At 32.7% G+C, this 72,089-nt stretch overlaps 2 protein-coding genes across 2 annotated transcripts; both read left to right on the forward strand.

The window, feature by feature from the left end:
- The first annotated feature begins 418 nt into the window (after nt 1–418).
- LOC119611010 (transcription factor Adf-1-like) lies at nt 419–7,911 on the forward strand. Its single transcript, XM_037966458.1, has 3 exons — nt 419–1,012; nt 6,450–6,782; nt 6,903–7,911. Exons 1-3 carry the CDS (start codon nt 850–852, stop codon nt 7,274–7,276), a joined length of 870 nt encoding a protein of 289 aa, XP_037822386.1. The 5' UTR covers nt 419–849; the 3' UTR covers nt 7,277–7,911.
- A 1,429-nt stretch (nt 7,912–9,340) lies between these two features.
- Nucleotides 9,341–21,656, forward strand: LOC119611011 (DE-cadherin). The gene is made up of 2 exons (XM_037966459.1): nt 9,341–11,378; nt 17,696–21,656. The coding sequence occupies exons 1-2, from the start codon at nt 10,530–10,532 to the stop codon at nt 21,596–21,598; spliced, it is 4,752 nt and encodes a 1,583-aa protein (XP_037822387.1). The 5' UTR covers nt 9,341–10,529; the 3' UTR covers nt 21,599–21,656.
- The last annotated feature ends 50,433 nt before the right edge of the window (nt 21,657–72,089 follow it).

Here is a 72,089-nt window from a genome sequence, read left to right on the forward strand (position 1 = left end):
TTTTGTAATACCCTATTCGAAGCTTATGACTATCTGAGCAATTTTAACAGGTTCTACCTTGGTCTTAATATGACACCGTTTGAATGGGATACATATTCGAAAATAAAATCTTATATCATATGTGAAACACATGACAACCACCTCTACAGCATAAAAACATTATAAGGGTGAGTTTATTCCCTTAATGTGCCCATGCGGCCGACCACCCCTGATATTTTCAATTTTACATGTTTTATATTAGAAAGAGAAGGCTAGATAAAAAGAGAGCATAATTGTCGTTGTGTGTGTTTGTGTTAATTAAATTGGAGAGTGCGTTTTCGTATTGCCTTTTGAGTTTGTGTATGTATACGAGACGTCAACTGTAGCCGAACGGCAAAGCTACACAAATTTAACAGCCTGTTCAATTTCTTCTCTATACAACATTATTCAGTTACTTCGCATCCACGTCGGCGTTTACGTCTTTACGTACCAAAACGGTTTTTCAGTTCAGTGTAGATGAAGTTGACTCTACTTGAAACAAAAATATTATAGAAAAAACAGAAAACAAAACCAAGAGATTTTTTGCAATTGGATTTCTTTGAAAAAAATACAAAAAAAAAAATAAACACCAAGAAGTGTTGTTTACTGTGCAGTAGCGGTGCCACCATCTAATTTTTTTTCTCTGTTTTGAAAATAAAAACAAATTTTCAACGACGTTAGCATAAAAATTATTCCACTGGTTAATATTTTAGGCGCTCAAGTTGCGTCGTCGACAAAACCCAAAACAAACAAAAAAAAACGAAAGCATCAATTTCTTATCAGAAAGTTTTTCAAACTTTTTAACAGATACAAAAACAGCAAAATAACACAATGGATAAAATGGATCCAGCTATAGAACAGCAATTTGATTTGAATCTCATAGAGGCGGTCAAGATGAATCCCGTCATTTATGATCGTTCACATTTTAACTATAAACATTTTGTTAGAAAAGCTCAAACCTGGAAACAAATTGCTGATTCTTTAGGAGTGCCAGGTAAGTTAAAGAAGTTTTCAGTAGTATACCCTTGTGTGTATTTATGAAGACACTACTTTCTTTTACAAAAGTGTAAGAAAAGGGGGTTAAAGGGTTGTATGTTTTTCATAACATAATTATTTTATTGCTAATGTAGCGTTTTTTTTATTTGTTTTTGGTAATATGATAAATTAAAGTTTATTTACATTATTAGTATTAGAAAGATTTGTCATTTTAGCAGTTTTTATTGTATTTGTTTATTTTTGACAACACTTGTTATATTTGTACTTGTTTTGTTGTTGCTATTATTTTTTCTGTATACACAAATGTAAATAGTCAATCGTTTTATTACGACGACAACAACGAAGAACGAATTCAAATTTTATAGAAATTAAAACAAAAAATGTGAAAGAAGATAACTAACAAACAACAACAATATGTTTAATTCATACAATTTAAGGCCAACAATAATAATAAACACACACACAATCCATTTATACTCATTTACTTAAAAACTGTCATAATTCAAAAATACTATACATCAGGTATGCACTGTAGACTTTACTATAGACTAGTCTCCTCACTATAATAGACTAGACTATTGACTAACTTATAATATAGACAAGCTTAGACTACACTATTGACTAAACTATATACTAGAGACTAGACTAGAAACAAAACACTATAAAGAAGACAATAGATTAAACAATACTATAGACTAGACTTTACTCTATACTAGACTACAGACTGGTCTATTGACTACTATGTGGACTACTACTTATAAAATTGTATAAGATAGAAAAAAGTAACGTATAAGACTTGGGAGTACCGCGGAATTTTTCAATATCAAAAAGTACTGTAAAAAGTACTATGTACTGAATTTTCCATGCCTGCTTTACATAGGTGAAAAGTCAATATTGTCAATATGGGTATCAATAAAAAGATTTCTTATATCTCAATTACCCATAAATCCCGTTTCGTTTTTAAGATTATGCCAGTCTTGTAGTAAAAGTTTTGAAAAAATCTCTGTTACATGAAAAACACAAATAAACAATTTGAAAACAAGATTTAAATTACGTGAAAAATGTTAACACAGCCAATATGTATTATGAAATATCAAAAAACTTAAATTTGAACTTATGACACTCTTCAAGACAATTATTATTTATATACACACTATATACAATAACAAATGACATTTTGTGAATACAAAAAGCTAAAGAAATCTATAACCTAGTCCGCTGTTTTTTAAAAAGAACTGCACACCAAATAATGAATATTTCCAATAGTACAAAGATTTCTATAAAAAATCTAGCTCGAAACGTCTGTGTGCCCTTACAAAATAAAGTAACTGCAACGCTGCCTTGTTGGACCTCTACCTAGCATTTAGCTTCAATGAGTTTGAAATGTGAAGGCAGAGAGACGAACATATAAATGAAATTTGAAAAAAAGAAAAACAAGTACTGAAAAAGTAGTCATCATCTGTCCCGTCAGAGAATTTAAACCAAAACCACCAAAAAAAAAAAAAAAGAAAAAGTTAAGCTACGTTATTGTGCTGTCGTTTCAACCTACTTTAGTATGTCTGCTTTTGCTGTATTGTAGTCAACTACTCATCGTGCTGCCCGTCTATTTTTATTGTTGTTTGTATACATATTCATTATACTTTGTTGTCGCAGCTGTACTTTTTTTCAATGCGAACGACGTTGTCGTATTCGTGTTTTCTGTTCTGTTTTGTGTTTCTCTATTGGTGTCTCTCTTTTTCACATTTGCTCTTATTTATTTATTTTTTGTACATTCGTTACACTCATTGTTAAATCGACTATTTATTGGCGCATGTGTGTTAGTAAAACAGATGCTTATCAATGTATTTTTGTTAAGGGGGGGCTTTAATATTACGGAGACAACTTTATTCTTATAGTCAATTGAGAACCATCTCGCTTACAATATTAAAATTGACATTTGTTGAAATAACGAAAGTGAAATTAAATATATTTCACTTTCGTGACCTTTTATATATTTTTTGCATCCAGCAGCAAAGCGGCCACTAGTCACCGTCTGTGCAAATCACTATAGGTTACCATGAGACAGTCAGGAAGCTAATCTAATGGAGCCCATGCATGGCAATTAATCATTTTTACTTTAGATTGGTTTTTTAAATGTCCACCCTATAGATTACTTGCGGACTGAAAAGTGACAACTATCTCCGCTCTCACTTACCAATTGGACATTAATATTGACAATTGTCTTCACTCTCGTTCGCAAAGAGTACATTCGTGCCAACCAGGTGATTAGACGTTAGTGGAAATTACTGTATTTTTTTGATTCATTTACACTTTGTCAAAATGCTGGGTATTAGCTTTCTATTGCACAATTCTTTCCACTTACAGGTTGCTTACTTCGTATTAAATAAAGTTACTTTAAAGTAATTAGACATTAGCATTACCTAAAGTTTAGGTCCTAAACACAGAATTTTGTGTTTTGCACTAGAGTTAGATCGACATTTTCGGCAGTTCATTGAATTTTCTTTGAAGTTTGCTTAATGTCTACACAGAGAAACTTTTGTTTCCCTGAGGAGAGTACAAGAAATGCAATTTCGCGGCATTATTTGTGCCAAAAGATGTCACTGTCACTAGTAAACATCATCTATTTAACTCACAAGTTTGAAGAAGTAACCCCGTGTCTATATTAGACAAATATTTATTATGCTAAACGTCAAATTCTTATCATGATAAAAAAATTAGCAGGTACAGACGGCATTTATTAGCGTTATAACGTCGTTATGACAGTGTTGTCTAAACAATTGTTTAGACAACGTTGTCTTGATAACAAACGTCATTTTATTGTAAAATTTGTTTAGAATTTTGTTTTTGCGCAATTCAAATCGATTTTTAACATAAGTTTTAGTGAAATTAGTGTTTATTTACAAAATTTTCATTAAATTTTAATTGTTTTTATAAAATTTAGCATTATTTCAATAAAATTATCTGTGAGTTGTCGTGATAAAATCAGCATTTTGTTACCCCTATTCATTAACATAAACAAAAAACTGACAATTTTTCTGCCGACGTTTTGTCAAGTATCATGATAAATATTTGGCTAATATAGACAAGGGGTAATGGAAAATAAGCCTTATTACAATGTCAAATTGTAGCGATTTTTCAGAAGGCAGAAAAAAGTTCATATGGCTGCCTTTTTTTTGCATTCGCGTTAGTTACTTCATCTGGCCAGAACTTAAGACAACACAGGTTACAACATTCACTTTGTTGTCAAGCGTAATGCATTTTATCCCGCGAAGACCCAGCTATATTTCCTTTATAGAAATATACACACAAAAAAGTTCGCAGTTAATTTATTATTATGAATAAGACCAATGTTGTCTACGACTCCTAGCGTCCTTGTAAATATCACAAATTTCACTTTAAGAGAGTGTACAAAAAAATGCTGCCACTTTAAACAGCAGAGGTTTGACAGTTCTGCTACCAACGACGTACATATATACATACACACATATGTATGTACATATACATACGACAACAACAATAACTAAAAAGACGTCAAAAAAGTTTTACAAAAATATTGCTACGTTACTGTGCTGCGTGAATCTATTTGCTGCATTGAAGGATTTCGTTTAATTATACTAGGCCCAATATTTAGAGACGAAATTAATGGTATAAATAACAATTGTGCCCTAGTTTTTATAACCACTATAAAAATTGATAATTTTCACACCTATCTAATAACAATCTGTTATGTTCGTCAAATTTTTTACGTCCCAAAATACACTCGTTAAATTTTACCAACTTATTTAAAGTTTTTGTATCTTTTTTGTAGCTTTAATCATGTTATTTAGTTACGTATATTTGTATAATCGTTTTATCTACATGTGTGTAATTTGTCGCCGTTCCCATCAACGTTCATTTTACGCAGCTGTACTTTTTTTTGTCGATTTAAACGACGTTGTCGTATTAGTTTTTTTTTTACTTTATTTTTGTCGTATTTCTCTGCTATATTTGCTGTTTTCGTGTTACACGTGCTGTTTTCTCTTTTTCTCTCTTCCACTGTTTGATCACACACGCACTCACACACAAAGCAAAAAACTACGGCATGTTGTTAAAATTCCCCTTATTGACGCAACTGTGCTTTTCTTTTTTTGTATCAGTGTTGCCGTTTTTGTCTTATTAGATAAAAGAGATTTAACCCCTTTTTGTCGTTTAAGTGATACTTTTTATGAAGTAATTTTTGAAAGCGGAAATCGATAGTTACTGGACGCTGTTTTCGACATAAATTCGGTTTGTTACTGATCGTTATTAGAGCAAAAGATCCGTTACTGATTGCTATTCTAGACAGAAAATCCGTCAGTTATTGACGCTATTCATACGAAAATCGTTCTGTTACTGACCGCTTTCTAGTCAGTTAATGATCGCTATTCTAGATGGAAAATCGATCAATTTCAGAATGCTGTTCTAGACAGAAAATAGGTCAGTAACTGACCGCTAACCTATACAGAAAATAAGTCAGTTATTGATCTATATTCTAGAGACAAACTGGTCAGTTACTGACCGCTATTATTGATAGAAAACCGGTCAGCTGCCGACCCCTATTCTACGCAGAAAACCGGTCAGCAATAGGGTTCTATAGTTGAAACGAAAAGTCGACTTTTCGACTTTTTTCATTTAGTTAAAAGTCGACTTTTTGCATTTTATGAAAAGTCGATTTTTCGACTTTTTTCGTTTAATTAAAAGTCGACTTTTCGACTTTAAGTATTTTATAAATAGTCGACTTTTCGATTTTTTTTTGACTTTTCGACTCTTTCCGACTTTTCGATTATCTTGACTTTTTGACTATTTTCGACTTTTTTTCGACTTTTTTCGAGTTTTTGACTTTTTCCACTTTTTTAAAATTTTCGACTATTTTCGACTTTTTACGACTTTTCTACTTTTTTCGGATTTTTTCCACTTTATTCGACTTATCGACTTTTTTCGACTTTTATTAACAAAGTTATCGACTTTTTTTGGAACAAAATAGTCGACTTCGAATTTTTTCGACAAAAAGTCGATTGTTCGATTTTTCGAAAGTCGATTTATAGAACCCTAGTCAGCAACTGACCGATATTATACACAAAAACTCACTAACTGACCACCTACTCTAGACTCAAAATAAGTTACTGACCGTTATTATTGATAGAAAGCCGGTCAGTTGTTGACCCCTATTCTAGACAGAAAAATCGGTCAGCAACTGATCGCTATTCCAGACAAATACGATCAGTAATTGACCGCTACTCTAGATAAAAAAAGTAATTTATTGACCAGTATTCTAGCGACAAACCGGTCAGTTACTGACGCAAACAAATAGACAAAATCGGTCAATTACTGACCCATATACATACATATATATTTTTTTTATAAAACCTACCTTTCTATTGGTTTAAAACTAATCCTCTTTACAATTCTTATTTCAGAACAAAAATGTACAAAACGGTGGAAAAGTTTACGTGATAAATTTGCCCGTGAATTGAAGATTAGCCAGGATTCGAGATGGCGTTACTTCAAACAAATGTCATTTCTAATGGAATCCATACGACAGTATCGCGAATCATTATTGGGAAAAGTGACTGCAGCCGGTATACCAGCAGCCACTACCACAAATACGGTGACAGCACAAGTAGAAGCTCCGCAGCAAACAACACATCAACACCAGCAGACAGCACAACAACAGGTGGTCGATTTGTTTACCACACCCTTCAATGGTAGTGCTACCATAACAACACAGGCTCTGGCGGGACATCAGCATGGTGAGTCATGGGGTGATGATTAAATGAAATAAACTATTGCTCCTGAAAAAGGAATAATAAAAAAAACTTACAATTTGCTTTTTTCCCTTTTTACTCATTTGATTCATTTATATATTTTAGCCATTGTTCTAACTGGTGATGCTGCTCAATTGGCTGCTGCTAATAATGCTGTTAAGGAACAAAAGACCTACTATTATGAGCCGGCTATGAAACGTGAACGCATCGGTGATGATGATCAACAGCAGCAACAACAACAGCAACAGCAGCAAACACAACTGCAACAACAACAGCAGCAACATCATGATATGTTAAGTTCTATAAAGATCTTTCAAAATAGCATTAATCAGGGCGTCAGTGCAGAAGATCAGTCCTTTGGTATGGTCGTTACGGACATGTTGAATACGCTGGGCGTACGACAGAAAGCCGAAGCAAAAGTTCATATAATAAAATATCTCACAGATATGCAGTTGCTGGCTCAACACAATAAATACTGAGATACGGTGATAACAACGGATAAAACATCATGTATAATACAATTTGAACAACAACAGCAGCAACAGGAGCAGCAAACACAACAGGAAGCTGTATTAAACACAACAGTAACAGCAGCTGATGAAGAAGTAGACGAAGAAGATGACGATGAAGAGGAGGAGGAAGAAGGAATAGTATTGGAGGAAATTGGCAATGGTTCCACTAGTCAACAATCTTTAAAAGACGACTAGCCCTTGTGGTATACTCTATTGCTGTTGTTTTAAATTCAAATCAAATATATAATTGTAGTGTCATTTTGCTAAGCAAATAAGGAGAGAGAATCTTATCAACTGCCATGAATGATTATAGTTTTCTTCGTGCTTATAATAGCTGTAGTTATTTTAGCTTCTTTTATCATTTACCTTTGCTGCAGCAATATTACACTATAACTACTATAATAATAATGTATATAGATAACTTTTTTTTTTAGCTTTAAGGTTATACATATTATGGACTATCCATATTTAGTTTAAGTCTTAGAATTTAACAATCCAAAACTATACTAACATGTATAAAAAAAGACAGACATAGAAACGCATAATACATTTCTTATTTTATATAAAATGAAAATTAATAAAAAATCTTAATTGAATAGTAATTTCAAATCTTTGTTATTTTTTTAATATTTCTCGAAGTTGTTATGTTTACGAGGTGTTTTTAATTTACTGAAAATCGGCCAAAGAGTAGTAATACAGAACCAGTGTCCCGTTTCTGTAATTCTCGCATCGGGAAAATCTGTCGAAAAATTCTTGATCATCTTGTGTAAAACAGAGTGAATACAAGAAATTTAAAAATTTCTTATTAAATTTTAATGAGTACAGTTTAAAAATAATCAGAGTCACACTGTTAAAAACTGGAAGACTATTATATTTTAAGTTTTTTCTCGATTCGAGAAAATTACAGAAACGAGGTACAGAAAACGCAACGCCAACCGCAGGTTTGTATTTCTACTTTTAAGTTGTTAAAACTCAATATAAAAAAGTATCCATCTCCGCAGCCGCAACATTGGATTTCTACTCAATGAACTGATGTTATCAACACCAATAAACTGTCATTTAGTCTAGACAAAATCCATGCATACCGTTAGTATTACACTGTATTATCAATAAGATACTATACTATCGACCCATCCACACATGCTCTCCTGTTTTATCAATGATACACTACATTAGCAACATGAATTTATGTTAGATAAATGTCATTTATGTTGTAAACAAAATACAAATGCATGGATGCAAATTGTATACAAATATTACACTCTGTTATCGACAATATACTTTATTAACGTCACTTATTTTGTTTAGACAGAACCGGCACATATTGTAAACAAACTTATACTGTATTATCTGTCATTCCCTATATTATCGACTTTTTATATTAAACGAATACATACCACTAATATTGTAGACAAAAACCGCATGGTGGGCGAATTGTATGTAAAAAATATTGAGTTGAAGAAAAGGAAAATAAATCTGTAATATTTTGAACGATATTAATTAGTCTGATAAAAAAACTTCGGATGCTTAAGGGGGTAATGTTGGTGATCGGCTATTTAAACTATTTTATGCCATTTAATGGTGTAAAAACAAAAACTACCAGACTATGATGTTTTGGTCCAAAATCAACTTTATATTAAATTAAACTAATTAGTATCATAATGGACGATATTATTTAAGATTTTAAGATATTTTTATTATTTCATATAAATATTCTTTTCTATAAATTTAAAAACGAAACAAAATAAAGTTGTTTAGAAAAATAACGTTACAAAAACATAGTTTAATATGGCAATACTCTTTATGCAAATGATAAAACAGTACTTTTAATATAATTAATGATAAAACAGTTCCGTTATTCTATTTATTTTACTACTCTCTTTCTCTCAACTCCAACTCTCTTCTAATAAAAATAGGGTGTTTTTTCCCTTAAATGGCAATACTTAAATACTGGTTTGACACCAGTATTATTGAAGAAATGGAACAAAGTAGAAGAGTAGAAGAGATTTAATATATTTTCCTCTATTTCTTTTAGTTTGAGTTTAGTGCTTGGTGTTGTTGGTCGTTTAAGCGGACGAAACTGAAATAAAATAAACGAGCGTTTACCAAAAAGAAAAAACAAGATCACGATCGCATAAGAAAATAATAAATACATACACAAAATACAAAAGAAAACTTGTTGCCGGGAATTGAAAAAAAAAAACTGTTGAACAAGTTTAGAATTAAAAAAAAATGAAAAACAAGGAAAATAACAAATTAGTTTTTTTATAAACAAAAAATAATTTGTTTTGTATAAAAAGCATTTTTGCTACAAATTTGTGAGTGCCTGAAGTTTAATATTAAAATGAATTTTATCAAATGCTTTTGTTAACCAATACATGAATTTTGTTAAATGAAAAAAGTACAACAACAACTACTACCACTACCAATTGTTACCAACATTTATGTTGGTATGTGTTTGATTTAGAAAAACCACTATTTTTACCTGGATTTACCTGTTTTAAACTAAACAACAACTACACTAAATAAAAAATAAAACAAATACGATAAAAACAACAACAACTACAACTTAACAGAAAAAGTAATATAAAAAAGAGAAAGAGAAAAAAGAGTCAAAGTAAAAGATTTGGTTGAAAAAAGTTAACAAAAAATTCAGATTATCATTAGACGTGGTTTAGAATAAAATAAAAGAATTTTTAATAAATTTCAATAAAATAACAGTAAATATATAAAGAAAAAAGATTTTATTAAAAAAATAAAGTAAATTAAAGTGAAGTGAGTGGCAATTTGTTGTTTTTTTTTTTTTGTTTATAACGGTTGCCATGAAACTAAGATGACGTTAGCAGACGTCACTTCTACTCCACGAAAAAAGTAAACAAATTAAAATAAATTAACAAAAGAAAAAGTAGAGCAATTGAATTTAAAGAAATACTAAAAAGCTATTTAACAAATTAAATATTAATATAAAACAAATAATACAAAAAAATATAAATCCTACAACTGTTAACTTAAATATTTATCTACTCTCATCTCGAATACTGGGTGACTCACGTAGATTTAACACGAAATAAAAAAACCCGTACAAAAAAGAAAAGAAATTCACACAAAATGCAAATTTTTAAAAAATCATAAAATCGAAAAACAAGTGTTATACTAATTATTAAGAAAATACCAACATTTTCTTTAACTGCTTGGAAAAAAGCAGTGTAATGCTATAAAAATGGTTTCCTCAACGAACTCAGTACTACAACCACGCCTACAACCCACCACAATAACGACGTCAAACAACACAACAGAAAATGCCAGCGAGGAAAATGATAACTCCTGCCTACATGCACATCCGCAACAGATTTACAAACATTACAGCCGAAGGAAATACCTGCCGTTTGTGATAAGTTTAGTGATAATTGTCAGTTTTTTACTACCCGCCCATGTATTATCAACAAGTTTAAAAAGAAATCCTCCAAATCATTCCTCCTATGATGCCTCAAAATATTTTGCGGATTTATTAGCCTTAACCTCGGCCAGCAGCAGCAGCAGCAATCAACAGACGTTACGTTCAAAACGTGATTCAGTGGCGGCTTTATATTCCGGTCTACCCTCTACTCGCAGTGGCAATTCCGCCATTTACTTCGGCCAGTCTTCGAATAATGTTAATTCCAATGAAATTCTCTATTCGGTGGATAATCGCAAGCCCGCTTTTAAAAATTGTGCCGGCTATAAGCCTTCAGTTAAGGAGGAACAACCGGAAAATACTTATGTTATTATGGTGGAGGCCGAGGATCCTGATCCAGAACAAGAAATCAAATACAGTTTAGTACAATCGGCTGCTGAACGTCCCAAATTTCGCATTAATCCCACAACGGGTGTTATTGTTACCGAACACACTTTCGATCGTGATGAACCTATACACGAAAAGGCAGTCTATGTTACTGTACAAGCCACCGATAATGGTCGTCCTCCTTTGGATGATGTCTGCACCTTTAAAGTGACCATTGAGGATATCAATGACAATCCACCGGTATTCAATAAGGCTCGTTATGAGGAATCTATGTCGGAAGATAAACAGGTTAGTTTTAACATTAAACTTTAGGAAATTTCCATTGTTTTTCTTTAAATTCTTGAGAAAGTTGCTTTTTTGAGTTGGCTTTTTCAAAATCTTTTTTCTTTTATTTAACAATTCAGCGGACCCCTGGATTACTGCTATTTGTTAATAAAAGACTTAAAAGATTTTACAAAGAATTGTTTTTAAAATGTACATAGTAGTTGTGTCAACAAAGCAAGGGATTTTCCCAAGCAGGTAGATTTTTCTTCTTTAAAAACACACAAATTAGGTATTTTTCCATTTTATTGACTCAAGGACTTGCTTGATGTAATTGTAAACATAACTCTAGTAAAAAAATTATGTTTTTAAGAAACTGTACTAAAATTTCGAAGTTATAGAAAAAATTGGACAAAATATAGATTTTTATATTGGGAGCAAAATTTAAGTGTTTTTAGTATCCCATTATAATTTATTCTTTGTTTATACAAAACGCTATCAATTTTTGCGATAAATAATAAATTCGGTGAATTGTTTATTAGTAATACCAATTACTAAAACAATATTTTTGTGTAGAATTCCTGAGCTCAAGGTTTACGTTTTTTAAATATTCGATTTTTACTTAAAGTTTGTTTTTCTTTTAAGCTGATTTTTCACAAAAAATTGCACTCTTCACTAAGACTAGACTATAGACTGGACTAGACTAGACTAGACTATAGACTAGACTATAGACTAGACTATAGACTAGACTATAGACTAGACTATAGACTAGACTATAGACTAGACTATAGACTAGACTATAGACTAGACTATAGACTAGACTAGACTAGACTAGACTATAGACTAGACTATAGACTAGACTATAGACTAGACTATAGACTAGACTATAGACTAGACTATAGACTAGACTATAGACTAGACTATAGACTAGACTATAGACTAGACTATAGACTAGACTATAGACTAGACTATAGACTAGACTATAGACTAGACTATAGACTAGACTATAGACTAGACTATAGACTAGACTATAGACTAGACTATAGACTAGACTATAGACTAGACTATAGACTAGACTAGACTATAGACTAGACTATAGACTAGACTATAGACTAGACTATAGACTAGACTATAGACTAGACTATAGACTAGACTATAGACTAGACCATAGACTAGACTATAGACTAGACTATAGACTAGACTATAGACTAGACTATAGACTAGACTATAGACTAGATAGACTAGACTAGACTATAGACTAGACTATAGACTAGACTATAGACTAGACTACAGACTAGACTATAGACTAGACTATAGACTGGACTATAGACTAGACTATAGACTAGACTATAGACTAGACTATAGACTAGACTATAGACTAGACTATAGACTAGACTATAGACTAGACTATAGACTAGACTATAGACTAGACTATAGACTAGACTATAGACTAGACTATAGACTAGACTATAGACTAGACTATAGACTAGACTATAGACTAGACTATAGACTAGACTATAGACTAGACTATAGACTAGACTATAGACTAGACTATAGACTAGACTATAGACTAGACTATAGACTAGACTATAGACTAGACTATAGACTAGACTATAGACTAGACTATAGACTAGACTATAGACTAGACTATAGACTAGACTATAGACTAGACTATAGACTAGACTATAGACTAGACTATAGACTAGACTATAGACTAGACTATAGACTAGACTATAGACTAGACTATAGACTAGACTATAGACTAGACTATAGACTAGACTATAGACTAGACTATAGAACTAGACTATAGACTAGACTATAGACTAGACTAGAGACTAGACTATAGACTAGACTATAGACTAGACTATAGACTAGACTATAGATAGACTATAGACTAGACTATAGACTAGACTATAGACTAGACTATAGACTTAGACTATAGACTAGACTATAGACTAGACTATAGACTAGACTATAGACTAGACTATAGACTAGACTATAGACTAGACTATAGACTAGACTATAGACTAGACTATAGACTAGACTATAGACTAGACTATAGACTAGACTATAGACTAGACTATAGACTAGACTATAGACTAGACTATAGACTAGACTATAGACTAGACTAGACTATAGACTAGACTATAGACTAGACTATAGACTAGACTATAGACTAGACTATAGACTAGACTATAGACTAGACTATAGACTAGACTATAGACTAGACTATAGACTAGACTATAGACTAGACTATAGACTAGACTATAGACTAGACTATAGACTAGACTATAGACTAGACTATAGACTAGACTATAGACTAGCCTATAGACTAGACTATAGACTAGACTATAGACTAGACTATAGACTAGACTATAGACTAGACTATAGACTAGACTATAGACTAGACTATAGACTAGACTATAGACTAGACTATAGACTAGACTATAGACTAGACTATAGACTAGACTATAGACTAGACTATAGACTAGACTATAGACTAGACTATAGACTAGACTATAGACTAGACTATAGACTAGACTATAGACTAGACTATAGACTAGACTATAGACTAGACTATAGACTAGACTATAGACTAGACTATAGACTAGACTATAGACTAGACTATAGACTAGACTATAGACTAGACTATAGACTAGACTATAGACTAGACTATAGACTAGACTATAGACTAGACTATAGACTAGACTATAGACTAGACTATAGACTAGACTATAGACTAGACTATAGACTAGACTATAGACTAGACTATAGACTAGACTATAGACTAGACTATAGACTAGACTATAGACTAGACTATAGACTAGACTATAGACTAGACTATAGACTAGACTATAGACTAGACTATAGACTAGATATAGACTAGACTATAGACTAGACTATAGACTAGACTATAGACTAGACTATAGACTAGACTATAGACTAGACTATAGACTAGACTATAGACTAGACTATAGACTAGACTATAGACTAGACTATAGACTAGACTATAGACTAGACTATAGACTAGGACTATAGACTAGACTATAGACTAGACTATAGACTAGACTATAGACTAGACTATAGACTAGACTATAGACTAGACTATAGACTAGACTATAGACTAGACTATAGACTAGACTATAGACTAGACTATAGACTAGACTATAGACTAGACTATAGACTAGACTATAGACTAGACTATAGACTAGACTATAGACTAGACTATAGACTAGACTATAGACTAGACTATAGACTAGACTATAGACTAGACTATAGACTAGACTATAGACTAGACTATAGACTAGACTATAGACTAGACTATAGACTAGACTATAGACTAGACTATAGACTAGACTATAGACTAGACTATAGACTAGACTATAGACTAGACTATAGACTAGACTATAGACTAGACTATAGCCTATACAATACTTTTGTACGAACTTCTCTTGAAATTTTCGAATTCAATTTCAAATAAATGCATTAAAATATTTTCCATGCCAACGTATACAATCCCGTCTACCTTAAGTAGGTTGGCTTGTCTGCTATGTAGGAGGTGACCATACCACTTTTTATCTTACATTTATTTTCCCTTTTTTGCAACAATTTCTTAAACATAAACACCCAAAGGTAGTATATTTAAACAATGTTGTTAACATAAAACATTTATTTTTCATTTCCATTATAGTTTCTTTCTTATGTATGTATATGTTTAAGTACAAGAGGGTAAATTCCAATTGAGTTCACTGCTCTTAAAAAAAATGGAAAATGTACTATAAAAAAAACCTTGAAACCCTTTAGCAGCGTTAATAGTTTAAAATTACATTGGTCTATATCTAAAACGTAGCTTAAGTAGTAGTTTTTAGGTTGTTACCTCTTTTCTTTTTCGAACCCAAATAGCTGGCATATTCAGTATTTATTTATAGTTCTAAGACAAGAAAAGGTTTTTGTGTTTTCGCCTTTAATTTAAAATAAATAATACAAAATTAAAGAAATCAATATTGTTTGTTAAAGAAAAGTTTTTTTTTTTGTGGAAAATTGAAAGCAAAAATGTGTTTGTGGCTAATTAATTTGATAGTAAGTGTTATGAAGTAATTAATTAATTAATTAAATTATGATTAAATTAAGAATAGATTTGAAATGTTATCTTTTTAATCCAATAAAGAAATATTAGTTTCATAAAAAATGTACAGTAAAATTAACAGTTTAATAATGTATATTATTCAATTATTAGCGTAATAATTCATAAACTTTGAATACTTATTATAGGTCAGACCATAGACTAGATTAGAATGTAGACTATATACTAGATCATAGACTAGTCTATAAGATACCATAGGCGAATCTAATAGAATAGCAGTAAACTAGTTAATAGATACTAAGACCAAAAAGTTACCTAAACCATAAAAAGTACTCTTTTTATATAAAAGTACTATTTCAAAATTAAATCTCAAAAAATTGATAATAATCTTAACAATTTCAAACCAAAATCGCTGAACAAAGAACTAATTCCTGAACTGTTCCAAATGTTCTCTAAAACTTCCCTAGAACTAGTTCCGAAAGGGACAAATTATAACAAACATCATTGATAAAAGAATCAGTTTTAAGAAAGAAAGTAATAGTTCCAAAACTTACCTAGAACTAGTTCCAAAAGTGACATAATTAATCAAAAGTCATTGATAAAAGAACTAGTTCCAAAAGTGTTCTATAGAAAGAGAATCCATTCCTTATAATGATTCGAAAGAACGAGTTCTGAGATTGACAATAATAACTAAGAAAGAACTAATTCCAGAATTGTTTTAAAGATGATGTAGTTCTGAAGGTGACAAGCCAAAGAACGAACTAGTTCAATAATTGTTCTTTCCCTTTCTTAAAAGTGATCAAAAATCGCTGAAGAAAGAATTAATTCCTAAACTATTCCAAATAGGAACATGAATTTGACAAATTCCAACAAAAATCATTGATAAAGGAATCAGTTCTGTGAAAGAAGGTAAGAGTTTCAAAATTACTCCAGAACTACGTAGTTCCGAAAGTTAAATATTTAATCAGAAGTCATTGATAAAAGAACTAGTTTCAGAAGCATTCCATATAAAGAGCATCGATTCCCCATAATGGTTCGAAAGAACGAACGAACAAAGAACTAGTTCCAGGACTGTTTTAAAGAAGTTGTAATTGCTGTCTTAAGCTTCGCTAGAACTAGTTCCAAAGATGACAAATTTGAATGAGTTCTGAGAGTGACAATTTAGCCAAAGAATGCACTAGCTCATGAAGTGTTTTAAAAAAGCTGTATTGTTATGCAAAACTTCCCCAGAACTAGTTCCGAAAGAGACATTTTTTAAAGAAAAATCATTGATAATAGAATTAGTTTTAGCAGAGTTCCGTAGAACGAGTATTGACTCCCCATAACACTTCCACAGGAACAGTTCTGAAGTTGACAATTCCGACGCAGGAATAATTTATTCCAGAACTGTTCAAAAGAAGGTGAAAAAGGTGTCTTAAGCTTGCCTAGAAAAACTTCCAAAGTGCCAAGCAAAATTTATAGCATTTTTTAATAGGAGGATTACTTTTGCGCCACCTTGTATATTCTGAATCCTTATAGATATATCGTATACGATGTAACGATGTCCGTGTATCTGTTTGTCTGTCCTTTTAACTGTCTGTATGTTTGTTGAAATTAATTTTCTCAAGACCGCAGATATCTTCCACAACCAAATCTCCAATAATTCATGCTTTCGAGATGTTTGCTATTGAAAATCAGCAAAATCGGTTGAAAATAAAGAAGATATGAACAAAATTCCCCAAAATTCCATGATTTTTCCCGAATTTTGAATATGTTCGAAGGTATATGGAGGCAATATTTATATCAAAATAAAGATATTAGAAAGACCTTTCAATTGATATACATAATGCCTAAGAAAAGAATAAATTGTTAAGCTCCTTGACAACAATTCGTAAAGAAATTACATCATTAGTTAGGATTTAAAAACACATTTATAATTCGTTATTAAAAAGTGGGAAATTTATAATTAAATATCTTTTAATTTCCCCTCCAAGCAAGTAAATACTTTAGGAATTTGAAAATATTACCTGTCTGTAAATACTAAGGGATGAAGATCTATTATTTCACTTATATATTTTACTATTTAGGTAAGAGATTAAGGATTAAGATAATATTTAGCTAAAACACAATAATTATGTTTAAAAACATCAATAATGTGTTCACATCATTAAGTCCTTTAGAATTTACAAATATGATTATTATCAACTACATTATACCCTTTTTTTATCCACAATTTTCTCTATATATTCTTCTTATTTCTTCCCTTTTCCGTTTTTTTTAGCCGAATGCTGTGGTTATGCGTATCACTGCTAGTGATTTGGACGATGGTAATAATAGTATTATAGCCTATGAAATTTTACCTGAACGTGATCATTCTTACTTTACTATCGATAAGGATGCTGGTATTATACATTTAAATAGACCCATAGATAAAAGACCCGGTCAGTATTATACCATAACGGTACGTGCCTATAATATTGTACCCGATCCACCACAAGATGCTCAAATTGAAGTACGCATACGCGTAGTCGAATCGAATAAACGACCACCCTCATTTATAGATCCTGTCGATGGTCCTATATTTCTAAAAGAAAACTTTAGTGATTATTCTATACCTATAGTTAAGCTTAAGGCCGTTTCGAATGTTCCCAATAAACCGGAAGTTATATTTGAATTGATAACGGGTCGTACGGAACAAACGAATAGTAAGAAAACTTTTGTTTTCGATCAAATCGATGATACGGTAGTGATAAGTTTAGGTAAATCATTAGATTATGAAGCTGTCACCGATTATACTCTCACCATGAGTGCTCGTAATACTTATGATTTGGCGGCCGAACATGTTTTAAAGATTAAAATCGAAGATGTTAACGATAATATACCGTACTTTACGGAAGTGAAAACGGGCACTATATTGGAAAATGAACCGGCCGGTACACCGGTAATGCAGGTTCGTGCCTTTGATATGGATGGCACAGAAGCCAATAATATAGTTTCTTTTGAATTGGCCGATAATCGTGAGTTTTTTGCCATTGATCCTCATACCGGCAATATTACCGCTCTCACCACCTTTGATCGTGAAGAAAGAGATTTTTATAATGTTAAAGTTATAGCCAGTGACAATTCGCCCTCCTCCCTCATTAAGAACGGTGAACCCAATCGGGGTCAACAGGTATTTCGCATAGAAATAGCCGATAAAAACGATCATAAACCTCATTTCCAAATGTCGGAATATGTAGCCGATAAACTGCCCGAAGATGCCAATATCAATTTCATTGTCATTGAGGTAACGGCCGAAGATGAAGATAATGCTTCGCAAATTAAATACACCATCGAAAGTGGCAATGTCGGCAATGCCTTTAAGATTGAAGAACAAACTGGTAAAATTACCGTCAACTCTAGATTGGATTATGAGAATATTACCGAGTATATGTTGAAAATAAGAGCTTTTGATGGTATATTCGATGATCATGCCACTGTGATAATAAAAATCGAGGATGTTAATGATAATCCACCTGTTTTTAAAGAAAAATATTCCATTACCATACGTGAAGAACAGGTATTTGATTATTGTATTTTGAATATTGAAGCCTATGATCCGGATATTAAAGATCGCACAGCAGATCAGCATATTAAGTATTTCGTGGTTAAAGATGATCATAAAAAGATGTTGACTATAGATGATAGTGGTTGCTTGAAGTTAATACAACCGCTGGATCGTGATTTACCTAATGGTCATAAATCTTGGGGTGTTTTAATAGCGGCCGTGGATGAAGATGGCAGCGGCTTAAAGAGTGTGGCCTCGGTGGATATTAATTTGGAAGATATCAATGATAATGCTCCCTATTTGATCAATAAAATGCCGGTTATATGGCAAGAAAACCGTAATCCTGGTCAAGTGGTACAACTGCAGGCTAACGATTATGATGAACCCCAAAATGGTCCTCCCTACACCTTTGGCATTGACAGTGAAGCTTCGCCAGATATTAAAACCAAATTTAGCATAGATAATGACTATCTGTTCGCCAATGTACAGTTTGATCGTGAAGAGCAAAAGGATTATTATATACCCATACGTATTAGTGATTCTGGTCATCCGAAAATGAGTTCTGTTAGCATTTTACATTTGATTATAGGCGATGTTAATGATAATGCCATGTCGGAGGGATCATCACGTATAACGGTGTACAATTATAAGGGTGAAGCTCCCGATACCGAAATTGGTCGGGTGTTTGTTGACGATTTAGATGATTGGGATTTGGATGATAAAACTTTCCGTTGGGCTCATGATATTTCCCATGATAATTTCCGTTTAAATCCTTCTTCCGGCATGATAACCGTACTCGAGGGTACTCCCGAAGGTCAATACGATTTGCAATTTGTGGTCACCGAAGAATCTACTTTTATACCACGTCATTCCGTAGATGCCGATGTAACGGTCATAGTACGTGAGTTACCCGAGGAGGCAGTTGATAAAAGTGGCAGCATACGTTTCTATAATATAACCAAAGAAGATTTCATTAGTGTTTCTCGAGATGCTCAGGCAGATGACAGTCTTTCTTTAAAAGATCGTTTGCAATTCTATTTGGCCAAATTGTTTAATACCTCCGTAGCTAATGTGGATGTTTTTACGGTTCTACAAACTTCCGATAACAATAATAATTTGGATGTACGTTATTCAGCCCACGGTTCACCCTATTATGCTCCCGAAAAACTTAATGGCATAGTGGCCCAGCATCAAGATGAATTGGAAAATGAATTAGATTTACAAATACTCATGGTCAATATTGATGAGTGTCTGGTGGAGAAACTTAAATGTGAATCTTCCTGTACGAATACTTTACATAAATCCTCAGTGCCTTATATGATTTACTCGAATACCACTTCGTTTGTGGGTGTTACAGCCTTTATAGAGGCTCAATGTGTCTGTGAGGCTAAGTCACGTAACTATTGCCTTAATGGTGGTACTCCTAAGTTGGGAGAAGATGATGCTTGTGATTGTATAGATGGCTTTACGGGGCCACATTGTGAATTGGTTTCGGTGGGTTTCTATGGCAATGGTTATGCCTTCTATGAACCCATAGCAGCCTGTGATAATACCAAAATAAGTTTGGAAATAGCACCACAAACTGATCATGGTTTGATTATGTATTTGGGTCCTTTAAATTATAATCATTTGCTGCCTTTGACAGACTTTTTAGCCTTGGAATTGGTTAAGGGTTATCCGGTGTTAACGGTGGATTATGGTTCCGGCACTATACGCATAGATCATCGGCATATACAGCTGCAAGCGGGCAAATCCTATCAGTTGGATATTGTTCTGCAAAAGTCTAGTATAGAAATGACAGTGGATAATTGCCGTTTATCGACTTGCATGAGTTTGGGAGCTCCCCAGGGTCCTAATGAATTCTTAAATGTTAATGCTCCTCTACAGCTGGGAGGCACCCCGGTGGATTTGGTTCACTTGGGGCATCAACTCAATTGGACTTATGTACCCAGTCAACAGGGTTTCTTTGGCTGTATACGTAATCTTACCATCAATGAACACACCTACAATTTGGGCGCTCCTTCAGTATTTCGCAATATTGATTCGGGCTGCCAAAGAGCAGTAGCCGTGGCGGTTAGTTTTGGCATAGATCGTAACTTTATTATAGCCATTATATCTTGTATTGTATTACTGCTTATTATACTTTTGGCCGTAGTGGTGCAGAAGAAACAAAAGAATGGTTGGCATGAAAAGGATATCGATGATATTAGAGAAACTATTATTAACTATGAAGATGAGGGTGGCGGCGAACGTGACACCGACTATGATTTAAATGTTTTAAGAACTACCCAACCTTACTATGGTGAAACTTTGTACAAAGATCCTCATACACTACATGCACCCAATCCGCCACAAGAAATACCCGATATAGGCGGCTTTTTGGGTGATAAAAAAGATAATTGTGATCGTGATATTGGTGCCTTTGCCATAGACGATGTGCGTCATTATGCCTATGAGGGAGATGGCAATTCAGATGGTTCACTCTCTTCACTGGCCTCCTGCACAGATGATGGTGATCTCAATTTTGATTATCTATCCAATTTTGGTCCTCGTTTCCGCAAGCTGGCGGATATGTATGGTGAAGAACCCTCCGATACTGATTCAATAGTAGATGATGATCAAGGTTGGCGTATTTAGATTAAACTAAACGAACACACCTAACATAAAGAAACTTTAAGTGTAAAAAAGACATTGAGAAAAACAAAAACAAAACAGAACACAGATAGCTAAATAACATATTTATGAAAATTTTATTGATCTTCCAAAAAAAACCCAAGAGAGCGTGTATTCATTATGAGAAATGTGAATAGATTTGATTTGATTTAGTAGTAGCCTAGTAGTGTAGAAGTTGTGAATATGTTGCAGCTTAGTGGCTCTGTTTTTGATAGAAAAAGACTTATTTAAAACAAAACATAAAATGTTAAGGAAAAGCCTTGCTTTACTTTAAACACTAACTAAACTAAACTGTAACTATATATACATATATGTACGTATTCATTGTATGTATGTAACGAAAAAAACGAAATTTAATTAAAAACTTTGTAGAAATTTATTTAAAAACAAAACAAAACACAACCAACTTGTTTGTTTATTTTTTCATTTTAAGAATTTATTATATTAAATTAAAACAACTTAATTTTTTTTTTTAATTTAAACAAATTTAAAATTTAATTAATTTAAAAAAAAAAAGAAAACAAGAAACGATTTCTTAATTTTATAACTAAGAATGAAAAAGGCTTAAGTAACTTGAATTAACTCAAATTGTTAACTATATTTTTTGATAAAATATAGTATTAATAAAAATAAAAAAACAAAACAAAACATGCAACACGAAAAGTAACAAAACGAAGTAACTGCTTTTAATTTCAAATTGTATTAGTTTTTTTTTTTTGTTAACAACAAACAAAAAAACAAAGCATTTAAATATTTCCATTTATCATTTACTATGTTTATTATATATTGTCCATTTAAATTAAAACTAATAGTATAAAACAACTACAACAACAAAAACAAAACTTAATTATATTTGTAAATGTATTTAATATAAAATAACAAAAACTCCCATTTATTTTTTTTTTTTATATAAAGTAAGGTCTCTTTAATTTATAATTATTTTTAGTTTAATAATAAAATGAAATAAAACAAAATTATAAAAAAATTACAAAAAAAAAACTATTAATTAAAAAAAAAACGTTTCATTATTAAAGCGTTTTAAAAAAAGTGCTAGCGGGTGCTAAGAAAAAAGTTATAAAGTGTTGTTTTAGTTACGTAAGGGGTTAATAGTTTTTGTACAGAGTGCTATAAATGGGTTAAGAAGTTGTAACAGCGACACCTGAAATTTCACCCTGGTTACCCAAATCAATTAGATTTAAACCCGGTAGTTCCAAAGGGATTCATGTTCCAGCTGAGTTAGAAGAACTACACCTAGGTCTCTAACGGGTCTGTTGTGCGTTCCGGTCTACCAGACTAGAACACTAACCACTAACCTTCCGAAGGTCACAGCTGAGTTAAATTTGCCCTGCAGTTGAAAAGGATGTTGCACATTGATCTCTGAGATCTCGGAAGGTGTCATTTATTCTGGACCAATACAAGTTTAGACGGGTACACCATCTCGATCTTAGTCAAAACCACTCATAGTGCGACGTGAAAGGTTTCGTTTCTCTTTTGCAACGGTTGAGGGAAAACCTCCCAGTAGAATATTATCGCGGAGCATATTAAGGAAGTCTGGGAGTGGGAAGGTTTCTAACGCTGTTAGATGTTGGTTCGGCAGTCCCTTCCCAAGACATCCCATCTTTTTAATAGCTTGGTGTTATGCCCAAGAAACTTTGACTCCTCATACAGATGTTCTTTGTGACGTCATTTAAAAACAACTCGTTATGGTTCTAAAAGCGGGGTTTTAACAGATTTACAGCTTAACTTAAACGCAAGCAACTTTGACTCCTCATACAAATGTACTTTGTGACGTCATTTAAAAACAACCCGTTATGGTTCTAAAAGTGGCGTTTTGACAGATTTACAGCTGCTTCCATTGGGTTAAGAGGATGTTATTATTGACTTCAATTTCGCAGTAGTTTTTAGCACAAATGGCAGCTTAAGGAAAACGTTGCCTTTAAATTTATGTTTATGTCTGGAAGTGGGGAGATTTCTAACGCTGTTATATGTTAGTTCGGTTGGCCCCTCTCAAGACATCACAGTAGAAACTTATTTTTTATAATTCGGTGTTATAATCCTTAACAGAAAGCAACTTCGTCTCGTCAGGCAGATGTTCTTCGTGACGTCATATGAATACAGACCTTTACGGTTCGAAAGGCTGCGTTTGGACAGCTTTACAGCTGCTTCCAGTTGGGTTATGAGGATGTAATTATTAACTTAAATTTCAAATAGTTTTTAGCATAAATATTTCAACTATTTTGGCAGCTCAAGGAAAAGTTGCCTTTAAATTTATGTTTAATCAATTGAATTGCTAGACCTAGCACATTTACAAGACTAAAAATTCTTAGTAAAAACTAAATTAAAGATATATAATCTTAAAACTTTCTAATAAGACTCAAGAAAATAATGAAAACTCTTTCCATATAATTGAGAAAGTTATAGCAAAAAAGTATAACACATTTGCTACTCTTGCAAATAATCTTTTAACACAGAATTTTATCTTAAACTGTTGCTTTCTTAACATTTTTAAAATGTTTAAAAATTATTCTAAGATTTTGTTAAAAATTAACTTTTGAAATATTTAAAACAAGAATAACATTGTTGCAGAAGAACGCTTGAATAAAACTAGTAAATTATACTGTAGTAAGTGTGGTAATTCTAGTATGCAAGACAAACAAACAAAATTTGCAAGACTAAAACATAGATTCATTGTTCCCGAAAAAGCTCCTAATAGCTTTGGCAAATGGTTGCCTTGAAAGTGTAGTAATTACAGCTAAAATACTATAGTTTGCAAAGTCTGAACAACCATCAAGCAAACTTAACTACACACAATCAAATTTACACAACTAAAACTAGTTTTATCTTGAAATCTTGACAAAACTTGTAAAAATACTATAATTTACAAGTATCTTAAGTTTGCTTTATAAGTTACTGCCGCAATTTTAACTGGCAATTCTTGTAAATATACTACAGTTTATAAGTCTAACTACCAAATATATGGTTTTTATAATAAAAACTCTATAGTTTGTATTACCACAACAACAAAATGTAAGACAATGTGTTTTACTACAAACTTGCAAATCATTAAAAACTCTTGTAAGTCTTGTAAACATATTAATTTTAGCAAAAAATTCTACAATTTGCAATACCACGACAACAACATGTAAGAAACTGCTTATTACTATGATTTATTAACTTTGCAAGACTTCAAATCATTTCAAACTTATGTTGCAAATATGCATGAGCTTAAGAAATTAGTGTTAGGTAGATATGCAAATATACTATATAATACTTGTAAACTTTGTAATCGCAGTAAATCTAGTAAAAATCATTAAATTGTAAAACCATAATAAAAAACTATAAGAATTTGAAATTTACCACACTTGATTAACTTTGCAAGACTGAAAATCATTGTAAAGAGATGTTGCAAATATGCAAGATCTAAAAAAATAAAGTCTTATTAGCTAACACTCTTGTAAACATAGTAACTTTAGCTAAAAGCTATAAATAGCAAAAACACAATAACAAAATCTAAGAAACTGTGATTTACTACACTAGCATAACTTTGCTAGACTGAAAATTATTGTAAACAGATATTTGCAGATTCAAAAGATCTAAAAAAGAGTTGTAAATAGCATACACTCTTGTAAATATGCTACAATACAAAGACTACTCTTGTAAACCTTGTATGCCTAGTAACTTTAGCAGAAATGCTAGAAATTGCAAAACCACAATAACAAATTGTAAAAAACTACAATTTAGCATATTTTATTAACTTTACAAGACTAAAAATCATTGTAAGCAGTTGTTGGAAATTTGCAAGATCACTCACTGTCATAATGTGGTTTAAATTTACTGGATTTTCGAAAACTTTTTAACTCGAAATAACACTGCAAAAAAACTGCCCCACATATTTTCAAAATAACTAAAAATTTCAATTTATAACTTATTCAAAAACCCGCCCCATAAAAGAACAAAACTAATAAATGTTTCCTTTCAATAGTAAAAAATCCCATTAAAATAAGTAAAACTCTTTTGAATTTAAAATTTCCAATAGAAAACAATAAAAAGCGAATATAGATTTAATTTTTACAATATTGAAGATTAATATAAGAAAATATTTGTAAATTTATCAAAAACTCTAGAATAAGTATAATTAACTTTAATGTTAATAAAATAAGAACAATTTATTTTAAATTAAAACAAAATTTAGGTATATAACTATAATTTTAATAATAATATATTAAATTTAATTAATATTAATATATATTTTTACATGCCAATCAACAAAATATGAAAGAAAATAAAATATTTTTAATATAAATTATATCTAGGAAAGAAATGAAAAAAATAATAAAATTGCAAAAAAATCAATAAAAGAAAAACTTTTTAAAATTAAAAAAAAAATTATAATAAAATTAAAGAGTTTTTAATGGAGCTGAAATAAAATGTAAAGAAAAGGTAAGAAATTTTTAAAATAGAACTTAAAGGCGATTTTAAATTTATCAAAAAAAAAAAAAAAGAGTATTTCATAGCGCAGTCCTTTCGACCCTACTTGACTGTTAACGCGCAGTGAACTACTACGTTAACTAAGTTGGGAAATTTAAGGAGTTTAAGTTTAACTTCCCATGCTCCATTCCATTTATCTCATATAGTCTTATAGCTCTAATTGACTCCTGGCCGACGGGAAATATGTTAGTCTTGTCTATAGTATAATCTATAGTCTAGTCTATAGTGTAGTCTATAGTCAAGTGTATAGTCTAGTCTATTATCTAGTCTATAGACTAATCTGTAGTTTAGTGTATATTCAGGTCTATAGTATAGTAAAGTCTAATGTATAGTTTATAGACTAGTGTGCAGTGTAATCTACAATATAGTTTATAGTCTAGTCAATAGTCTAGTCTATAGTCTAATCTATAGTCTAGTCTAGGCTATAGTCTAGTCTTTGGTCTAGTCTATAGTCAAGTCTATAAAATAGACTTCAGTCAAGTCTATAGTCTAGTTTATAGTCAAGTCTATAGTCTAGTTTATAGTCAAGTCTACAGCCTATTCTATAGTCAAGACTATAGTCTACTCCATTTTCAAGTATATAGTCTAGTCTATAATGAAGTCTATAGTCTTGTTTGTAATGTAATATATAGTTTAATGTATATTCGGGTCTATAGTCTAGTGAAGTCTTGTATACAGTCTTATCAATAATATAGTTTAAAGTCTAGTCTATATTCTAGTCTACAGTCTAATCTATAGTTTAGTGTATTTGTGGTCTAATTTCCAGTCTACAGTCTAATCTATAGTTTAGTGTATTTGTGGTCTAATTTCTAGTTTTGCCTATAGTCTAGTCTATAGTCTAGTCTAGTCTATAGTCTAGTCTATAGTCTAGTCTATAGTCTAGTCTATAGTCTAGTCTATAGTCTAGTCTATAGTCTAGTCTATAGCCTAGTCTATAGCCTAGTCCATAGTCTAGTCTATAGTCTAGTCTATAGTCTAGTCTATAGTCTAGTCTATAGTCTAGTCTATAGTCTAGTCTAGTCTATAGTCTAGTCTATAGTCTAGTCTATAGTCTAGTCTATAGTCTAGTCTATAGTCTAGTCTATAGTCTAGTCTATAGTCTAGTCTATAGTCTAGTCTATAGTCTAGTCTATAGTCTAGTCTATAGTCTAGTCTATAGTCTAGTCTATAGTCTAGTCTATAGTCTAGTCTATAGTCTAGTCTATAGTCTAGTCTATAGTCTAGTCTATAGTCTAGTCTATAGTCTAGTCTATAGTCTAGTCTATAGTCTAGTCTATAGTCTAGTCTATAGTCTAGTCTATAGTCTAGTCTATAGTCTAGTCTATAGTCTAGTCTATAGTCTAGTCTATAGTCTAGTCTATAGTCTAGTCTATAGTCTAGTCTATAGTCTAGTCTATAGTCTAGTCTATAGTCTAGTCTATAGTCTAGTCTATAGTCGTCTAGTCTAGTCTATAGTCTAGTCTATAGTCTAGTCTATAGTCTAGTCTATAGTCTAGTCTATAGTCTAGTCTATAGTCTAGTCTATAGTCTAGTCTATAGTCTAGTCTATAGTCTAGTCTATAGTCTAGTCTATAGTCTAGTCTATAGTCTAGTCTATAGTCTAGTCTATAGTCTAGTGTATAGGCTATAGTCTAGTTTATAGTCTAGTCTATAGTATAGTCTATAGTCTAGTCTATGGTTTGAGCTACTGTCTAGTTTATAGTGTCATCTATAATCTAGTCTATAGCCTAGTCTACAGTCAAGTCTATAAACTAGTCTATAGTGAAGTCTATAGTCTAGTTTATAGTTTAATGTATAGTTAAGTGTATATTCAGGTCTATAGTCTAGTTTATAGTCTAGTCTATAGTCTAGTTTATAGACTAGTCTATAGTCTAGGCTATAGTCTAGTCTATAGTCTAGTCTATAGTCTAGTCTATAGTCTAGTCTATAGTACAGTCTATAGTCTAGTCTATAGTCTAGTCTATAGTCTAGTCTATAGTCTAGTCTATAGTCTAGTCTATAGTCTAGTCTATAGTCTAGTCTATAGTCTAGTCTATAGTCTAGTCTATAGTCTTGTCTATAGTCTAGTCTATAGTCTAGTCTATAGTCTAGTCTATAGTCTAGTCTATAGTCTAGTGTAGTCTATAGTCTAGTCTAGTCTATAGTCTAGTCTATAGTCTAGTCTATAGTCTAGTCTATAGTCTAGTCTATAGTCTAGTCTATAGTCTAGTCTATAGTCTAGTCTATAGTCTAGTCTATAGTCTAGTCTATAGTCTAGTCTATAGTCTAGTCTATATCTAGTCTATAGTCTAGTCTATAGTCTAGTCTATAGTCTAGTCTATAGTCTAGTCTATAGTCTAGTCTATAGTCTAGTCTATAGTCTAGTCTATAGTCTAGTCTATAGTCTAGTCTATAGTCTAGTCTATAGTCTAGTCTATAGTCTAGTCTATAGTCTAGTCTATAGTCTAGTATATAGTTTAGTCTATAGTCTAGTCTATAGTCTAGTCTATAGTCTAGTCTGTAGTCTAGTCTATAGTCTAGTCTATAGTCTAGTCTATAGTCTATTTTATAGTCTATTCCGTAGTTTGCAAATCCTTATAAATTTTGTTAAAATAATCATATAATGTTATAAATAATTACTAAAATCGTTGATTTTCAAAAAAACTTAAATATATGTATGTATGTATATTATGGGAAGTTTAACAAAAAAATTTGCATTTTCACAAAACATATTTAATAACCATTATTTTTTTTGCCATTTTAGCTACATTATTGTTAAATTTCACAATATATTATTAATTTCCATTACTCGTTCTATTTATGAATTACTAAGTACAACACGAAATGTTTGTATACTTTTTAAATAATAATTATCTATGACAACAACTAGAAAAAGTCCCTACTTTTTTTTGGTGTTATGCCCCACTTTATTAGAAATAAATTTAACATGAAACATTTTGTTTTATGACGTTTAGTTTTCTTTTTATTACAATTACAATCAAAAGTAAACACATACTCACAATAATGTTTATATTAGTTCATCAATAAATTATTTTCAGAATTCTATATTTATTTGATTCGTTTATGAAATAGAAGAGGAACCTACGAGTCAGGTAAGGAAAATTGAAATTTTGAAATATGTTTGTAATACTAAACTTTCAGAGTATGAACTAGTCTATTGTCTAGCGTATTTTAGAGTCTATTTTATTTCAATCGAATAGTATTGAGAAAACTACAATAGCACTGAATTTTCCATTTCTGCTAGAAATAATAATATACGTTAAAACAATTGATAATATGGACAGACAGACTGACACACACAATTACACATATACAATCGTTATCTTTTACAAATACAACAATAAGAGCCGAAATTAAAACAGTTAGTCAGTCAATATTGTTCCCTTGAGTAATAAAACAAAAATAACAACAACAAATATCGGTCGGTAGTAAGCAGCGGAAAATAATCGATTTCTTATTGAGAACAATTTATTTATAGATGTTTAATTTGTATACCCTACAGCACTTTAAAGGAATTTAAGTATTTTGCGTTTGTTTTTCTAATTATAAATACAATGAAAAATATTTAAAAATGATAAAGTCAAGCTCATTGCAAGAGATAGTTCATGTGTTTTGATGTCTTATGTTTTTCTTTAATGAGTACATTAGGAAGGCTCCAAAAAATAGTAAAATATCTTCTGAAATAGATAAAAAATATATTTATATATAATAATTCAAATTTTGGAGATCCAGACTATGGAAATGTCTATAATCCAGACTATAGTCCAGACTATAGAATGGTCTATATTCCAGACTATATAATAATCTATAGTCCAGACTATAAAATAGTCTATAGTACAGGCTATAGAATAGTCTATAGTAGAGGCTATAGAATTGCAGAATATAGAATAGTCTATAGTCTGGACTATAGAATAGTTTAAAATTCTGAACATAGAATAGTCTACAGTCCAGACCATAGAATAGACTATAGTCTAGATTATAGAATAGTCTATAGTCTATTCTATAGTCCAGACTATAGAATACTCTATAGTCCAGACAATAGAATAGCCTATAGTCCAGACTATAGAATAGTCTATAGTCCAGACTATAGAATAGTCTATAGTCCAGACTATATAATAGTCTATAGTCCAGACTATATAATAGTCTATAGTCCAGACTATATAATAGTCTATAGTCCAGACTATATAATAGTCTATAGTCCAGACTATAGAATAGTCTATAGTCCAGACTATAGTCTATAATCCAGACTTTAGAATAGTCTATAATCCAGACTTTAGAATAGTCTATAGTCCAGACCATAGAATAGTCTACAGTCCAGACCAAAGAAAAGACTATGATCCAGACTATAGAATAGCCAATAGTCCAGATTATAGAATAGTCTATAGTCCAGACTTAAGCATAGACTATATTCCAGAATATAGATTAGTCTACTGTAAATAATAGTCTATATTCCAGACTATAGAATAATATATAGTCCAGACTACAGAATAGTCTATAGAACAGGCTATAGAATAGTCTATAGTGCAGAATATAGAATAGTCTATAGTCCAGACTATAGAATAGTTTATAATTCTGAATATGGAATAGTCTACTGTCCAGAACATAGAATAGTCTATAGTCCAGACTATAGAATAGTCTATAATCCAGAATATACAATAATCTACAGTCCAGAACATAGAATAGTCTACAGTCCAGATTATAGAATAGTCTATAGTCCAGGCTGTAGAATAGTCTATCATCCAAACTATGAAATAGTTTATAGTCTAGACTATGGAATAGTCTATAGTCTAGATAATGGAATAATTTATAGTCCAGACAACAGAATGGTCTATAATCCAGACTACAGAATAGTTTATAGTCCAGACTATGGAATAGTCTATAGTCTAGATTATGGAATAGTATATAGTCCAGACTATAGAATAGTCTATAGTCCAGACTATAGAATAGTCTATAGTCCAGACTATAGAATAGTCTATAGTCCAGACAATAGAATAGTCTATAGTCCAGACTATAGAATAGTTTATAGTCCAGACTATGGAATAGTTTATAGACCAGACTATGGAATAGTCTATAGTCTAGATTGTGGAATAGTATATAGTCCAGACAACATAATGGTCTATAATCCAGACTACAGAGTAGTCTATAGTCCAGACTATATAATAGTCTATAGTCCAGACTATAGAATAGTCTATAGTCTAGATTATGGAATAGTATATAGTCCAGACAACATAATGGTCTATAATCCAGACTACAGAATAGTCTATAGTCCAGACTGTATAATAGTCTATAGTTCAGACTATAGAATAGTCTGTAGTCCAGACTATACAATAGTCGATAGTCGAGTCTAGACTATAGAATAGTCTACAGTCCAGACTATAGAATTGTCTATAGTCCAGACTATAGAATAGTCTTTAGTCCAGACTATAGAATAGGCTTAAGTCCAGACTATAGAATAGTCTATAGTACAGACTATAGAATAGTCTATAGTACAGACTATAGAATAGTCTATAGTACAGACTATAGAATAGTCTATAGTCCAGTCTATAGTCCAGTCTATAGAATAGTCTACAGTCCAGACTATAGAATAGAACATTCTACAGTCCAGACTATAGAATAGTCTATAGTCCAGACTATTTTATAGTCTATAATCTAAACTATAGAATTGTCTATAGTCCAGACTATATAGAATAGTCTAAAGTCAAGTATAGTGTTTCCATGACTTTAATGAAGATTTTTTAAAATATTTTATATCGAAACATATTGAAAACATTTGAATACCTAAACTATTCATTCAACCTGTCAAAAGTAATAATAATGAACCTTTTGATGCGTGTACTTTTGCCAGATAATAAGATACAAAGAAAAACACTTTAATTTCAAATGAAAGAAGTGAATTACCAATTGAAAATCAATTTCCGGAATTTATGTATTTTTTCTATATCTTAGCAACACATGTCAGTAGTGATCTTTTGAATTAAAATTATATGGCAATGGAAAAAGACATCACGAAAGAGAGACAAACTACATTGAAAATAAAATAATCATAAATAACAAAATTCAAGAAACACTTGACTTAAATTTCACTTAAAAAGTACTTTAATAAAAATAAAGAAAAATATATGTTCGTAATTGTACACAGAAAGTACGTTCGCATCCATATTGCTATAGAAATGCATGCGGCGACCAAAGATTGTATGGATTTTTTGTACTTGCAATGTGCAATTCGTATGAATACACTTGAAATAAAAATTATAAGTGCAATTATTTATAAAATGCACACATATGTAAGCAATCGAAAGTCAGTCCTTTTCTTCAGGATCATAACTTCCCTGCTTCGCTTTTGACCTGATCTATGGGATATATTTTACAATTGTTATAGTAACAAATACTTATTTAGATTTGTTTAAATGTAATCGGAACAAATATTGCTATGTAGGTTACATTTAATAATAAATGCAAATATGTATTTCGATGACCCTATTCTGGTGATCATAACTGTACCTATTTTTATTTATAACAACAACATTTGTAAGTGCATACTAGTACTTGGCAATGGCATACAACCTTTTCAATATAAGCACTTGTTACATTACGTATGATAACGTTGATGCTGATGATCATATTGATGATCGTACCCAAAAGACCCGGTTGGTGGTGCAGAGCTCGAACGATACAAGTGGGAAAAAATAATATCTAAACGCGTGCTCTTATTACAAATTGATGACCAGACAAACTGAACTGAAATGTCCAAGTAAAAGTAACGTAAGCATCAACAACAACAACAACAAGTGCATTCCAGCAACAATAACAACAATTGCAGCGAAAAATAAGTAGACTGATTTTAAAATGAAAAGAAGAGCACACATCTGTATTAAGACAAGATCGACAATAAAATATATACGATCAGACTTGTTAAAATTTTCTGTTACATACACACAAAAACATAAACTGCAGTATCCTACAACAGATATTTAGTTTAGAGGGGAATTCGAAAAGTCTGTATAAAGTTGCTGCAGTCGCTTCAATAAAAAATTTTATCAGCTGGAACAAATTTGTAAAACTTGTGGACCATTCCATAGTCTAGACTATAGACTATTCTATAGTCTTGACTATAGGCTATTCTATAGTCTGGACTATAGACTATTCTATAGTCTGGACTATGGACATCCTATAGTCTAGGCTATGGACTATCCTATAGTCTGGGCTATGGACTATCCTATAGTCTGGGCTATGGACTATTCTATAGTCTGGACTATAGACTATTCTATAGTCTGGACTATAGACTGTTCTATAATCTGGACTATAGACTGTTCTATAGTCTGGACTATAGGCAATTCTATAGTCTGGACTATAGACTATTTAATAGTCTGGATTATAGACTATTCTATAGTCGGGACTATAGACTATCCTATAGTCTGGACTATAGACTATTCTATAGTCTGGACTACGGACTATTCTATATTCTAGACTATATACTATTCTATAGTCTTTACTATAGTCTGGACTATAGACTCTACTATAGTCTGGACTATAGACTCTACTATAGTCTGGACTATGGACTCTGCTATAGTATGGACTATAGACTCTACTATAGTCTGGACTATAGACTCTACTATAGTCTGGACTATAGACTGTACTATAGTCTGGTCTATAGACTCTACTATAGTCTGGACTATAGACTCTACTATAGTCTGGGCTATAGACTCTACTATAGTCTGGACTATAGACTCTACTATAGTCCGGACTTTAGACTCTACTATAGTCTGGACTTTAGACTCTACTAAAGTCTGGACTTTAGACTCTACTGTAGTCTGGACTTTAGACTATTCTATAGACTAGACTATAGACTATTCTATAGTCTGGACTATAGACTATTCTATAGTCTGGACTATAGACTATTCTATAGTCTGGACTATAGACTATTCTATAGTCTGGACTATAAACTATTCTATAGTCTGGACTATAGACTATTCTATAGTCTGGACTATAGACTATTCTATAGTCTGAACTATGGTCTGGACTATAGACTATTCGATGGTCTGAACTATAGACTATTCTATAGTCTGAACTATAGACTATTCTATAGTCTACAACGCCATTTTAAAGGATTTAAGAAATTGTGTGATTTAGAAGGATTTGAACAATTAAAGAAAGATCTACTATAGTCTGGACTATAGACTCTACTATAGTCTGGACTTTAGACTCTACTGTAGTCTGGACTTTAGACTATTCTATAGTCTGGACTATAGACTATTTTATAGTGTGGACTATAGACTATTCTATAGGCTGGACTACAGACTATTTTATACTCTGGACTATAGACTATTCTATATTCTGGACTATAGACTATTCTATAGTCTGGACTATAGACTATTCTATAGTCTGGACTATAGACTATTCTATAGTCTGGACTATAGACTATTCTATAGTCTGGATTATAGACTATTCTATAGTCTGGACTATAGACTATTCTATAGTCTGGCCTATATACCATTCTATAGTCTGGACTATAGACTATTTTATAGTCTGGACTATGGACTTTACTGTAGTCTGGGCTACGGACTATTCTGTAGTCTATAATATAGAAAATTCTATAGACTATAGACTATTCTATAGTCCAGACTATAGACTATTCTATAGTCTGAACTATGGTCTGGACTATAGACTATTCTATAGTCTACAACGCCATTTTAAAGGATTAAAGAAATTGTGTGATTTAGAAGGATTTGAACAATTAAAGAATGATCAAGTAATGAGTCAAAAAATGACTTTTCTGTTGTATAAAAGAAAACACGGACTATAGACTAGACTATAGACTAGACTATAGACTAGACTATAGACTAGACTATAGACTAGACTATAGACTAGACGATAGACTAGACTATAGACTAGACTATAGACTAGACTATAGATTAGACTATAGACGACTATAGACTAGACTATAGACTAGACTATAGACTAGACTATAGACTAGACTATAGACTAGACTATAGACTAGACTATAGACTAGACTATAGACTAGACTATAGACTAGACTATAGACTAGACTATAGACTAGACTATAGACTAGACTATAGACTAGACTATAGACTAGACTATAGACTAGACTATAGACTAGACTATAGACTAGACTATAGACTAGACTATAGACTAGACTATAGACTAGACTAGACTAGACTATAGACTAGACTATAGACTAGACTATAGACTAGACTATAGACTAGACTAATAGACTAGACTATAGACTAGACTATAGACTAGACTAGACTATAGACTAGACTATAGACTAGACTAGACTATAGACTAGACTATAGACTAGACTATAGACTAGACTATAGACTAGACTATAGACTAGACTATAGACTAGACTATAGACTAGACTAGACTAGACTAGACTAGACTATAGACTACACTATAGACTACACTATAGACTACACTATAGACTAGACTATAGACTAGACTATAGACTACACTATAGACTAGACTATAGACTACACTATAGACTAGACTATAGACTAGACTATAGACTAGACTATAGACTAGACTATAGACTAGACTATAGACTAGACTAGATAGACTAGACTAGACTATAGACTAGACTATAGACTAGACTATAGACTAGACTATACTAGACTATAGACTAGACTATAGACTAGACTATAGACATAGACTAGACTATAGACTAGACTATAGACTAGACTATAGACTAGACTATAGACTAGACTATAGACTAGACTATAGACTAGACTATAGACTAGACTATAGACTAGACTATAGACTAGACTATAGACTAGACTATAGACTAGACTATAGACTAGACTATAGACTAGACTATAGACTAGACTATAGACTAGACTATAGACTAGACTATAGACTAGACTATAGACTAGACTATAGACTAGACTATAGACTAGACTATAGACTAGACTATAGACTAGACTATAGACTAGACCTATAGACTAGACTAGAGACTAGACTATAGACTAGACTATAGACTAGACTATGACTAGACTATAGACTAGACTATAGACTAGACTATAGACTAGACTATAGACTAGACTAGGACTAGACTATAGACTAGACTATAGACTAGACTATAGACTAGACCTATAGACTAGACTATAGACTAGACTATAGACTAGACTATAGACTAGACTATAGACTAGACTATAGACAGACTATAGACTAACTAGCAGACTAGACCTATAGACAGACTATAGACTAGACTAGACTATAGACTAGAACTATAGACTAGACTATAGACTAGACTATAGACTAGACTATAGACTAGACTATAGACTAGACTATAGACTAGACTATAGGCTAGACTATAGACTAGACTATAGACTACACTATAGACTAGACTATAGACTAGACTATGACTATAGACTAGACTATAGACTAGACTATAGACTAGACTATAGACTAGACTATAGACTAGACTATAGACTAGACTATAGACTAGACTATAGACTAGACTATAGACTAGACTATAGACTAGACTATAGACTAGACTATAGACTAGACTATAGACTAGACTATAGACTAGACTATAGACTAGACTATAGACTAGACTATAGACTAGACTATAGAGACTATAGACTAGATATAGACTAGACTATAGACTAGACTATAGACTAGACTATAGACTAGACTATAGACTAGACTATAGACTAGACTATAGACTACTACTAACTAGACTATAGACTAGACTATAGACTAGACTATAGACTAGACTATAGACTAGACTATAGACTAGACTAGACTAGACTATAGACTAGACTATAGACTAGACTATAGACTAGATAGACTAGACTATAGACTAGACTAGACTAGACTATAGACTAGACTATAGACTAGACTATAGACTAGACTATAGACTAGACTATAGACTAGACTATAGACTAGACTATAGACTAGACTATAGACTAGACTATAGACTAGACTATAGACTAGACTATAGACTAGACTATAGACTAGACTATAGACTAGACTATAGACTAGACTATAGACTAGACTATAGACTAGACTAGACTAGACTATAGACTAGACTATAGACTAGACTATAGACTAGACTATAGACTAGACTATAGATAGACTATAGACTAGATAGACTATAGACTAGACTAGACTATAGACTAGACTACAGACTAGACTATAGACTAGACTACAGACTAGACCATAGACTAACCTAGACGGTAGACAATGTGTATTTGGTACTTTCTGGGTAATCCTGATAATTACAGTATTCGGTCTTTAGCCTTAGAAAAACAAATAATCTACAAATAATGTTGCAAACACGTTCATATCAGCTTTATTTAAAAATTCAAGCAATTTATTTTAAAGGAACCGTTACGTTTTCATTTCAAATTAAATGATTCATATATTTAAAATGTTTTTTGCCATTTTTTACATTCTGTGGTTTTTTGTGATCACCACCATGTGAAGCAAGCATTTGGTTAATGATCATTTGCATTTAATAAAGATCATCAACAGGTAGTAAAACAACGAAACGTGCTTAATGCAACAATTTACACCGTACGAGTGCGTGACAATGGTAAGTTTTTTCTTATTTTTAATTCCAAAAAACTTGGAAAAAAACTCCATTTGTTTCCAAAAAGAATATGGAGAAGCATGACACAGAAGAATGAGAAAATAAAACGAAAATGAAATTGAGACAAAAGAATTGAAAGCAAAGCATAAGATTAAGAAAAAAACGTTACAAAAAATACAAGTAAAATAAACAACAACAAAAATAAACTATGGCGACACTCTGCTACGGCAACATGAAACCAAATCAATCTTAAAGACAACGAATGAAAAAACACAAACAGAATTGGAAATATATTCACCCGATACTCAATAATAAAATATTGAAGAAAAAAAAACTAAAGTAGAAGTTTAAACTAAAGGAAAGCAAACAAAACAAAACAACAACAGCAAAGACAACAATAAACAAAGAAAATTTTTACAAAAATATACAAAAAGAAAATACCGGTTTTTGTATCTACCACAGTTTCGGAATAACCAATACACACAGATACCAGATACAAGCAGTATCACAGATACTGGTATTTGTTTCAGCAACAACAACTAAAAGGTCTTGAAAAAATAGTGTACCTGTGTTTAAATAAAGAAACACCGGAGTTTTTTAAACAAACACTCAAGAAATCTCTTTTTGTATCTGTGTGTAAATTCAGCTTAAAGTATCTGTGTTTGCCGATATCTCTATCTCCCTTTCTCACTGTCTTTAAATGCAAATGTGTGTTTTTTTTCTTGGAGGAATAAAACTATAAGAATATTGTCGTTATTGTTGTTGTTGTTGTTGCACTACTAGAATTTCCTTTCTTAAGAATTTTTTATGTATATTTTTTTAAAGTTTGTTTTATTTTTTTCAATTCATATCTACTTAATCGTACATACACATAAAAATATTTCAAAATTCTGTTTTTCAAACAACAGATGGTCAATTTTTGTTGAGTTGCAGAAAATTCCTACAATATCACTTTTTTATGGATTTATGGAAAAAACTGAATTTGGTTAAAAATGCATTAAACCGAAAGCATATTTATTAACCCCTCAAAGTGTAGACAATTGTTTTTTAGTCTTTATATGTACATATATTATTTTAAATAATTTAAGGAAACATTTTAGCAAAAAATCCATGGTCAAGAAGAAAATACTCTTCTTCTTCTATTCTATAGTCTACAGTCTATAGTCAGGACTATAGACTAGTCTATAGTCAGAACTATATTCTAGTCTATAGTCAGAACTATATTCTAGTCTAGTCAGGACTATAGTCTAGTCTATAGTCAGGACTATAGTCTAGTCTATAGTCAGGACTATAGTCTAGTCTATAGTCAGGACTATAGTCTAGTCTATAGTCAGGACTATAGTCTAGTCTATAGTCAGGACTATAGTCTAGTCTATAGTCAGGACTATAGTCTAGTCTATAGTCAGGACTATAGTCTAGTCTATAGTCAGGACTATAGTCTAGTCTATAGTCAGGACTATAGTCTAGTCTATAGTCAGGACTATAGTCTAGTCTATAGTCAGGACTATAGTCTAGTCTAGTCAGGACTATAGTCTATAGTCAGGACTATAGTCTAGTCTATAGTCAGGACTATAGTCTAGTCTATAGTCAGGACTATAGTCTAGTCTATAGTCAGGACTATAGTCTAGTCTATAGTCAGGACTATAGTCTAGTCTATAGTCAGGACTATAGTCTAGTCTATAGTCAGGACTATAGTCTAGTCTATAGTCAGGACTATAGTCTAGTCTATAGTCAGGACTATAGTCTAGTCTAGTCTATAGTCAGGACTATAGTCTAGTCTATAGTCAGGACTATAGTCTAGTCTATAGTCAGGACTATAGTCTAGTCTATAGTCAGGACTATAGTCTAGTCTATAGTCAGGACTATAGTCTAGTCTATAGTCTATAGTCTATAGTCAGGACTATAGTCTAGTCTATAGTCAGGACTATAGTCTAGTCTATAGTCAGGACTATAGTCTAGTCTATAGTCAGGACTATAGTCTAGTCTATAGTTTAGGACTATAGTCTAGTCTATAGTCAGGACTATAGTCTAGTCTATAGTCAGGTCTATAGTCTAGTCTATAGTCAGGACTATAGACTACATTATAGTCCAAACTATAGACTAGACTGTAGTCTATAGACTAGACTGTAGTCTATAGACTAGACTGTAGTCTATAGACTAGACTGTAGTCTATAGACTAGACTGTAGTCTATAGACTAGACTGTAGTCCAGACTATAGACTAAAGACTAGACTATAATCCAGACTAAAGACTAGACTATAATCCAGACTATATAGTCAGGACTATAGACTAAAGACTAGACTATAATCCAGACTAAAGACTAGACTATAATCCAGACTATATAGTCAGGACTATAGACTAGGCTATAGTCCCACCTATAGACTAAACTGTAGTCTATAGACTTGACTGTAGTCCAGACTATAGACTAGACTGCAGTCCAGACTGTAGACTAGAATGCAGTCCAGACTGTAGACTAGACTGTAGTCCAGACTACACTATAGAGTAGACTATAGTCCGGACTATGGAGTAGACTCTAATCCAGATTATAGTCCAGACCAAAGAGTAGACTACAGTCTAGACTATAGAGTAGACTATAGTCCAGACTATTGAGTAGAGTATAGTCAAGACTAGACTATAATCCAGTCTAAAGACTAGACTATAATCCAGACTATAGACTAGACTATAATCCAGACTATATACTGGTCTATAGTGCAGACTATAGACTGGTTTATAGTGCAGACTATAGACTGGTCTATAGTGCAGACTATAGACTGGTCTATAGTGCAGACTATAGACTGGTCTATAGTGCAGACTATAGACTGGTCTATAGTGCAGACTATAGACTGGTCTATAGTGCAGACTATAGACTGGTCTATAGTGCAGACTATAGACTGGTCTATAGTGCAGACTATAGACTGGTCTATAGTGCAGACTATAGACTGGTCTAGACTATAGTCTATTTTATAGTCTAGACTATAGTCTATTCTATAGTCTAGACTATAGTCTATTCTATAGTCGGGACTATAGTCTATTCTATAGTCTGGACTATAGTCTATTCTATAGTCTGGACTATAGTCTGGACTATAGTCTAGTCTATAGTCTGGACTATAGTCTAGTCTGGACTATAGTCTAGTCTATAGTCTGGACTATAGTCTAGTCTATAGTCTGGACTATAGTCTAGTCTATAGTCTGGACTATAGTCTAGTCTATAGTCTGGACTATAGTCTAGTCTATAGTCTGGACTATAGTCTAGTCTATAGTCTGGACTATAGTCTAGTCTATAGTCTGGACTATAGTCTAGTCTATAGTCTGGACTATAGTCTAGTCTATAGTCTGGACTATAGTCTAGTCTATAGTCTGGACTATGGTCTAGTCTATAGTCTGGACTATAGTCTAGTCTATAGTCTGGACTATAGTCTAGTCTATAGTCTGGACTATAGTCTAGTCTATAGTCTGGACTATATTCTAGTCTATAGTCTGGACTATAGTCTAGTCTATAGTCTGGACTATAGTCTAGCCTATAGTCTGGACTATAGTCTAGTCTATAGTCTGGACTATAGTCTAGTCTATAGTCTGGACTATAGTCTAGTCTGTAGTCTGGACTATAGTCTAGTCTATAGTCTGGACTATAGTCTAGTCTATAGTCTGGACTATAGTCTAGTCTACAGTCTGGACTATAGTCTAGTCTACAGTCTGGACTATAGTCTAGTCTACAGTCTGGACTATAGTCTACTCTATAGTCTGGACTGTAGTCTACTCTTTGGTCTGGACTATAGTCTAGTCAGTAGTCTGGATTATAGTCTAGTCCATAGTCTGGACTATAGTCTAGTCTATAGTCTGGACTATAATCTAGTGTATAGTCTGGATTACAGTCTACACCATAGTCTAACCTATAGTATGGACTATCGTCAAGTCTATAGTTTAGGCTATAACCTGGGCTGTAGTCTAGGCCTAAATCTGTTAAATCTACTCATAAGATGTTTGGGTCCCCAAAAAGATCAAATTTTATAGAAAATTGTGTGAAATAAGTTTAAGTTTATTCATATTAACCATCAATTTTTAAAAACAAAATTTATAATACCTAAAATAATATTAGTATTTGTGTTTGTTTTGTCGCATATTCCAGAGGGTTAATATGAAAACACTTCCATACTAATGTTTTAAGCAAAACACCGAAGAAAAGAGAAAGAAGTACATACTTCCTTTAAACGACATTAATATGTTAATCTTAAGATTTTTTCCCCAAAAAAAAAAAAAACTAAATACACCTGAATATATTTAGTTAAAGCAAAACAACAAAAAAGGTGTAAGCAGCTGCATTTCTACAGGTAGTAAAGTAATGGAACAACGGAAATTTGAAAAATAAAAAATATACAACAACTACTAACAAAGCAAACTTCTTGGGCCCTTTAATAATTTCAAGATTCTTTTATTCCAAATTTAAAATACATGTGTAGTTTTTTTGGTTATTTCTTCCAAAAATGTTTTTCCTTTTGAAAAAAACTCAAAAAACCAATAAAAAATGTGGCCACACTTTTGCTGTCTGCTAAACAATAAAAAGATAAAGTAAAACCCCTTTTTCAGAACATTTTTATGATTTTATTGTGAGTATATCTTTTTTTGTTTTAAGCAATATCAATCCTAAAATGATCTCTTTAAGAGCGATTGAAATTATATAACGATTGTACTTATTTTTATTTTGTTGTTGTTGCTCTGTTTCAAGATCAATCTTTCAAACAGAAATAATTTATGATGTTTTTTTTTAGTTCGTGTTCCCGCAATCCTCCTCTATACAGTTTGTGTATTTGATCTAGGGAGAAGGGGGTTTTACGAGCAAATGATCATAGATAGATATTTTTTGTAACTAATTGATTATTTTTTATATTTTTCCAGTTTTTAATGGTTATTTTTTTTCTTCGGAGAAATAAGTAATGTATTCGTAAGAAAAAAATCATGTCATATCAATGTGAATACAAGTGTTAGATTTTTTAATTATTTAATGAAATTATGAATCATTCTTTATGCATTTTTTTATAGTCAATATAGACTTTGTTTAAATGTTTAATAAAAATGATTACTTTTGATTGTGGAAGCAATTATTTGGAGAAAAATGGGTTTGGACTTTGAAGTTATAAGATCGTTTGATAATTTATTTTATATTATTATATTTAATTTGCTTTGAATAAAGGGGAAAGCAATGGGTTTGTTACTCCATATGGTTGAAGTTGTGAATATGAAAATTCTTATTGAGAAGAAAATTACTAATATCTAAACAAATTTGTAGCAATCTATCTACTATATAAAAATCTATAGTATATTCCATATTCAGGACTATATTCTATAGTCTGGACTGTAGTCTGGACTGTAGTCTATTCTATTGTCTGGACTATAGAATATTCTATTGTCTGGACTATAGTCTATTCTATAGTCTGGACTATAGTCTATTCTATAGTCTGGACTATAGTATATTCTATAGTCTGGACTATAGTATATTCTATAGTCTGGACTATAGTCCATTCTATAGTCTGGACTATATCTATATCTATTCTATAGTCTGGACTATTGTCTATTCTATAGTCTGGACTATAGTCTATTCTATAGTCTGGACTATAGTCTATTTCATAGTCTGAACTATAGTCTATTTCATAGTTTGAACTATAGTCTATTCCATAGTCTGAACTATAGTCAATTCTATAGTCTAGTCTATAGTCTAGTCTATAGTCTAGTCTATAGTCTAGTCTATAGTCTAGTCTATAGTCTAGTCTATAGTCTAGTCTATAGTCTAGTCTATAGTCTAGTCTATAGTCTAGTCTATAGTCTAGTCTATAGTCTAGTCTATAGTCTAGTCTATAGTCTAGTCTATAGTCTAGTCTATAGTCTAGTCTATAGTCTAGTCTATAGTCTAGTCTATAGTCTAGTCTATAGTCTAGTCTATAGTCTAGTCTATAGTCTAGTCTATAGTCTAGTCTATAGTCTAGTCTATAGTCTAGTCTATAGTCTAGTCTATAGTCTAGTCTATAGTCTAGTCTATAGTCTAGTCTATAGTCTAGTCTATAGTCTAGTCTATAGTCTAGTCTATAGTCTAGTCTATAGTCTAGTCTATAGTCTAGTCTATAGTCTAGTCTATAGTCTAGTCTATAGTCTAGTCTAGTCTATAGTCTAGTCTATAGTCTAGTCTATAGTCTAGTCTATAGTCTAGTCTATAGTCTAGTCTATAGTCTAGTCTATAGTCTAGTCTATAGTCTAGTCTAGTCTATAGTCTAGTCTATAGTCTAGTCTATAGTCTAGTCTATAGTCTAGTCTATAGTCTAGTCTATAGTCTAGTCTAGTCTAGTCTATAGTCTAGTCTATAGTCTAGTCTATAGTCTAGTCTATAGTCTAGTCTATAGTCTAGCCTGTAAAATCTATAGATTTGCCTATAGTCTAGTCTATAGTCTAGCCTGTGGACGAGTATATAGCCTAGTCTTGTCTATAGTCCACTCTATAGTCTACTACTAGTCTATAGTCTAGTCTTGTCTATAGTTTTGTCTATAGTCTAGTCTATAGTTTTGTCTATAGTCTAGTCTATAGTTTTGTCTATAGTCTAGTCTATAGTTTTGTCTATAGTCTAGTCTAGTCTTTAGTCTAGTCTATAGTCTACTCTATAGTATATTCTGCAGTCTAGTCTATAGTTTAGTCTTTGGGCACTGGCACACGTTCAATATATATTGATCAATATGGATCAAGACCCATTTTAATATACTGATGAATAACTCGGGTATGCTACACGTTCAATATTTTTTTCTTCAGTATTTGTTATATTTTATGGTATACGAGTCGGCGGATGATTAAACAAATACCTCGAAAATACCGAAATAACAAAAATTTTGAAAAAATTAATTTTCTTTTATATTTTTTAACAATTTTTAGAACAATATTTCATTTTTATTTGCTTTATTTTATTTTTTTCCAAATTTTAAAAATGTATCGTGATTGATATCACAAAACATGCTACACATTCAATATTTATCACGTGATTCATTATAAATATTGATACGAATTTTGGATTTCAGAAAATTGGTGTTTTCTGTGATATGGAACACGATCCATCAATATTACATGCTACACGTTCAATACATATCACAATACAGCAAATATCACGATATATATTGAACGTGTGACACTGCCCTTTGAGCTAGTCTATACTTTTAGATGGGCTATAGATTGATCTATAGGCTAGTCCATGGTCTGGACTAAATTATATTCTATAGTATTGACTAAGGTCTATAGTCTGAGCCGTTTATAGTCGGTAATCCGGACTGAAGTCTATAGTCTGGACTAAAGTCTCTAGTCTGGACTATAATATCGGTAATACTCTGGACTGTAGTCTAGCTGTAGTTTGGACTAGAGTTTAATCTGAAGTTAAACATATAGTTTGGTCTGGACTATAGATTAGTCTATAGTTAAGGTTGTAGAAAAGTTCATAGTCTATAGTTTGGACTATAATCTAGTGTGCGTAATAGTCGAGTTTATAGTCCGGACTGTAGTCTAGCCAATATTCTGGACTATAATTTAGTCTGCAGTTTGACTAAGGCTTAGTATTACCTATAGTCTAGTCTATGGGAAATATATTTTGGATTATAGTTTAGTCTATAGTCTGGTCTATGGTTTGTATTGTAGCCTAGTATTTAATCTCAAATGTAGTCCTGTCTATAAACTAGACTATAGTCTAGGCTCTCGGAAACTAAATAAACAACTTAATTCATGAATTTTACAAAATATTCAAATATAAGCATTTATTTGATTGAGTTCATAATGTTCAAGTATTTTTTACTATAGTTTCATTTCACATCGACCATAACATTTTAATTTTTCCAGATAACAAAAGTACGTGCTAGAATTTCTTTATTAACAGATATTTCTAAAGAAAGATTTATTTATTCTTTATTTTCATTTAATCTATTTCTTCAGTCATTAGTTAAACTTCAATTTGAGTAAAAGATAATGCATTATTTTCTGCACTAGTAAGGAATTGCAATTTTGTGTTGCTTTGTTTTTATTTTTTTAGTTTTATGTATTGAGAAAGAGAATGCTTTGTGTATTTGGTCAAATAGTCTGACTAATTTAGTGGGTGTGTTAGCAATTCAGTTTAGTTCTTTTTTTGCTAATACTTTATGCCTTTCCTTAACGCCTTTTCAAGGTTTCTTAGTAATTTTATATAGATTTATTTACGGTACTTTAGTATTTTTTTCTTCGGGAGAATGGAGTTTTTCTATGTAAAATGTCTGTTAGATTGGAATTTTTAAAATTAAGTAAAATTGTAGTAAGAACTTTAACTAAAAAAATATTTTTTAAAGCAAACTAAACATTAGAAAAGAACACTTTAGACTTTAGAACTTAGACTAGAGTCTTAGTCTAGACTAGACTATAGACTAGACTATAGACAAAACTATAGACTAGGCTATAGACTAGACTATTAACTAGACTATAGACTAGACTATAGACTAGACTAGACTATAGACAAGATTATAGACTAGACTATAGACTAGACTATAGACTAGACTATAGACAAAACTATAGACTAGACTATAGACTAGACTAGACTATAGACTAGACTAGACTATAGACTTGACTATAGACTAGACTATAGACTAGACTATAGACTAAACTATAGACTAAACTATAGACTAGACTATAGACTAGACTATAGACAAAACTATAGACTAGACTATAGACTTGACTATAGACTAGACTATAGACTAAACTATAGACTAAACTATAGACTAGACTATATACTAGACTATAGACAAAACTATAGACTAGACTATAGAATAGACTATAGACTAGACTAAAGACTAGACTATAGAATAGACTAAAGACTAGACTATAGACTAGACTATAGACTAGACTATAGACTAGACTATAAACTAGACTATAGACTAGACTATAGACTAGACTATAGACTAGACTATAGACTAGACTATAGACTAGACTATAGACTAGACTATAGACTAGACTATAGACTAGACTATAGACTAGACTATAGACTAGACTATAGACTAGACTATAGACTAGACTATAGACTAGACTATAGACTAGACTATAGACTAGACTATAGACTAGACTATAGACTAGACTATAGACTAGACTATAGATAGACTATAGACTAATAGACTAGACTATAGACTAGACTATAGACTAGACTATAGACTAGACTATAGACTAGACTATAGACTAGACTATAGACTAGACTATAGACTAGACTATAGACTAGACTATAGACTAGACTATAGACTAGACTATAGACTAGACTATAAACTAGACTATAGACTAGACTATAGACTAGACTATAGACTAGACTATAGACTAGACTATAGACTAGACGATAGACTAGACTATAGACTAGACTATAGACTAGACTATAGACTAGACTATAGACTAGACTATAGACTAGACTATAGACTAGACTATAGACTAGACTATAGACTAGACTATAGACTAGACTATAGACTAGACTATAGACTAGACTATAGACTAGACTATAGACTAGACTATAGACTAGACTATAGACTAGACTATAGACTAGACTATAGACTAGACTATAGACTAGACTATAGACTAGACTATAGACTAGACTATAGACTAGACTATAGACTAGACTATAGACTAGACTATAGACTAGACTATAGACTAGACTATAGACTAGACTATAGACTAGACTATAGACTAGACTATAGACTAGACTATAGACTAGACTATAGACTAGACTATAGACTCTAGACACTAGACTATAGTACTCTAGACTAGACTACTAGACTTAGACCTAGACTATGACTGACTAACTATAGACTAGCTATAGACTAGACTATAGACTAGACTAGACTATAGACTATAGACTAGCTATAACTAACTAGACTAGACTATAGACTAGTGGACTATACTGAACTAGACTATAGACTGATATAGACTAGACTATACTACCGGTCTATACTAGACTATAGACTAATATGATAGACTATAGACTAGACTACTAACTGTGGCTAGACTATAGACTAGACTATAGACTAGACTATAGACTAGACTATAGAATAGACTATAGACTAGACTATAGACTAGACTATTAGACTAGACTGAGACTAGTCTATAGGACTAGGACTATAGTCTGGAATATAGACTAGACTGTAGATAGTCTATAGGAATAGACTATGGCTTGACTATAGACTAGACTTATAGACAACAAGACCAAGACTATAAACTAGATGATAGACTAGACTTTATATTAGACTATAGATATAGATAAATTTTAAACTAGCACATAGACTTGGACTATAGAATAGACTATAAACTAGCTTATAGACTGTAGACTAAAATGCTTCTGTATATTTATTGATAACAGAAATTTAATTTATTAAAAATTGTATATGATTATTCAATATTAGTGCAAAGTTTTAAAGAATATAAACATATTCGAATAATTGTCTTTTAAATGTTTCGAAAATTTAAATTTGTCTTATCAGCAAAATTTACATAATAGGAAATAAATTTGTTGAAATACTATTTATTAAACAAATATTTACTATAAATACACATTCCTAATCCACTTCATTTTATGAAATTTAAATAGAGCATAATCTAAATTTTCAATAATCTTATCGGTAAACAGTTTCTCTTGCTCTTCTTATTACTTCAGAACATTTCAATAATTTCCTAACACAATTATGAGTATAAAATTGGAAATTTCCTTATTTTAAAGATACAAAAGTAATAATAATTAAAACACCCCAACATACCAAGTTCAAAACCTATTAAATTACCAAAATTTTAAAACAGTTTTAACCCCTATAATTTAAAATTTTAGTTTACAATAACAAGAGAAAAACGTATTTTGCAAAACTAATTGGCTGCAGTTGTTTGCACCCAAACACAAAATTTGCTCAAAAACACACATTGCAAATTGTCTCATAAATTATAAAGAATTTCAATGAATCCCGAAGAATACGTTATGAAACATTATCAGATTATTGTTCGCAACATATTGCATTTTTTTTTTTGCCATATTTACAAAGAGTTACTACATAAAATTAAAATTAATATGAATGAAATTTGGTAACCCTTATTGCATGACGGGTTTCAAAATCCAGAACAAAGGAAACAACAGTTAAACAAGAATGAATAATAAAGCAAAATTTGAAAATATAAAGGGTTTTTTTGGGGCGAATGAAATCGTTACAGTAGGGTACAAAATAAGTGCAGATATAGTTTTAACATCTAAAGTCTGAACTATATTTATGTATATAGTCCAGCAGTAGTCTAGTCTACAGTCTGGAATATTGCCGAGTCTAAAGTCTGGAATATAGTCTAGTCTACTATCTGATTTATAGTTTAGTCTTTAATTTAAACTATAGTCTAGAGTATGGTTTATTCTATAACAAAACTATAGTTTAGTATCTAGTCTATAGTATAGTCTGTAGTCTAGTCTAGTCTAGTCTGTAGTCTAGTCTAGTCTGTAGTCTAGTCTAGTCTGTAGTCTAGTCTAGTCTGTAGTCTAGTCTATAGTCTAGTCTATAGTCTAGTCTATAGTCTAGTCTATAGTCTAGTCTATAGTCTAGTCTATAGTCTAGTCTATAGTCTAGTCTATAGTCTAGTCTATAGTCTAGTCTATAGTCTAGTCTATAGTCTAGTCTATAGTCTAGTCTAGTCTATAGTCTAGTCTATAGTCTAGTCATAGTCTAGTCTATAGTCTAGTCTAGTCTATAGTCTAGTCTATAGTCTAGTCTATAGTCTAGTCTATAGTCTAGTCTATAGTCTAGTCTATAGTCTAGTCTATAGTCTAGTCTATAGTCTAGTCTATAGTCTAGTCTATAGTCTAGTCTATAGTCTAGTCTATAGTCTAGTCTATAGTCTAGTCTATAGTCAGTCTAGTCTATAGTCTAGTCTATAGTCTAGTCTATAGTCTAGTCTATAGTCTAGTCTATAGTCTAGTCTATAGTCTAGTCTATAGTCTAGTCTATAGTCTAGTCTATAGTCTAGTCTATAGTCTAGTCTATAGTCTAGTCTATAGTCTAGTCTATAGTCTAGTCTAGTCTATAGTCTAGTCTATAGTCTAGTCTATAGTCTAGTCTATAGTCTAGTCTATAGTCTAGTCTATAGTCTAGTCTATAGTCTAGTCTATAGTCTAGTCTATAGTCTAGTCTATAGTCTAGTCTATAGTCTAGTCTAGTCTATAGTCTAGTCTATAGTCTAGTCTAGTCTAGTCTATAGTCTAGTCTATAGTCTAGTCTATAGTCTAGTCTATAGTCTAGTCTATAGTCTAGTCTATAGTCTAGTCTATAGTCTAGTCTATAGTCTAGTCTATAGTCTAGTCTATAGTCTAGTCTATAGTCTAGTCTATAGTCTAGTCTATAGTCTAGTCTATAGTCTAGTCTATAGTCTAGTCTATAGTCTAGTCTATAGTCTAGTCTATAGTCTAGTCTATAGTCTAGTCTATAGTCTAGTCTATAGTCTAGTCTATAGTCTAGTCTATAGTCTAGTCTATAGTCTAGTCTATAGTCTAGTCTATAGTCTAGTCTATAGTCTAGTCTATAGTCTAGTCTATAGTCTAGTCTATAGTCTAGTCTATAGTCTAGTCTATAGTCTAGTCTATAGTCTAGTCTATAGTCTAGTCTATAGTCTAGTCTATAGTCTAGTCTATAGTCTAGTCTATAGTCTAGTCTATAGTCTAGTCTATAGTCTAGTCTATAGTCTAGTCTATAGTCTAGTCTATAGTCTAGTCTATAGTCTAGTCTATAGTCTAGTCTATAGTCTAGTCTATAGTCTAGTCTATAGTCTAGTCTATAGTCTAGTCTATAGTCTAGTCTATAGTCTAGTCTATAGTCTAGTCTATAGTCTAGTCTATAGTCTAGTCTATAGTCTAGTCTAGTCTAGTCTATAGTCTAGTCTATAGTCTAGTCTATAGTCTAGTCTATAGGCTAGTCTATAGTCTAGTCTATAGGCTAGTCTATAGTCTAGTCTATAGTCTAGTCTATAGGCTAGTCTATAGTCTAGTCTATAGGCTAGTCTGTAGTCTAGTATATATTCTGGATTACAGTCTAGTTTATCGTCTTGACTATAGTTGTAGTCTATATATTGTCTGGGAAATAGTGTTGATTTTAAACTGGTTAATGATCTGGTCTACAAACTGGACAATTGTCTTTTCTATAGTCTGGACTAAAATGTGGAACATACTGTTATCTTTAGTGTGGCCTCGTAAAGTGTTTAATCTGGACTAAAGTCACTTATGTTATTCACTGTAGATTTAATCAGCTATAGAACTAAAATTCCAGGAAAGTAATAAAAATGTGAAACCTTTATTTAAAAATATATAAATATATTTTTTTAATAAACGACAAATAAACTACAAACAATCGGAGAGTGGAGTTCCGTTTAGCAACCCCTAAAGTAAACATTTAATTACCAGAGCATTATTTATGTATATAGTTTAGTAACTGTACTCGCGTACAACAGTTGATCTCATCGATACACTCATTTGGCCAAACGAACTTTTCTAATTAATATCAACCAAAATAATCAAAAACTAAGTGCAATGAATTAGAAATTTATGTTAAAAGAATAACAGTAACGAATCAATAACAAACCCCAAAATAGGGTTCTAGACAAAAATAATTGTACGAAAAAGTTAGAAAAATTTGTTTTTATGACAATTTATCTTGTTAGCTGCATTTTAAGGTTCTTTTGTTGTTGTTTTTTTTTTTTAATTTTGTGGTTGGTATCAACGTTAAATTTTAACTTAGGTTGCCGGCATGGTTGAATGGTTCCGTGACCAGATAACAAATATACATACATACATACATATGTATTGTATATACTAACTACGACGACTCTAAACTATAAATTCTTAAACTAAAAGACTGTACGATGTGTCTAAAATACGCGCATTTTTGTGCCTTTGTAAATGTTCATCGGAATACAATGTTGTATGTGGATTGATGACGGCAATGTCTGTGGACTGCTCTGCCTCCCTTAGGGAGCATTTGTCATTATACAAGTACTCGTTATATTTTGTGTTTGTTTGTGTGAATGGTGTAGTATTTGTGTTTTTTGAAAATAAAAAGGTAAACAAAAATTGAAGACAAAAATACGATGCCAGTTAGAAATGTCTTTTTGATTTGACAACGACTGTAGTGTAGTTTATAGTCTGGACTATGGTATGTACTATGGTGTGGACTATAGTATGGTCTATAGTCTGAACTATAGTCTGGACTATAGTCTGGTCCATAATCTGGACTATAATCTGGTCTATAGTCTGTTCTATAGTCTGAACTATATTGTGGACTATAGTCTGGTCAATAATCTGGACAATAGTCTGGTCTATAATCTGGATTATAGTCTGGTCTATAGTCTGGTCCATAATCTGGACTATAGCCTGGTCTTCATTCTGGACTATAGTCTGGTCTATAATCTGGACTATAGTCCGGTGTATAGTCTGGACTATAGTATGGTCTATAGTCTGGACTATAGTCTGGTCTATAGACTGGACTATAGTCTGGTCTATAGTCTGGACTATAGTCTGGTCTATAGTCTGGACTATAGTCTGGACTATAGTCTGGTCTATAGTCTGTACTATAGTCTGGTCTATAGTCTGGACTATAGTCTGGTCTATAGTCTGGACTATAGTCTGGTCTATTGTCTGGACTATAGTCTGGTCTATAGTTTGGTCTATAGTCTGGACTATAGTTTGGTCTATAGTCTGACTATAGTACAAGTATATAATTTGTACTATAGTCTGGTCTATAATCTGGACTATGGTCTGGTCTATAATCTGGACTATAGTCTGGTCTATAGTCTGGACTACAGTTTGGTCTATAGTCTGGACTATAGTCTGGTCTATAGTCTGGTCTATAGTCTGGACTATAGTCTGGTCTATAGTATGGACTACAGTTTGGTCTATAGTCTGGACTATAGTCTGGTCTATAGTCTGGTCTATAGTCTGGTCTATAGTACATAATTTGTCAATAGTCTGGACTATAATCTGGTCTATAATCTTGACAATAGTCTGGTCTATAGTCTAGGCTATAGTCTGGTCTATAATCTGGACTATAGTCTGGTCTATAGTCTGGACTATAGTCTGGTCTATAATCTGGATTATAGTCTGGTCTATAGTCAGGTCTATAGTCTGGTCTATAGTCTGGACTATAGTCTGGACTATAGACTGGTTTATAATCTGGATTATAGTCTGGTCTATAGACTGGTCTATAGTCTGGACTATAGTCTGGTCTATAGTCTGGACTATAGTCTGGTCTATAATCTGGATTATAGACTGGTTTATAGTCTGGTCTATAGTCTGGTCTATAGTCTGGACTATAGTCTGGTCTATAGTCTAGGCTATAGTCTGGTCTACAATCTGGACTATAGTCTGGTCTATAGTCTGGTCTATAGTCTGGTCTATAGTCTGGACTATAGACTGGTTTATAATCTGGATTATAGTCTGGTCTATAGACTGGATTATAGTCTGGTCTATAGTCTGGTCTATAGTCTGGTCTATAGTCTGGACTATAGTCTGGTCTATAGTCTAGGCTATAGTCTGGTCTACAATCTGGACTATAGTCTGGTCTATAGTCTGGTCTATAGTCTGGACTATAGTCTGGACTATAGACTGGTTTATAATCTGGATTATAGTCTGGTCTATAGTCTGGTCTATAGTCTGGTCTATAGTCTGGTCTATAGTCTGGACTATAGTCTGGTCTATAGTCTGGACTATAGTCTGGTCTATAGTCTGGACTATAGTCTGGTCTATAATCTGGATTATAGACTGGTGTATAGTCTGGACTGAAGTCTGGACTATGGTCTGGTCTGTAGTATGACTATAGTTTGTTTAATAGTATAGTATATACTTTGTACTATAGTCTGGTCTATGGTAGAGTCTTTAATCTAAATTATAGTCTGGTATATAGTCTACTCATTGGTCTGTATTATAATCTAGTATATGGTCTGGTATATGGTCTGGACTATAAGCTGTTCTATAGTCTAGTCTACTGTACGGTGGTCTATAATCTAGTCCATGATCTGGAATGTTTTTTGTTTCCGATATTTTTGCTTTCGAATTCATACAACTTTTCATCCTGCCCCTTTCCATTCATACAAAGTAGTTAACCTGAAAATTAAAAAATCTATTTGACATTTATATGTGTCAACGTAGATTTGAAATAAAGAAGAATATACACACAAACAAACGAAAAAGATAAACAAATATAATGTAAATAAATAAAAAAATATGTATTAAATATAATGTACATTTGAAAACTATTTATGTATTAACGTGTAAATACTATGATGGTGGTTTTTGTGGATAATTTGTTTACGTTTGAAATTCTATAGATACCGAAATTAAATACGACACCAAACTTTATCACTATCACTGTTTAAGAGTAATAAATACAGTATGTATTTTAGGGATTAATCGTTATTGCACTTCTTGAATGGGGTGATGATGACATATTTAAATTTTGGTATAATAATAAACAATGATGAGGATAATTTTCGTCCTGTAGCAATAAAAAAGTTCTAAAGATGAAAATAATTTTTACTTTTAGACACTAATGTTTGATATCTTGTCATACTATCTCCCTAACTGAATGAAACGTATCTTTATCTTACTGCGATATTCGAGAGAGGGCCCCAAAAGAGACTGTGCGGTCATATGAGGAATTTTAACGTATCTTCCTTATTATAGAATCTAGAGATCCCGCTAGCATGCTATAAGAATAATGCTCATTTATTGATCAGCTAGTAGCACGGGGTAGCAAACTTTAGTTAAGTCTTTAGACTAGTTATCAATCAAGGCTATGAACTAGTCTTTGGACTGGTGTATGGACTAGTCTTTAGTCTATTAATTGGACTTTAATTAAGTCAATAGACTCGACTTTAATTAAGTCTATAGATTAGTCTTTAGTGTACTCTATGGTCTAGTCTAGTCTATATACTGGTCTTTGTACTAGTCTTTAGTCATGTTTATAAATCAGTCGTTAGTCTACTCTATGGGCTTGTATGTCTTTATATTGGAAATTAGTCTAGTCTATAGACTGGTTTTTAGTGTAGTCTATGGACTTGTCTTAGTCCAATGTACACACTAGTCTTTAGTATAGTTTATACATTGGTCTACACTGGTCTATGGCCTAGTGTTTAGAGCCCTTTTGGACTAGTCTTTATTTAAGTCTAAAGACTTGTCTTCGATCTAGTTTATAGATAATTACTAAGTCTATTTTATGAAAAAGTATCTTGTCTAGTCTATGGACTAGCTTTTTGCCTTTATGGGCTAGTCTTTAGTTTATTCTATAACTAGTCATATACAGACTAGTTTTTAGTCTAGTTTTCAGACTTGTTTTTAGTTTAGTACTGACTAATATTTAGTCTAATCTATATACTGGTTTAGTTTATAGATTAGTCTTTAGACTTCACTAGGGTCTAATCATTAATCTTTTCTATGGACTAGACTCTAGTCTTGTATATGGACTCGTCTTTGGAATATTTTATAGACATTTCTATAGTAAGTCTATAGACTAGTCTTTTGTCTATTAAATAGACTGGACTTTAGTATAATCTTTAAAGCTGTTACCAACTCCCATAGCTGATCCAATGGAAGTCCCAGCGATCAGCAATAGTTCCTAATATTGTCATAAAATATACAATACAATAGAAAATGTAATTGTTTGTTGTATCGGGTTAAAAAGGTGCAAGTATTTTTAATATCTTATTATATGTATATATTTTTTAATTTGTCTAAAAATGCCTCAAAGTAATATGTTTACTATAAAAAGCTTTTCTTGGAAAACAAGCAAAAATATAAATAACAGAGCGGTGAAAAACTTTAGTTACATGATAGATTGAGGGGGGTAAAGTTTAGACAAATAGTTTACATCTTCACAAAACGATATTTTCGTTAGTAATAGTAAAAGGTCAGATAACAAGCAGACAAAGATCGCTAAAGTTAGAGATCTTCAGTTTGAAATTTCGCCAAACTGAAATAATACTTCTTGAGATATCAGAGATATGTATACCTTAAACCCCATTAACACTACCACTCTGAAATTTAGCCTAGTGTTTTCTTTCATCATAAAATACTTCGCAATACAACGTCATTTATCGCCACAACACATTATTATAAATGCATGCAAAAAAGGTGAAAAACTTCGCACTTAAAAAGAAATTAAAACAAAAAAAAAAAACACAAACTTTTATAAAAAAAATATACCGAGAAAAATACCCATGTTTATTATTACTAAAAACCTTTAAGTAATACAAGAAAATATAAGTTTTTCTTTTAGCAAGTAGTAAAGGAAAAAAAACTATGAAAAAACGACGTTCAGTAAAAATATGGTTTCACCGCGACACACTTGTTTCAAATGAGAAAACACGACACTTACACAGGGTTTGAAACAAAAAAAAAAAAACAACAACGAAATTCAAACGAAAAAAATAGTTAATGGTAAGAAACGTCAAGTGTGGACCAAACAACCAAAAATATGTAACCGCCATAATGCCAGGAAATAGTGGAAGTACATGAAAAAATCCAATCAAGAGTAAAAATTAAAGAAAAAAGCAATACAAAGTTTCTTTAATAAAGTTTTAGGGGAATGTTAAACAAAGAACAATAAACAAAAGGGAAAGAAAGGAAGAAGAGAGCAAAGGAGAAAAGGGGAGGGGGGCGGAAAAGGGACGAGCGGAGAGCGCGGAGAAAACGGGGGGAAAGAGGAAGGGGACACTAGCATAAAAGGGCACGAGCAGAGCGAGCGAGCAAAGGAGCGAGCGGACAGCGAGCAGGCGAGCGAGCGAGAGAGCGAGCGGCGACGAGAAGGAGCGAGCGAGCGAGCGAGCGACGCGAGCGACGAGCGAGAGAGCGAGCGAGCGAGCGAGCGAGCGAGCGAGCGAGCAGCGAGCGAGCGAGCGAGCGAGCGAGCGAGCGAGCGAGAGAGCGAGCGAGCGAGCGAGCGAGCGAGCGAGCGAGCGAGCGACGAGCGGCGAGCGAGAGCGAGCGAGCGAGCGAGCGAGCGAGCGAGCGAGCGAGCGAGGAGCGAGCGAGCGAGCGAGCGAGCGAGCGAGCGAGCGAGCGAGCGAGCGAGCGAGCGAGCGAGAGAGAGAGAGAGCGAGCGAGCGAGCGAGCGAGCGAGCGGCGAGCGAGCGAGCGAGCGAGCGAGCGAGCGAGCGAGCGAGCGAGCGAGGGAGCGAGCGAGCGAGCGACGAGCGAGCGAGCGAGCGAGCGAGCGAGCGAGCGAGCGAGCGAGCGAGCGAGCGAGCGAGCGAGCGAGCGAGCGAGGCGAGCGAGAGAGCGAGCGAGCGAGCGAGCGAGGAGCGAGCGAGAGAGCGAGCGAGCGAGCGAGCGAGCGAGCGAGCGAGCGAGCGAGCGAGCGAGCGAGCGAGCGAGCGAGCGAGCGAGCGAGCGAGCGAGCGAGCGAGCGAGCGAGCGAGCGAGCGAGCGAGCGAGCGAGCGAGCGAGCGAGCGAGCGAGCGAGCGAGCGAGCGAGCGAGCGAGCGAGCGAGCGAGCGAGCGAGCGAGCGAGCGAGCGAGCGAGCGAGCGAGCGAGCGAGCGAGCGAGCGAGAGAGCGAGCGAGCGAGCGAGCGAGCGAGCGAGCGAGCGAGCGAGCGAGCGAGCGAGCGAGCGAGCGAGCGAGCGAGCGAGCGAGCGAGCGAGCGAGCGAGCGAGCGAGCGAGCGAGCGAGCGAGCGAGCGAGCGAGCGAGCGAGCGAGCGAGCGAGCGAGCGAGCGAGCGAGCGAGCGAGCGAGCGAGCGAGCGAGCAGCGAGCGAGCGAGCGAGCGAGCGAGCGAGCGAGCGAGCGAGGAGCGAGGCGAGCTAGCGAGCGAGCGAGCGAGCGAGCGAGCGAGCGAGCGAGCGAGCGGAGCGAGCGAGCGAGCGAGCGAGCGAGCGAGCGAGAGCGAGCGAGCGAGAGCGAGAAGCGAGCGAGCGAGCGAGAGCGACGAGCGCGAGCGAGCGCGAGCGAGCGAGCGAGCGAGCGAGCGAGCGAGCGAGCGAAGCGAGCGAGCGAGCGAGCGAGCGCGACGAGCGAGCGAGAGCGAGCGAGGCGAGCGAGCAGGCGAGCGAGCGAGCAGCGAGCGAGCGAGTCAGCGAGCGAGCGAGCGACGTGAGCATATCATCTACTATCGACTATCTAGCTATCTATATAGCTAGCTACTCTATAGCTAGCTACTATCTAATTATCTCTCGTCATCTATCTATCTTATCTATCCTATCATCTATTACTATCTAATCTATATCTATCTAGCGTAGCATCTATCTATTATCTATCTTATCTATTTCTATCTACTGTCTATCGATAAGAGTCCTTTTCAGCTGTTCTGAAGCTAATCCTCCTTCTGGTAGTTAAGCCTGGTGAATTTGCTTCATTGGTTCTATCTTTTTATAACCTTTAAACACTTAAGCAATGTACGTCTATTAAATTCTCCAATTTCTTTAATTGTCTAAATAACGCCTGTTTAAAGATCAATATCGCCAGTAGGGTGTCGCCTTATCAACACCTTTTTCAGACAACAATACCCAATAATAGATCGCTACAAGAGAATAGCAGTTGTAAATCTAAGTAAAATTAATAGTTTTACTGATTTGTTAAACAATCTAAAGCATGATGACCAAAAAATTTTATATATTATTTACTTAATTTAGCCAACAAAACAAAAAAAGTACAATGCACTGATCACGAACCACTTGAATTGTACGTGATTTGCATTGAAATGATCGGCTGTGCAGTGCAGATCAGCGTTAGTAGTAAAGGCAAAACAAAATAATATTGGAAAATAAAAGAAAACATGTACGAACAACTTCAAATCAGTTAAAAATTATGGTGTTGGACTTTGTAAAAGGAAATACTTAATACTTTTCTGTGCACTTAAATATTCTCTTGGGCGATAATTAATGACACTGGTTAACAGTATTGAGTTTTATCATAAAATAGACTTTAAATTAAAAAAAAAAACAATATTAAACAGTTCAGTTTACAGTTAAGACTATAGTCAAGATTATAGATCAGACTATGGTCAAGACTATAGGCCAGATTATAAGCGTGAATACAGTCAAGAATTTAGGAACGATTATAGGCCAGTGAAGATTACAGTCCAGACTATACTGAAGTCCACAGACCAGAAAATAGTCCACACTGTCCTGAAGACTATAGTCCAGACTATAGTTCAGACTATAGTCAAGAATATAGCCCAGACTACAGGCCAGCCTATAGTGTAGACTATATTAAAGACTATAGCCCAGACTATAGTGAAGATTAAAGTCCAGACTATTGTGAAGACTATAGTCCAGACTATAATGAAGACTATAGTCCAGATTATAGTCCAGACTATAGTGAAGACTGTGGTCCAGACTATAGTGAATACTATAGTCGAGACTATAGTGAAGACTATAGTCGAGACTATAGTGAAGACTATAGTCCAGACTATATTGAAGACTATAGTCCAGACTATATTGAAGACTATAGTCCAGACTATAGTGAAGAATGTGGTCCAGACTATAGTGAAGTCTATAGTCCCGACTATAGTGAAGACTCTAGTCCAGACTATAGTGAAGACTCTAGTCTAGACTAAAGTGAAGACTATAGTCCAGACTATAGTGAAGACTATAGTCCAGACTATATTGAAGACTATAGTCCAGATTATAGTGAAGACTGTGGTCCAGACTATAATGAAGACTATAGTCCTGATTATAGTAAAGACTATAGTGCAGGCTATAGTGAAGACTATAGTCCAGACTATAGTGAAGACTGTAGACCAGACTTTAGTGATGACTGTAGTCCAGACTATATTGAAGACTATAATCCAGACTATAGTCCAGACTATAGTGATGTCTCTAGTCCAGACTAAAGTGAAGTCTCTAGGCCAGACTATAGTCCAGGCTATAGTGAAGACTATAGTCCAGACTATAGTGAAGACTCTAATGCAGGTTAGAGTGAAGACTATAGTACAGACTATAGTTAAGACTATAGTCCAGACTATAGTGATGACTATAGTCCAGACTATAGTGATGACTATAGTCCAGACTATAGTGATGACTATAGTCCAGACTATAGTGATGACTATAGTCCAGACTATAGTGATGACTATAGTCCAGACTATAATGATGACTATAGTCCAGACTATAGTGATGACTATAGTCCAGACTATAGTGATGACTATAGTCCAGACTATAGTGATGACTATAGTCCAGACTATAATGATGACTATAGTCCAGACTATAGTGATGACTATAGTCCAGACTATAGTGATGACCATAGTCCAGACTATAGTGATGACTATAGTCCAGACTATAGTGATGACTATAGTCCAGACTATAGTGATGACTATAGTCCAGACTATAGTGATGACTATAGTCCAGACTATAGTGATGACTATAGTCCAGACTATAGTGATGACTATAGTCCAGACTATAGTGATGACTATAGTCCAGACTATAGTGATGACTATAGTCCAGGCTATAGTGATTACTATAGTCCAGACTATAGTGAACACTATAGTCCAGACTATAGTGAACACTATAGTCCATACTATTGTGAACACTATAGGCCAGACTATAGTAAACACTATAGTCCAGACTATAGTGAACACTATAGTCCAGATTATAGTGAACACTATAGTCCAGATTATAGTGAACACTATAGTCCAGAACACTATAGTCCAGACTATAGTGAAGACTATAGTCCAGACTATAGTGAAGACTATAGTCCAGACTATAGTGAAGACTATAGTCCACACTATAGTGAAGACTATAGTCCACACTTTAGTCTAGATTATAACCCAGACAGTAGTCCTGACTTCTTTCAAATTTCTTCAGAAATGTTGCACCATCCGATTTGGATTAGTTGCACAGTGTAACCAAAGCTTTCATTATTATATGCATTTTGTGTTGTTTCATGGAAACGTGCCAATACATTAAATTATTGCCTTTTTCAATTAAACTCCTAAAAGGGTGGCATCTCTATTTATTAACCATAATTAATGTTTTTATATGTTTTTATTTATTTATCCATATATTTTTATGATATTTATTTAATTACATTGTCGCTATTATTGTACGTATTTTATAAATGCTAGTCACAGGTAATTATTGTGGTAACATCATAAAATACAAAACAAAAAACAAACAAATTGTACGTTTCAGAATGTTTTTTGTTTTGTCATCATTATTGGAAAATATCTGTTGAATAGTTTGGACGTACATGATAATCTTTGACTGGCAGTCAGTCATGGGAGACATAATGAAAGTACTGTTTGTTATTTTGTCTATTTCTATTGTATTTTTGTTGGTTATTTAGCTTTTTATTTGTGTCTAAAGTATCTGGGATGGAAGGTGTGGTTTTGCATATTTAAACAGTTGTAAAAGTTTTCACTGAAAAACTTTTCTAATTGTTAATAAAAAACAATTAAACAATTGTGATATTTTTTCAATTAAAACTAATAAAATAAATGCTGGGAATAGTTTTGAATCTTTTCAATAAAATAAAATTAATAAAAAATATAGAATTACTGCTACAATATCGGGCATTTGTACTATTAGTCACCTAAATAGTACAACACGTCTTGATATTTCTTTGAAAATTTCTTAACATTTTCCATTGCAATTTCTATCATTTAAACAGTAATTAAACATTTTCGTTAACTCGTTTAGTTATTTTATGATTTTTTTTCTCAAAAACAAATCTTTAGGGAAATCAATAAAAATATTATTCCTTAATAAGTTCATTTTACCACCGAGAATTCAAATGGTTGACTAGGTTTTTTCGCGTTTATTTTAGTATTTTTCACTTGTAAAAATTTGCAGTTTAGTTTCATAACATTTCTAGGGAAGGAATTCTAAATGTCATTTATAAATTCATTCGTTTTTCTCTAAGGTTTCATAAGCAATAATATTATATTCGATTTACCAACTTCTCAGAGTATTTTGGAAGATTTTAGCTCCTATTCATCCAATAAGTAGAATGGAAAGTAAATTCTTAGAGCGAGCCTGAACTGTAGCCTGGACTATTCTTTCGTGTATTTATAGTTTTGGCTATAATTTGCCCAGCAATGTAGTCTTGACTAAAGCCTGAACTAGGAATTAGTGTAGTCCCTTTTGGAATGTATGCTTGTCTATAATTTGGATTATATCCTGGACTATTTATTATCTGGAATAGTATGCACTACTATCTGAACTATAGTCCATAATATAGCCTAGACTATAGTCTAGAATATAGCCTGTTAGTTAGTTCTAATCCAGTTCTAGTTTAGTTCTAGTTCAGTTCTAGTTTAGTTCTAGTTTAGTTCTAGTTTAGTTCTAGTTCAGTTCTAGTTCAGTTCTAGTTCAGTTCTAGTTCAGTTCTAGTTCAGTTCTAGTTCAGTTCTAGTTCAGTTCTAGTTCAGTTCTAGTTCAGTTCTTGTTCAGTTCTAGTTCAGTTCTAGTTCAGTTCTAGTTCAGTTCTAGTTCTAGTTCAGTTCTAGTTCAGTTCTAGTTCAGTTCTAGTTCAGTTCTAGTTCAGTTCTAGTTCAGTTCAGTTCTAGATCTAGTTCTAGTTCAGTTCTAGTTCTAGTTCAGTTCTAGTTCTAGTTCAGTTCTAGTTAAGTTCTAGTTCAGTTCTAGTTCAGTTCTAGTTCAGTTCTAGTTCAGTTCTAGTTCAGTTCTAGTTCAGTTCTAGTTCAGTTCTAGTTCAGTTCTAGTTCAGTTCTAGTTCAGTTCTAGTTCAGTTCTAGTCAAGTTCTACTTAAGTTCTAGTTCAGTCCTATTTCAGTTCTAGTTCAGTTCTAGTTCAGTTCTAGTTCAGTTCTAGCTTAGTTCTAGTTCAGTTCTAGTTCAGTTCTAGTTCAGTTCTAGTTCAGTTCTAGTTCAGTTCTAGTTCAGTTCTAGTTCTAGTTCAGTTCTAGTTCAGTTCTAGTTTAGTTCTAGTTCAGTTATAGTTCAGTTCTAGTTCAGTTCTAGTTCAGTTCTAGTTCAGTTCTAGTTCAGTTCTAGTTCAGTTCTAGTTCAGTTCTAGTTCAGTTCTAGTTCAGTTCTAGTTCAGTTCTAGTTCAGTTCTAGTTCAGTTCTAGTTCAGTTCTAGTTCAGTTCTAGTTCAGTTCTAGTTCAGTTCTAGTTCAGTTCTAGTTCAGTTCTAGTTCAGTTGTAGTTCAGTTGTAGTTCAGTTGTAGTTCAGTTCTAGTTCAGTTGTAGTTCAGTTGTAGTTCAGTTGTAGTTCAGTTCTAGTTCAATTCTAGTTCAGTTCTAGTTCAGTTCTAGTTCAGTTCTAGTTCAGTTCTAGTTCAGTTCTAGTTCAGTTCTAGTTCAGTTCTAGTTCAGTTCTAGTTCAGTTCTAGTTCAGTTCTAGTTCAGTTCTAGTTCAGTTCTAGTTCAGTTCTAGTTCAGTTCTAGTTCAGTTCTAGTTCAGTTCTAGTTCAGTTCTAGTTCAGTTCTAGTTAAGTTCTAGTTCCGTTCTAGTCCAGTTAATTAGTTAGTTAGTTAGTTAGTTAGTTAGTTAGTTAGTTAGTTAGTTAGTTAGTTAGTTAGTTAGTTAGTTACAGAGTTTTTGGTGGATCTGTGTGCTGAACTGTTGTTTGAACAATTGTCTGGACCTGGTTGCTATATAATTGCCTTTTAGTGGAAAAAATCCTCAAATATCGGCAATGGCTGCCATTCTCTTATTTTCTGCAATCTGAGTAGGTACGAACAAACCAATGAGTAGTGAGTGTCTTGTAACCATTTTATTTTTATTGCTTTTGGTGTTTAGTTTAGTTTTATTTTTTTAGTTTTTGCACTCATGGACAATTGCAATAAAAGCAAAAAGGCATTGACACAAAAGCCTCAATTGGAAATGTAAAAGTACCTTACAAAAATATGTACTTTGTAGTTGTTGTATACAGAAATAACATACACTCTCGTAGCAAAGGTTAAAAAGATATTAGAAACTTATTAAGGTAAGAAAATAAAACTAGAAAAAAATTGCACGAAAAAAACTGAAATAAGTAGCAAACAGTATTTAACATTCGCTTAAAAAAATCAAATGAATTCTATATTCGTAAAACATTAAAAGAGACAAACTGTGATTGTTAAGCAGTCACTGCTCTTGGCAGCAGTGACTGAGAATCATAAATATGTAGACGGTTTTTAATATGCAGCTGAACTGCGCTGCCACAACATTAAATTTTAATGAACTAATTACAACATACTAATTTATTTAGTTTTCTTTTTTGGTTTTTTTATTTTAGTGGTTGGTTTGTTGTTATTGTTCTTAAATGATTCTAATTAAAATGAGTAGTGCTGGCCTAATATAATAAGAATGAGTGTTTTTTCACTCAATTCCAAATGAAAATGCAACAATCTCTTTAATTATATTGTAATGAATGTGATTGTTTTGTAGATATTGTTCAGCTCTAACTGTTGCTCTATGCTGCTGCTGCAGTTGTTGTAGTCCAATTTTTTTGTTCTTTCATTTCATTTCCATGCTGCTGATTTTTGTTTGTTTGAACTGTAAGCAACAGTAGTAATAGAGCCCCAGCAGTTGCTGTTGCTATTTATTAATTGGATTTTACGCAAATTAAACAACATTTAATTACTCTACTATACATATATTCATTCATTCGTTCATTCAAGTAACTTAGTCAGTCATTTAGTGACTGAGAGTATCGGCAAAGGCACATTCTTCAATTGTACACTCTTTCGTTCATGACAGTTATTCCTATTCTGTTCTAAGGGCAATGTTGCCATGGCTTTTCGAAATTTCTTAAATGTTTTGTAAGTCTTTTGTCGAATTTGAGCATCCAAAATTAATACCTACTTATTAGGGATGCCAATCCCGAAATCCCGATCCCGAAAATCCCGGGATTTTTCGGGATTAGAAAATCCCGAATCCCGGGATTTGCAAAATAAATCCCGGGATTTTTTCGGGATTAGGATATCCCGAATCCCGGGATTTTTCAAAATGAATCCCGGGATTTATTACTAAAAAATTTTTTTTAATTCTTTTTTGAGCCATAATTTCATTCAATTCGCTTCAAAATTACGATCTTTGTTTATTTTTGACTTATTCAGCACAGCTATTCTTGTACATTTTGAACCTTTTATTTTTTAAAGTGGTATGATACCAAATATAGTACATACAAATTTATTTTTTCATTTCGTCGTAGACCCAAAAAGTATACACATTCTTTGTCTATAGTAGACATAAATTTGGACCAAAATTAACACAAGAAATCCTAAAAGCACCTCCTCTGAAAACCAATTTGATGCTAATATTAATGTATTGACCAATCAGCTATTTAATGAGATTCATTTTTAAAATAGAATCGATTTGAATCTACAAAAATAATACAAAAATTGTGTAATATTCAATTTCTGCGGCTTTTCATACAAATTATCATATTTTTTAAATTGATTCTCTTAAATGGAAAGTATTTTGTTGTCTGCGTAGTATTTTGAAATAATAAACCATTCCTCGATTGAAATTAATCATACCTTTTCAAATCTATTGATTTCAAATTGTTCGAATTCCATCACATACCGGAATATTTATTTATTTTATTTCGGCACAGTCAAATATAAAATAAATTTTTAAATGATATCTAGAATGTTTTGCTTTACAACCCAGCAAAAAAAGAACTTCCAAAGAAGCGAAAAAGAAGTAGAATTTACTCCATGGAAGTACTGAAAAATAACTGAAGAAGTGATGATTTTAACACAGGCTTGTCATAGGAGGGATGTCCTTTTTATTAGATTCCAAATTTACTACTTCTGAAGTCATTCTCAAGAAGTATTTTTTATGATAATTTTTTGCAAGTTATTCGAAAGTGAAATTGTATTATTATAGAATACAACTAATTTGCCTTAAATAATTTTAAAACTATAAAGGGTAATAGATACATATAATAAAACAGAAGCCGAAAAGTAAAATGTTTTATCTCCCAAGAATGTAAGAACAAAAAAATATCTTCAGCTTTGAAAAAATATAATTATTTTCCAATCTTCGGAAGTCTTTAAACATCACTTCCTCAGAAGGTTAAAAAATTCACTTAGTGCTACTTTTAAAGTGGTGATAAATGGTATACTTTTGGAAGTACTTCGTTTTAATTTTGCTGGAATGCTTTCTATAAATCTGAGTGATAACAGTAAAGGTAAATTAAATTGTTCTGAATGTAGATAACATGTTTCAAAGAAAAGGTTCATTTATGATCTAACCTGATATTCGAAGGATTGAACGTTATATTTATTATAACCTATTGGTCCTACACCCACCTTAAAGTATACCGATCGAATCAGAATCGCCGTTTGACATTAGCCCCCATTAAAAAATATCTTAAACGTCCAAAAATTTACTTATAACCATTAGTATCGCGATGACATTCAGCATAACTAACCTTTATATAAAATTACATGCCTCTTCCCAAATGTTTGAGGATCGGCCCATATTTGACCCTAGCTCCCATATAAAGCCTCTTTTAGAAATTTAGTTTTTCATCAATAAATTGCTTAAATATATCGGAATTAAGGTAAAATTCAACAAATTTTTTATGAAAAATAAATAATTTATCTTCTGTCGATTAATTTTCACAAGATTAAACAATTTTCTTCACAAACATGAAGATTTCAGATTTTCATGTATAAAATAATTAAATTTATGTAATCCCGAAATCCCGTAAAATCCCGAAATCCCGAAAAATCCCGGGATCCCGAAATATCCCGGGATCCCGCGATTGCAATTTTCAAAATCCCGAATCCCGGGATTTGTAAAAGCCAGTCCCGTTTGGCATCCCTACTACTTATAGTCTGGGCTTAGGTTGACTGTTTCCAAAAATAATGAAAGTTTTTCTTTACACAAATTTTCCTAAATAAAGTGATAATCAGAAAGGATTATGGGTTCATAGTCTTTTGAATTTGTCCAGACTACACACAAGTCTATAGTCCAGTCTACAGACAAGACCTGACTCTATACAATACAATACTATATAGACTATAGACAATACTATAATTCAGACTATAGACAAGTATATAAACAAAGCTAATAGTACATAATATAGACAAGTCTATAGAGAAGACTATAGTCCAGAAGAAAGGCAAAACAATAGCCCAGACTATAGACCGGACTGTAGACAAGACTATAGTTCAGACTATAGACAAGACAATAGTCCAAGGCTAAAGTCCTGGACTATAGACAAGACTATAGTTCAGACTATATAGGTCAGACTATACACCAGACTATAGTCCAGACTAAAGACAAGACTATAGTCCAGACTATAGACAATACTATAGTCCAGACTATAGACAAGACTATAGTCCAGACTATAGAGAAGACTATAGTCCAGAATATAGACCAGACTATAGACAAGACTATAATCCAAAAGTTAGAAAAGACTATAATCCAGAATGTAGACCAGACTATAGTCCAGACTATAGACAAGACAATAGTCCAGACTATATTTAAGACTATTGTCGATACTATCGACAAGACTATAGTTCAGATTATAGATAAGACTATAGTCCAGATTATAGACAATACTATAGTCTAGAATATACACAAGGCTATAGTCCAGACTATAGTCCAGTCTATAGGCTAGGCTATAGTCCAGGCAAAATAGGCAAAACTTTAGTCCATTCTATAGACAAAAATAAAGTCCAGTCTATAGGCAGTATTATAGATAAGACTATAGTCCAGACTATAGACAAGACTATAGACCAGACTATAGACAAGACTATATACCAGCCTAGACAAGACTATATACCAGACTATGACAAGACTATAGTCCAGACTATAGACAATACTATAGTCCACACTATAGACAATACTATAGTTCAGACTATAGACAAGACTATATACTAGACTATAGACAAGACTATAGTCCAGACTATATTCAAGACTATTGTTGATACTATAGACAAGACTATAGTTCAGATTATAGATAAGACTATAGTCCAGATTATAGACAATAAAATAGTCTAGAATATAGACAAGGCTATAGTCCAGTCTATAGGCTAGGCTATAATCCAGTCTATAGGCAAGACTTTAGTCCAGTCTATAGAAAAAAATAAAGTCCAGTCTATAGGCAGTACTATAGACAAGACTATAGTCCAGACTATAGGCAAGACTATAGTCCAGACTATAGACAAGACTATAGTCCAGACTATAGACAAGACTATAGTCCAGATTATAGACAAGACTATAGTCCAGACTATAGACAAGACTATAGTCCAGATTATAGACAATAAAATAGTCTAGAATATAGACAAGGCTATAGTCCAGACTATAGTCCAGTCTATAGGCTAGGCTATAATCCAGTCCATGGGCAAGACTTTAGTCCAGTCTATAGAAAAAAATAAAGCCCAGTCTATAGGCAGTACTATAGACAAGACTATAGTCCAGACTATAGGCAAGACTACAGTCCAGACTATAGACAAGACTATAGTCCAGACTATATACAAGACTATAGTTCAGACTATAGATAATACTATAGTCCAGACTATAAACAATACTATAGACAAGACTATAGTCCAGACTATAGACAATACTATAGCCCAATACTATAGTTCAGACTATAGACTATAGACCAGACTATAGACAAGACTATAGACCAGACTAACGACAAGACTATATACCAGCGTAGACAAGACTATATACCAGACTATAGACAAGACTATAGTCCAGACTATAGACAAGAATATAGTCCAGATTATAGACAAGAATATATACAAAACTATAGTCCAGACTATAGACAAGAATATAGTCCAGACTATAGACAATAATATATAGAAAACTATAGTCCAGACTATAGACAAAACTATAGTCCAGATTGTAGACAATATTATAGTCCAGACTACAGACAGGACTATGGTTCCGACTATTTACAAGAATATAGACAACACTGTTTTCGAGAATATAGACAATACTATAGTCCAACTGATAGTCAAGACTATAACTCAGAATGTAGACAAGACTATAGTCCAGACTATAGACTATAAGCTAGAATATAGACAAGACTAAAGTCAAGAATATAGACAAGGCTATAGTCCAGTCTTTAGGCTAGGTTATAGTCCAGTCTATACTTCATTCCAGTCTATAGACAAGAATATAGTCCAGTCTATAGGCAAGACTATAGACAGGACTACAATGTAAACCATATAGTCTAGACTATAGTCCACACTATAGACTAAACACATATGTATATAGATAACTGATATCTTCTACTTTAAAATATTGCCACTCAGTCAGTCTATTGGCAATACTGTATCGCCGCCACCAGTTGCTCATAGTGTTTTTGTAGTTTTGTATAAAATTTCCATTGAAGGAACAGACGAAAAAAACACACGCATTAAATTACAATTTTAAATCATTGCATTGGACATGGTACTTTTCTCCACTATGATATGTAAATCGTATGAGTGTAATACTAGTAGTAATGATTTTTTGTGACCTTTTTTTATTGTGTTGTTGTTGCTGCAGTTGTTGTATTTGTTGGAATTATTGAAAAAAATAAAAGATACTTAACGCATACCTTAAGTACTTAAGAACTGAGGGAAGTAAACTAAAGCTCTGATAACTGAAAATCAAAACATTATTGAGATAATTCCGAAGAGGATATAGAGAAACTTTTAAGGACTGAAATTGGGTTTTTCGAAAGATTTAAAAGAACTAGAATGGATTGTTTTTAGAATTTAAATATTGAAATTGACATCAAACTTAAGGCATACCTTCCCCTTTCATTATTCAACATTTAAATGTTGCCACAAGTCAATGACCACTTAAAGTTGTAAAATGAGAAAAAAAAAAACGCATTTTTCAAACAAAGTATTTATTGCTGCATTATGTGCGACTGACTATGAGTTCTATGTCCATGTAGAATAGATCATCATTAATTAGGGTCACGTGTTGGAAAGAATAAAAAAAAAAAAACACAGAACTACTTCAAAGTATTTGGTTCATGTGGATGCATAATACTATAACAACAAAGAAAAATCTCCGAAATAGAATAAAAATAAAAACGAAACACCGGAAATGTAATGAAAACACTTCATATTTAAATGTTCTCAAATTCTGAAAACTGTTACATTAACACTAAAATTTGAATATCGTATTTTATCTTTTAAATTCAATTAGTTTACTTTACTTTTTCAAAGAAAATATCTGAAATTTAAAACCTAAATTAAACACAATTTTTTAATATTTTACACTTAAACAAAAAGAAAAATGAAACTTTATAAACATTCGATTCTTAAAAACCCTGGGAATATCATATATTTAGTATTTGAAAATTTATAACAAACACTTTCAAAACTTTAATATTATTTGTAAACAAATATTTTTGTTTATTTTGTAAATTGAAATTTTTGTTATAAAATTAGCTAAAAATGTTGAAAATACTTATTGCACCCAAAACACAACAGTTTTATATATTTTTAAGAATTTCATTTCAAAATACTGGTCACTGTTTAAATATACAATTTATTTTGAGAATTTTATGACTTTTAAATAAACAATACTATTGTTAAATACATTTATTTTGCTTGTTTCTTTAAGTTTATTTTTTCTTTAAAAACATGTGGAAATACAAAAAAAAAAAAAAAATGCGATAAAAATCAAGGCTGGGGAAGCAATAAATATATGTTTTATTGTTATTTAAGAATCAATAATCATTGCAATACTTTATTTACAATAAAAATCCTATAAGAGGGATCATAAGTAATTTACAAATTGTAAGTTTTGTATTGAAAATTTAGAAAAAATTTTCTACAAATACAGAAAATATGATTTTTTACAAAAATCACGAATCAACAACAGTCCAGACTATAGATAAGTCTATAGTCCAGACTATAGAAATGATTATAGTCCAGACTATAGAGAAAACTATAGTCCAGACTATAGAGAATATTATAGGCAAGACTTTAGTCCAGAGTAAAGACAAGACTATAGTCCACACTATGGACAAGGCAATAGTCCATACTTTAGACAAGACCATAGTCCAGACTATAGACAAGAGTATAGTCCAGACTATAGACAATACTATAGTCCAAATAATAGAATAGACTATAAGCAAGATTATAGTCCAGACTATAGACAAGACTATAGATAAGACTATAGTCCAGACTATGGAGAAGACTATAGACAAGACTATTATAGTCCAGACCAAAGACAAGACTATAGTCCACACTATAGTATTGTCCAGACTATAGACAAGACTATAGTCCAGACTATAGACAAGACTATAGTCCAGACTATAGACAAGACTATAGTCCAGACTATAGGCAAGACTATAGTCCAGACTATAGGCAAGACTAAAGTCCAGAGTATAGACAAGACTATAGTCCAGAGTATAGACAGTACCACCACATGGACTATAGACAATAATAGTTTTTACTATAGACAATACCAGTGCGGACTAAAGTCCGTACTATAGTATTGTCTATACACTATATACAAGACTATAGTTCAGACTATGGACAAGACAATAGTCCAGACTTTAGACAAGACTATTAGTCGAGACTTTAGACAAAAAAATAGGCCACACACATAAAGACAATAGTCCACGCTATAGTATTGTCTATAGACAAGACAATAGTCCAGACTATGACCAAGGCAATAGCCTATAATTTAGAAAAGACTATAGTCTAGAATATAGACAAGACTATAGTCCAGACTATAGACAATACTATAGTCCAGACTATAGACAAGACTATAGTCCAGACTATAGACAAGAATATAGTCCAGACTATGGACAATACTATAGTGCAGACTGTAGACAAGAATATAGTCCAGACTATAGAATAGATTATAGTCCAGACTATAGAAAAGACTATAGTGCAGACTATAGAATAGACTATAGTCCAGACTATAGAATAGACTATAGTCCAGACTATAGACAAGACTATAGTCCAGACTACAGACAAGACCATAGTCCAGACTATAGACAAGACTATGTATAGTCCAGACTATAGACAAGACTATATATAGTCCAGACTATAGACAAGACTATATATAGTCCAGACTATAGACAAGACTATATAGTCCAGACTATAGACAAGACTATAGTCCAGAGTATAGACACATGGACTAAAGACAATATAATAGTTTTTACTATAGACAATACCAGTGCGGACTAAAGTCCGTACTATAGTATTGTCTATACACTATATACAAGACTATAATTCAGACTATGGACAAGACAATAGTTCAGACTTTAGACAAGACTATTAGTCGAGACTTTAGACAAAACAATAGGCCAGACTATAGACAAGACTATAGAGAAAACTATAGACAAGACTATAGAGGAGACTATAGACAAGACAATAGTCCAGACTATAGACAAGACTATAGTCCAGACTATAGACAAGACTATAGTCCGACTATAGATAAGTCCCTACTATAGTATAGTCTATAGTAAAGACTATATACAAGACTATAGTCCAGACTATAGTCCGTACTATAGTATTGTCTATAG

Source organism: Lucilia sericata, unplaced genomic scaffold, assembly GCF_015586225.1.
Source record: "Lucilia sericata isolate MDLA Ls3-8-SP2 unplaced genomic scaffold, ASM1558622v1 Contig001338F_arrow, whole genome shotgun sequence".
Lineage (NCBI taxonomy): Eukaryota > Metazoa > Arthropoda > Insecta > Diptera > Calliphoridae > Lucilia > Lucilia sericata.

Bases quoted from the DNA above. Each gene is read 5' to 3' on its own strand.
- LOC119611011 (XM_037966459.1), top strand. From the start codon at position 10,530: ATGGTTTCCTCAACGAACTCAGTACTACAACCACGCCTACAACCCACC. The intron at 11,379-17,695 runs GTTAGTTTTAAC...CGTTTTTTTTAG, and splicing joins CTATGTCGGAAGATAAACAG to CCGAATGCTGTGGTTATGCG.
- LOC119611010 (XM_037966458.1), top strand. From the start codon at position 850: ATGGATAAAATGGATCCAGCTATAGAACAGCAATTTGATTTGAATCTC. The intron at 1,013-6,449 runs GTAAGTTAAAGA...TTCTTATTTCAG, and splicing joins TGATTCTTTAGGAGTGCCAG to AACAAAAATGTACAAAACGG. The intron at 6,783-6,902 runs GTGAGTCATGGG...TATATATTTTAG, and splicing joins TCTGGCGGGACATCAGCATG to CCATTGTTCTAACTGGTGAT.